General features: G+C 36.9%; 6 protein-coding genes across 10 annotated transcripts; 4 read left to right on the forward strand and 2 right to left on the reverse strand.

The window, feature by feature from the left end:
• Positions 1–10674: 10674 nt before the first annotated feature.
• MENG (S-adenosyl-L-methionine-dependent methyltransferases superfamily protein) lies at positions 10675–19130 on the forward strand. Of its 2 annotated transcripts, XM_086599116.1 has the most exons (9): positions 10675–10812; positions 10895–10959; positions 11034–11124; positions 12458–12546; positions 12811–12944; positions 13048–13109; positions 13525–13624; positions 18733–18810; positions 18885–19130. In XM_086599116.1, exons 1-9 carry the CDS (start codon positions 10705–10707, stop codon positions 18896–18898), a joined length of 741 nt encoding a protein of 246 aa, XP_086455242.1. In that variant the 5' UTR covers positions 10675–10704; the 3' UTR covers positions 18899–19130. The 2 variants fall into 2 exon arrangements, with proteins under 2 accessions (XP_086455242.1, XP_086455238.1); XM_086599112.1 differs by having other exon boundaries at positions 18733–19018.
• Positions 19103–24648, reverse strand: LOC147523585 (cysteine-rich receptor-like protein kinase 2). Its single transcript, XM_086599107.1, has 8 exons — positions 24404–24648; positions 22309–23106; positions 22086–22199; positions 21704–21843; positions 21350–21560; positions 20877–21111; positions 20467–20617; positions 19103–19914 (listed from the first exon to the last, which is right to left on the reverse strand). Exons 2-8 carry the CDS (start codon positions 23057–23059, stop codon positions 19573–19575), a joined length of 1944 nt encoding a protein of 647 aa, XP_086455233.1. The 5' UTR covers positions 23060–23106; positions 24404–24648; the 3' UTR covers positions 19103–19572.
• Positions 24649–26449: 1801 nt separating this feature from the next.
• On the forward strand, positions 26450–26788 carry LOC147523586 (uncharacterized). The gene has a single exon (XM_086571587.1). It carries the CDS (start codon positions 26450–26452, stop codon positions 26786–26788), a length of 339 nt encoding a protein of 112 aa, XP_086427713.1.
• A 5620-nt stretch (positions 26789–32408) lies between these two features.
• LOC147523587 (cysteine-rich receptor-like protein kinase 42) lies at positions 32409–36483 on the forward strand. Its single transcript, XM_086599122.1, has 7 exons — positions 32409–33390; positions 33778–33891; positions 34008–34147; positions 34234–34444; positions 34659–34893; positions 35586–35730; positions 35833–36483. Exons 1-7 carry the CDS (start codon positions 32625–32627, stop codon positions 36181–36183), a joined length of 1962 nt encoding a protein of 653 aa, XP_086455248.1. The 5' UTR covers positions 32409–32624; the 3' UTR covers positions 36184–36483.
• Positions 36484–37746: 1263 nt separating this feature from the next.
• LOC147523588 (cysteine-rich RLK (RECEPTOR-like protein kinase) 3) lies at positions 37747–42367 on the reverse strand. Of its 2 annotated transcripts, XM_086599132.1 has the most exons (8): positions 42055–42366; positions 41272–41970; positions 40175–40285; positions 39961–40100; positions 39663–39873; positions 39342–39576; positions 38554–38695; positions 37747–38454 (listed from the first exon to the last, which is right to left on the reverse strand). In XM_086599132.1, the coding sequence occupies exons 2-8, from the start codon at positions 41876–41878 to the stop codon at positions 38134–38136; spliced, it is 1767 nt and encodes a 588-aa protein (XP_086455258.1). In that variant the 5' UTR covers positions 41879–41970; positions 42055–42366; the 3' UTR covers positions 37747–38133. The 2 variants fall into 2 exon arrangements, with proteins under 2 accessions (XP_086455258.1, XP_086455254.1); XM_086599128.1 differs by having other exon boundaries at positions 41272–42367.
• A 17948-nt stretch (positions 42368–60315) lies between these two features.
• Positions 60316–63427, forward strand: LOC147523589 (alpha-mannosidase I MNS5-like). 3 transcript variants are annotated; one of them, XM_086599139.1, is made up of 5 exons: positions 60316–60666; positions 60812–60991; positions 62623–62671; positions 62758–62937; positions 63160–63427. In XM_086599139.1, the coding sequence occupies exons 3-5, from the start codon at positions 62632–62634 to the stop codon at positions 63363–63365; spliced, it is 426 nt and encodes a 141-aa protein (XP_086455265.1). In that variant the 5' UTR covers positions 60316–60666; positions 60812–60991; positions 62623–62631; the 3' UTR covers positions 63366–63427. The 3 variants fall into 3 exon arrangements, with proteins under 3 accessions (XP_086455265.1, XP_086455268.1, XP_086455262.1); XM_086599142.1 differs by lacking the exons at positions 60316–60666; positions 60812–60991 and adding an exon at positions 61032–62496 and having other exon boundaries at positions 63212–63427; XM_086599136.1 differs by lacking the exons at positions 60316–60666; positions 60812–60991 and adding an exon at positions 61042–62496.
• The last annotated feature ends 7654 nt before the right edge of the window (positions 63428–71081 follow it).

A 71081-nucleotide genomic window follows, 5' to 3' on the forward strand; every position in this document is an offset into this window, starting at 1 on the left:
GAGGAAACTACCCCCATTCATTATGTCAAGCACCTCTTTGTGATGATGTAACAGTCCCTTGAAAAAGGCACAAACTAACGTGTCTTTCGCGAGGTTATGGTGTGGACACTCTATAAGAAGATTGGTGAAACGATTCCAAGCCTCTAAAAATGATTAATGAGGATTCTCGGCCGAAAATGAATCTTGGAAAGCATTTCATCGGTCTTCGGTGGTGGGTAAAATGTTCCATAAATAGTTGAACAAGTTTGGCCCACGAGTCCACGAAATTAAAGCGCATTGGGCGCTTAACCAAGACGCCGCCTTATCGGGCTAAGGTGAAAGGAAACACCCTCGGTTTAATTTGTTCAAAGACCAACCGTAGGATGATGAAATGTAGTAAGGACTTGTTCAATCCTACGACGTAATTGATAAGGCTTTTCATGGTCTAACCCATGAAAAACGGGTAACAAATTAAATATATTTGGGGATTTGGAAATCCCCAATCGGGTCCGGATAGAACGATGCAAGATTTAGGGCTATCATTCAAGGCTTTGTAAAAGTCGAGAGAGGAGACTCTCTTTCTTCACCATTATTTCGTGTGGTGTGTGGTATGCTAGCTAGAGGTGTAGTGAGTGGTATACTAGAAAGGCGTGTTTGTTGACGTTACCGGTTGATTACGTTAGGCGTTTTTCTTTGGCCTGACCTTAATCTCATACAAGGCTAAGACCAATCTTAACTAAACACGACAACACTCCAAACAATCCTGATATGCTAGTATGAACCTTTAACAGGAGATGCGAGGTGTGGAAGAAAGAAGTACCTGAATGCCTCCTTGCTTCGCTTATGAATAGCGTCTTGTATACGCGAGCTCAGTGTATTTAACAAGTTAGAACACTGAATAATTTGAAGAAATGGAAGTTTGAACTAACCTGTGGAATCAGGCGGTTCAGAGTAGGGCGCAGGTCGCGCTCAGAATCAGCCTAGGTAGGGCGCGGATAGTGCTCAGGTCCAACTTGAGCCCCAGGCGCTTCAGCGCGGGGGGTGCTCGAACTTTATATGCCATTTTATATATAGTTTTATAGGCACTTTATAATATCATTTATGCTTAATTGCATATTTTTAACGTAAAACCATACATTTGCTTTATTCCATGGCATTATGCATAATTTTTTGTCATAAAGATTTATTTACATATATGTGCATGTCTTTGGAAAAATCCCATGCAAAATATGTTTTCTTAATTTGGTTTAATATTTTTTTATAGGAAATAAAGATGGTGATCAAAGCCCGAGCCCATAAGCCAAAGAGAATCATTTAAAGAATCAATAAGTGAGAGCTCATGGAATAAATTCTACTATCAAGAATGGAAGGAAATGTTAGAGAATTGATAATTATTGAAGGAAATTAAGAAAGGATAATCATAACTACCACTATATATCCTTACCATTTTCACCCCATTAAATATCCCCATTTCCATTAATCATTTATTCCCTTAATTTTATCACATCAAATCATTCCTTAATACCTTATATTTTTGTCACCATATATATTCCACCATATCCTCCATATTCTTCCCAATCACTCCATTCCTAATTCAAAACCATATCATTCCACTTTATCCTTTATTTGATTACCAATTTATATTTCCTTCCTTTATCATGCCTTGATAATATCTCTTCTATATTCCATTTCCAAAATTTCTTTATCTTATATTCTCTTTCCATATCACAAAGATTGTTTCCATTTCATGTGAAGATATTATGCACCAAGATATTCTTTGTAGAAGCTATAAATAGAGAAGAGAATTTACATTGAAAGCATCCAAGTTGGGAGAAGAAAAATACGTCACAGTGTTAGGCTAGTTTTAATCTTTTGTTCTCTTTGTTACATAGTAAGGAAGAGTTTTGGAGTGTGTACAATTTGCTCTCGACGTACAATTCAATAAAGGAATCGGTTCAAGTTTCAATCTTTCTTACTATGTAACAAAGAGAACAAAAGATTAAAACTAGCCTAACACTGTGACGTATTTTTCTTCTCCCAACTTGGATGCTTTCAATGTAAATTCTCTTCTCTATTTATAGCTTCTACAAAGAATATAACGCATAAGTAACGAAATGAGACTCTAACACAAGTAAAACTAAAATTGAACTCATGTATGTTATTTATCAAAGATTATTACTCTCGATTCTATCGAAATAGAGTTGGAGTAAAAGATTCGTTCCACTCCTAGTTCTTTAGTATTCAAAGTTTTCTAAGATTATCAATCCTATCCAAAATTAATGAGAGTATGATGGGAATTATACTATGATGCAAATTATGCTAACAAGATACGAATAATTCAACTACGAAATGCTAAATTGATACTATGATAAGGAATTAGGGGGGATTGATTCCACCTTAACTCGACTTAATTAACTAGTAAAGATTCGTCGTAATCCGAATTGCAATGCTTTCGCATAGCAATTGGGTGTTCCTAATCCTTAATTGTTCATGGTAATCTCTACCAACTAACAACTAGCATGTGAAGCAATCAAACTCATTCTCATGGTGAACTATAATTACTTTCTAGATTGGAATAGAAAATTACGACTATTCTACGCTAACAACAATCAAGCTTTCATCAAGGCTTCCTCAATTGAGGTTTAGCCTAGAGTCATTAAACTATCATTTACAATTGAATTTAAACAAGACATGATATAAAGATTCTAAATTTGCTTATTTCAATTCAAATGAAAATCTAATCATGCAAGAATTAGTTGAATCTAGTAATGACAAATAACTAAATCTATGAATTGAACTAAAATGATTAATGGAAAATGAACTAGATTATGAAGAACTAATTAACTTTATTGATCTAATGAAACTAAATTGAAATAGAAAGACTGGTACTTTATTGTAAACTAAATTCGATTCTAAAATAACAATCAATTTGTTCTAACTATTCTATTGGAATTGAAAAACTAAATTAACTGAATGAAATAAATCTAGATCTAACCAAGCTATTGAACTAATTAATGGAGTATAAAACTAGATCTAGAATTCTATGCTAATGGCTACCTAATTTTCTACGTTCTTAAGAGTTCAGTCTTGTGTGTTGAAATAGAGGAGACAAGATCCACATTTTCGTGCATGGGCTGAGGAGCCATGTTTTGGGCCGGAAAATCGAGCCCAAAAACCAATTTCTTCAGTCCACAGAGGCCTTTTCAGCTTGATTTTGCTTCAACGGACTTTTTGTCCCTTTTTGCTCCTCTAATTGGGTCAAAACTTGAACCATTGGAAAGCTGATTCCAAACCAGTCATTTTGACATAAGGTAGGCCCAATTCCGAGGTCTGAGCCAAAAGATATGGTCTTCGGAAGTTCTGCTGACCTTTGTGCGCTGTTTTTGCCCGCGTTGACTTTGACTTTTCAGCTTTGACCGGGCTTTACAAAGGCTTTTTGTCCTTGAATCTTGGCATTTAATCATAAAACTTCTTAGCAACCAACCCTTGCTCATTTATCTCACCAAAGTGACACATTTCTGCACATAATTGACTTCAATGCCTGAAATATATAAAAGCACGTAATCAGCATTAACTCTTATTTATTACTCGCATAATTGGTCTAAAAGTATTATTGTTAAAGGGTTAAAACTACAGTTTTTGGCTCTTATCATTCAGCCAAGCCAGATGTAGAGTTCTTAAGAGCATGTGAAGATCCACCAACTGATGAACCACCAACCAACCACCATCCACTTGAGTTACCACCTTCTAATATCCAACCATTTACCACAACTAATCCATCCATTCACCCACTATTTCAGAGAAACCTCGAATTTGCACTTGAGCCAATTGCCTCAGAGACCCTCTATAATTTTTTCAACCTTCACGGTGAAGAGTGTTTGCCTAGCACACAATCCCATGAGTACACCATTCATATAGTTGAGAGCCAAGCTTTGACCGAGTGTAGTGAGAAACCTAGTTTGTCTTATTTTTCCTTATCTAAGCCTCATGAAAGACATCAAGATCCATACTTCATTCCTTTCTCACCTAAAATATCACTAATTCATCTTTTGGGTCATTCTAACTCTTTAAAACAGCTACAACATGATGGTTTGCATATATTCATTGATGGATTGCATAAATTTTCGTTCATTCTTCTATATGATTGCTTCCAATTATACAACTTCATTCTGTTTGGGGGTGCATTTAGTATCATGTTTTTATGGCTAGACCCCCAACTCTTTTGACTATTAGTTTATAGTTGATCACGCATCATCCATTTTGTGCCACCCCAGTTTCTTGCTTATTTGGGGGTGTGCACAGTCTAGGGGAATCTAACTTAAAACGACCCCACATTAAGTCTCGAGAATCTGACTTAAAATAACCCCACATTAAGTCTCGAGAATCTGACTTAAAACGACCCCACATTAAGTCTCGGAAATCTGACTTTAAAAGACCCACGTTTAAAACAAATTTTCTAAACCATGTTTTCAAAAATTTGTTTGGGGGTAGGGTGTTTGGTCTTTCCATTCTTGATCACTCAACTTCTTATTCTTATTCCATTCTCGTAACGTGGCTAGTTTATTTTGTATTATTGTTGTGTTAAGACTTGTTTTCTTGTTTTTCGTAGATTTTGATTTCGAATTGTTTAGTTAAGTAGTTAATATTTGAATTCTGTAATTGTTTTTTTTTTAATTTGAAGTTGTTTTAATTTTCGGCTTATGCTATGTTTTGTATCGTGAATCCCACCCTTCCAACTTGTTTGGGGGTGGAATTACTTATTTAGCAATGCCTCTAATCATATTCATGTATTTTTGTCAAAATTTATTGTCTGCTTGATTATGATTGAATTATGTGAGTATGTTGCTAAATTGGTGTAGCTAGAATTAGCTAGTGTTGTTTGGTGCAACCTCAAGGAGTCATAATTAGATGATTGTTATTTTAATTCCAGCCAAAAAGCTATTGGTTTGATTTTAGAGTATGCCTCTTGTCTGTTTCTATTTTGGATTTAGAACTGTCTTATTCCATCATGTTGCCTTAACTAGTTGGGAAACTTGTGGAACTTAGAAACTAGTCCTCTATAAGTACAGGGCTCACTCTCAACTTCACATCACACCTCTCGCTTTGCATCTCTCACTTTACCTTTGATTTTCACTTCATAGCACTTATCATACACAGAGCGCGCACGCCCTCTGTTTTGCCTATACTCAGAGCGGGCGCGCCCTAAAAACACTGGACCTCTCGAAAGGCAAGAGCACGCCCGCGCCCTTCACCTCCACAGCCACTTCCAGTTTTGATTTTTTGTAGGTTCTTCCGAGGTTGTTTCCAGCAGTTCTAGAGTGTGTTGTGTGATATGAAGTCTCCTCATATCATACCGGAGATGTCATTCGAAGATTTGTTTGCGAGTGACACGTATAGATCTTGGTTCTGCGACGTGATTATACAAGTAGGATGTCAACCTCTAATGGTAAGCTCTGATGAACTATATTCTCCTACACTTACAACTTATTTTTATGAGCATTGTACGTTCTTTGAAAGACCGAATGGAGAGCATGTGTTCTCCGTCACCATTGAGGATTAAACAATGGATATAACCAAGTTCTTATTGGCATTTGCTATTGGGCGTTCTATGCCTGCTAAAATTCAAGACTCATGGAGCTACTGGGTAGATAATATGTATGTTTACACATATAAGTTTTTGCATGAGGCCTATGGGGCAGGAATATTCTATGTAGAGGACCAAGGGCAATATAACGTAGCCCTTGGTAGCTTGTCCCTTAACGTGGGCACGGTGATGCTTTTTATCATGCTAAATATATTAGGGGAATGGTGTTTTTCTTCTGCAAATGACGCCACTTGCAACGTCTTCCCTACTTTAGCTATGGGACGTATGCTCTATGACCTTCTCCAGACCTTAGTTTATAGTTTAGCACGAGCCCATTGTATGAGGCATAAGTATCTTCTTATGCCTGTCTTAGTATGTCGAATCATGCTATGTTTTTTTCCTGAGTTTTGTGCCCGTTTCACGGATTGTGTTGGGGTTAACATTGTGAGACTCACCAACTGCATTATTCGCTCTTTCTGTGCAATGACTTGGTCGGGGTGGAGGCTACAACCTAATTGGGTTCCTCCTTACACCCCATCTGACCAAGTGGCACTTAACCGGTTAGCAATTGTAGATAATAAATGGCGTGAGGCCTGGCAAATTATCATGGCATGGCAGGATGCCAAGGAACCTCAATTCTTTATTGAGGAGGAGGACAACGTGTAAATGTTGGATATGAGGTAAGTTTTAATTTTTGTTCGTGTCTGCTTATGTCCCAAGAAATTTACTTCTTGTTATCCCCATAACGGGTGGAACTCATATAGAGTTGTATCTGTTTTTATTTATCTATATTAATATGTTTTAAATTTGTTTTGCAGGTGTTCTTCAATTTTCACCCGTTTCCATGGTATTTCTTACGCTTCTTATTTTAATACTTTGAGGACAAAATATGTTCTTGTTTGGGGGTGGCATAGAAACATGCGTAAATTAAGGCACCTTTTAGGATAATACATGTATAATATGCACTTGTTTTATAGTAAAAAATTTAAAAATTCAAAAATATAAATAAAAAGGTTATGTTATACACTTAGGAATATTGGTATTGTTTCTTTCTCTATAATGATAATAGTCTAGATATTTCACGTTAGCTTTTATATTAGAATAGTTTTTAGAAATTTAGGTTAATATGTAGATAATAATCATTGCATCTTTCTATAAATATATTGCATGAATATCTATGATTGTTTGGCAGTAAGTTTCTGAAATCTATGCTAGAGTACTTATTTTACAAATCCAATGAGAATATAGCCTAAAGCCTTATATGAGTGAAATATTTGAGAAATGGCACAAGGGAGAAGTAAATTCCAAATAAAGAAATCACACGTCCACTTGTTTGAATCACTATACCATATCCTAAGTGAGAATTTATGCCCTTTTTGGATCAATATAGCTAGAAATTCAAACCTTATGAAATTATTTTCCACTAGTCGCCCCTCTGAGCCTTTATTTAGCATTTTCATAAACCACAAATCATTTACCCTTTTACGAAACAAAATAAAAATAAAATCAGCCTACCCATTTTTTAATAAGTCTGAAAATAGAGATGAAATGAAGAATAGAAAAGAGAAAGACCTATGAAACCAAGAATTTGTTAGTTGCTTCAAATAAGAAAATGAAGTTTCCATCCAAAGAAAAGAGAAAAAATAAATAAATAAAATAAAATAAAAAATTAGAACTCCAAAAACATAATCAAATGAGTCAAAAGCCAAAAGAAAAAGGAAAAAATGGCTAAGGATGGAAACAAAGTGTAGAAGCAAAGTAAGAACAAGGTTTTCTCTAGTTACATAATATGAAGACTCTATTATTTTAGACTTGTTCTTTTTGAATATCCATTTTCTTCATTCTTAAACCATCACCTAATCCCCACAACACCTAATAAAGACCTCTAACTCAATTAGGAATAGGTTATTGTGATAGTAAGTGGCAGATGTGTTTGATCGACTTCGGCTTCCTTGTGTGTCATTGAGATTGTAAGGTAAAGTGTGTCCACTGCGCACTGGAGTGAACAAAATTTGAGTGGAAAAATCAGAGTGGTTTTTGTCTTAACATATATGTGAGGACCTACTTAAGGACGTTATTCCAAAGTTTCATAAAAGGACATGTTATTGCATTTCATAGCATAGTTCATTATATATATGTTTATTCGTAGATGATTGATTATTATGCATATATTAGCTTAGATTTCGACTTGATTATTATGTATTCATTGCTAGTGAGATGTATAGATATCTGATAATAAAGTAGGAAACAGTCATTTTAATTCTTAGTCGTTGTAGCATAGATGAAGTTTGTGAGTACCTTCGCTGGAAAACTCTCACGAGGCTATAACTCGTCCACTAGGAAATTCCTAGTGGTTTAAGGCCTTGTTGCATATAGTCAATGCAATCGCACTCGACGAAAAGAGATTAGTTAGAACTCCATTTTTTGGTCACTTATATTAATTTCTCATATTTGCTTGAGGACAAGCAAAATGTTGTTTGGAGGTGGTTTGATAAGAGCCCAAAACTGTAGTTTTAACCCCTTAATATCATTACATTTAGACCAATTATGTGTATAATAAATAAGAGTTAGTATTGTTTACGTGCTTTTGTGTATTTCAGGTCTTGGAGTCAAATATGTGAAGAAATATGTCACTTTTGCAAGAGAAAGGAGAAAAGGTTGGTTGCTAAGAAGTTCTATGGTTAAAGCCCAAGTTTCAAGGAGAAAAAACCTTTTTAAAGCCTAGTCAAAGCTGAAAAGTCAAAGTCAATGCGGGTAGAAAAAGAGCAGAAAAATTAACAGAACTTTCGTAGGCTCGTATCTTTAGACTCAGACCTCGGAATTGGGCCTATTATATGTCAAAACGACCGGCTCGGAAAAAGATTTTTAATGGTCTAAGTCTTGACCCAATCAGAAAATTAAAAATGGAAGAAAAGGGTGTTGAAGTAAATTTGAGCAGAGAAACTCTTTTGGACATATGTAATTAGGTTTTGGGCTTGATTTCATGGCCCAAAATATGGCTCCAAAGCCCATTCATAAAATTGTAAACCTAACCCTCTCCTATATAAAGAGGGTTAAGACTGAACAAAATTTGGCTACTCCCCTCTTTAGTTTAGTTTTAAATTAGGGTTCTCTCTCTCTCTCTTTTTAGTTTAGTTTAGTTTTAGTTAATTAGTTTAGTTTGTAGCCTCTATAAGATTAATAAAAGTCAAGTTATTGTTTTTAATTATGTCTTATTCTTATTCTTCTATTAATGATAGTCTAATGACTTTTAGCTAAACCTCCATTAGAGGGGTTTGGTGAAACTTGATGAAAACTTGATATGTTAGTTAGAATTATTGCTTGTTTAAGAGTTTCACTCTAATAGGTTACTCGATTCGCTATGAGAATGGGTTGAACTTCCTCACATGCTAATTATTAGTTGGCGGAGATTGCCATGAATAATTAGGGATCAAATACTTAATCTTAATTGGTTAGGATTGCAATAATCTACACTAGCATATTATGAATTTATCAAAGTGGAATCAAATCCTCCTAATTTCTTCTCCATATTTTATTCAAATCATATTCAATTGCTTAGTTAAATTCATATATTTAGTTTTATAATATAAATTCACCTCTATAAATATTGCTCTCACCATTGTGTCCTTGTATTTGATTAATTAGATTCTATTATGTCTTGGTAGTTTACGAGTGAAACGATTCCGTACTCTATATATTGCATGAATATACATGTGAGAGTAGAAAATAAATAATTGATACCGTAAGAATAAAGTTAGAGAAATCTAGTTGAGTTTTTACGAATTATCATATAACCAGAATGTGAACTCTCTACCTAGCTTTCTTTTGGATTGTAGTTTGTACCTTTAATGCTCTAATGATATATATGGCATGTTTCTATGGGGAAAAAAAACCCCTTTTTCCAATTTTTTTTACAGAGAATATATGTCCATGAACTATCCATGGCCCTTTTTCAGTCACAAACTTGTGTTCACTCTCTAGTTCGAACACCACCTTTACATGCTATGGGGGAATCAAATCCATAGATATTGTACCCCTAGTTTGTCAGATCCGGTGGAGCTCTTCCCCTAGTTCCGTTAGCACAATTGGGTGGTTTCCATACATCTTATCCATAACCGTGAGCTGCTCATTGGTGTTGTCCTCCTCATTGATGTTGACTAGTTCAATCTCCTTCTTAAATGAAAAGAGGCTTTGTAGTTTTTGTTGAATACATTCCAGTTTGCTTGCATTGCTTGAGGAGGATTCTCCTGTGAGAGCTAAGGGAGATAGGGTGATATATTGATTTCAAGACAGAATATGTTTACAGGTGAGAGAGAGAGAATGATTGTTTGGAGGGTGAAGTGTTGGTTCAATTAGCTCTAAGATGATTGGGATAATTGGAAGTGAGTGTTTGTGCTGCTATAGCCCGCAGGAGAGGCCGCCATTAGTCTCCCAAAAGCCTAAAAGAGCTTGAATGCTTATTCATATATTTTTCTTCATTCATCACTTTCTTCTAAGTTATATATATACAACCAATAAAAAAAATCATTAATTTGCTTAGTCATATATTAGACGATAAAAACTTGATTATTAGGTCACAAAACTACCAATTAATGATTACAATACATTAATTTTTAGTGCGTAAACAGTCAAATATTACATTTTCATTGAAAAAAGCGTAAAAATTTAGAAGAATATCACAATGTTTTGTAGTTTTATTTTTTGTCCCTTAGATCAGGGATAAATATATACCAAGAACGCTTACATGTGAGGTCTACAGAAGTGAAAGTTGGTCACGTAAAAACAACAATGTTAAATATGTGCTTTGACTAAGAGCCCGAATTTGTGGACAGACTTGTCCACAAACAGCACAATTCTATTGGTTAACAGTTTTTTTGGTCAGTTTAACAGTTTTTTCGGGCAGTAGACACAGTTTTTTCGGGCAACCACTCCACCAATAAAAAGCTGAGGTCTTGTGGACAGCAAACAGTTGCTTGTCCACAAATTTATTCTGTTTGACTAATTGCAATTTGACCTGAAAGGTTGAGCACTTTTACATTGGTAGTCCATGGGTGATGGGCCTAAATAATAGATACAACATGATGGGCCTAAATAGTACCCGATATATATTCCAGTTACTTAGAAGTTAGAAGCAAAGTAGAATGGCTCTGTTCGTCTCAGTCTCATGTTCATCTTTTCGCGTTCCCATTCGTTGCTCTAATGAACAACGCCAGGCTCTTTTTAACCGCATTTCTCCTGTTTATGATAACGTACTCACTCTTTCAACTCAACAATATGCGTGCATGTCGTTGACCAATATTAACATGCACTAATATGATTTTTTTTTTGCAGCTGAATGATTTGTTGAGTTTGGGTCAGCATCGCATTTGGAAACGAATGGCTGTCTCTTGGTCCGGGTATAAAACTTTATCCTTATCCATTTTTATTTTTTCTTATTAAGTTTATGTAAAAACTTATCTATATGGGACAGAGCGAACAAGGGGGACCATGTATTGGATTTGTGTTGTGGGAGTGGTGATTTGGCTTTTCTTTTATCTGAAAAAGTTGGATTACAGGGAAAGGTATTTCTCTACCCTTTTCTTTTTGTACATGGAAATATACACAATGCAATGTGAACCAAGGTGGAGTATATTATATTTTTACCTAGAGAGACAACAATCCAAGGATGTAAGGCAATGAATTTTGTTTCGCGGATTATAGATAAATATGTTGTCGGTTTTATGATATTTGATTTCAATGAATCTCAGATTTTCTGAACAGTGAAGCATATTTAAATTTGTGCCCATGAATTGTAATCAACACTTAGGGCATCTCCAATGGGGGGTGTAAACCGTATAGAGTGGAAATTTTACACCCCAAATATCAAAAAACTCTCTCCAATGGGGGTGCTATACCGTAGGTAATAGTGTATTAGCTAATAGAGAGGGTGGGGAATTCCCCCTCTCGCTATTAGTTAATAAAAAGCCCGGACGTCACTTAAAATAACGTCTGTTTAACTTAAAAACTTCGGACGCCACTTCAACACACGCTTGAAGCTTTATTTTTAACTTTCGGACGTCACTCCAAGTGACGTCCCAGTTTAAATTAAAGAGGGAGAGTGACGTCCGAGTTTAAAATCTATTTTTTTTACACTCTTCCATTGGAGAGTATAGAGTGTGGATATTTATGAGCTATACAATACTATACAATTAGAAGTGTAAAATCCTAATGGCACTTACGTGGAGCCTAGGTGGAGGTGTAATTTTACACCCCCCATTGGAGATGCCCTTAGCACAAGGTATAATAAATCTGATTAAGTAATTACAACATATTCCAGATGTCTATCTTTGATTAATAAATGATGGATGCTAATATGTGATCGCTAGTAATACCTGGCTCATTGGCCCTAAATGCCCTTCTTACACTGCTTTCCAGCAAGCTAATTTTCTAGCTTTCTGTTGGGTGTGTGTGTGTGTGTTACACCCTCGACACTTTTCTTGTGCAGCTACAAATTCTGCATCCCTATTTGTTTCTCTATAGACATAAATGAACTCTACAGAAGTTAATGTAGAGACCATATCTTGTAGAGCGGCTCTCAGGTTCCAGAAATACCAATGTGCAGGTACCTTGTCCATGAGTGTCTGAACAGGTCTTCTAGAATCAGATGCCACTATGACTTTGCCTTTTTGTATTATTTCACACCCTCTTAATCTCATAAGGGTTGCACTCATTTTCTGATATATTACTTACTTCATGCTTCCTGCTCCTGAATAAGCCAGCAAAGTATCTCATTACCTTCCCTAATCAGTCCGCCAACTCCACATCTGTTCTTAGACACAACTCCATATGCCACTTTAGAGATTTTTCATATTAGGGGGGGGGTCTCATTTTGTGTATTTGATTGACAACTTTCAGGTTATTGGTTATGACTTTTCCGAAGATCAACTATTGGTAGCTTCATCTCGAAAAGACCTGCAATTAAAAGCTTGCCACAGTATTATCGAGTGAGCATTGGTAAATCTAGAAATTGATGTAACTAGTAGCTATTATATATCAGTCTATCAGTTCAAGTTGGAAAGTTTGTCCTACCTATGTACTTATTTACTTGTGAAACCTTTTACACTATTTTGAGGTGTGTATCTGCTTGAAGTTTCTTCTTCAGAGCAGTGTAGAACTGCTTAGAATAAACCAAGATAGTTCCATACGGATCCATCAACATTTGCAGTATCTGTACTTAACTTTCACTATTTAACAGTTATATATCGCAGGTGGCTTGAAGGAGATGCACTTGATTTACCTTTTCCAGAGACCTGCTTCGATGCAATTACTGTTGGTTATGGGCTACGTAATTTGGTAGATAAACCTAAAGCCATAAAGGAGATATATAGAGTTCTCAAACCAGGTTTGTATTTTAATTACTATGGAGATTTAGAACTTGGCAAAACGAACGCTGTTATTTGCAGTAGGAACTCTAACTAATCTCTAATTGTTGGTGGAATGTTCAGGCTCCAAAGTATCCATCTTGGACTTCAACAAAAGTGCACTGCCGGTTACAACCTCAATTCAGGTATTTGGTTGCAGGAAATCACTAACAGTTTCTAACGAAGAACTTAGTTTTTATTTCTTTCAATTAAATTGATCTATATTCTTCACTTATGGAAACAAAAACAGTAAAAATTGGTCTAATGAAGATTGTTCAACAAGGGGATCGAAATCGATGTATACATTGTGCCTTTTTTGTTATAAATACTGAATGTGCAAAACTGATGTGCTTAGTGTTTAGCCAGGTGATTAATTCAATAACATTTGTCTTTGTTGGCAATGCCCCTGTTATTTGTTTATGACTTTATTTGAGGAAGCTGTACAGTTGGGGATTTTTTTCCTGGACTTAGAGGAAAGTGTTACTTTCACGAAGTTGTGAGCACTATCTGGTATGTATGAAGTCCCACAGCCACATAACAGGGGTATCTTTTGATTGACAGGAGTGGATGATTGATAATGTTGTCGTCCCTGTGGCAAGTAATTATGGCCTTGCTAAGGAGTATGAGTATTTGAAAAGCTCAATCCGCGAATTCTTGACAGGTCTGTTCTCCTTCATTTACGTATTCTGATTTCATTGTCGACAGCTCAATTCGCCAATAGTGAGATTATTCAACGGTCCTTACCCCACCTATACCTGTTAGAGGCTCTTCATCATATCTAAAATTCATTAAAATATCTCTCTAGGTATTTTAGATAGCTCCAGTTGCTAGGGAGTCCTTTTCAATTAGGCCGTTGCATGTGTTGTTGTTAGAATATGAGTACGATGGTTACATATACGATCTTGTATTCTTCTCCAAGATGGAGGCAATATATAGAGGGATTACAATCCTATACAAGAGGAAAGAATCTTACAAAGAAGGAAACTAAATCTAATCTTATGAGAAAGGAAACGAAATCATCCTATATACTAATATTTACAGCTCATGCGACACTCTCCCTCAAGTTGAGGCATAGATGTCTATTATGCCCAACTTGTCGATTATACCATGGAACACCTTTCCTGAAACTGCTTTCGTAAGCACATCAGTTAACTGGTTCTCGGATTTGACAAATGGAAATTGTATAACCTTTTGATCGAGGTTTTCCTTGATGAAATGACGATCAACTTCAACATGTTTGGTGCGGTCATGTTGTACAGGATTCAGGACAATCTCAATGGCTGCCTTATTATCATAATGAAGATTCATAGGCTTTTCATATGCAATACCTAAATCTTTTAGGACACTCCTAATCCATAACAATTTGCATACACCCTGAGCCATACCTCTGAATTCAGCTTCTGCACTTGATCTCGCCACAACCTTCTGCTTCTTGCTTCTCCAAGTGACAATATTGCCTTCCACGAAAGTGAAATAACCAGATGTGGACCTTCTGGTTGTTGGATCACCCCTAAATCGAGTCCATGTATCCTTCAATGTTCGAGGTACCATTTTTGAGAACAACAACCCTTTGCCCTGAGCATTCTTCAAGTATCTCAAGATACGATATACCGCATTCATATACATATACCACTTGGTGCATGCATAAACCGACCGACGATACTCATCGCATAAGCTATATCCGCCTCGTGTGTGATGATATATGAATCTCCCAACTAACCGGCTGATAATCCACCACTTGTCTCATTTGAGCTTGATCCGAAAAGTCCCACCGATGATTCATTTCTATGGGCATTTCTCACGGGTTTACAAGCAAGCATTCCAGTTTCGGTTAAAAGATCTATCACATATTTCCGTTGTGAAAAAGAAACCCCATGTTTAGATCTTGCAACCTCAATCTCTAAGAAATAGTTAAGCTGCCCCAGATCTTTCATTTCGAATTTAGCAGCCAAATACTCCTATAATGCTTTCATTTCACATGGGTCATCTCCTGTCAGGACCATATCATCAACATACACGATTAGAGTTGTTACCTTCCCTTCTTTGCATTTTATAAACAAGGTATGATCTGAATTACTTTGCTTATAACCAAATGCTTTGATTGTAGAAGAGAACCTCGCAAACCAAGCTCTAGGTGATTTGCTTCAACCAAGATGGCTTTTTTCAGTTTACAAACTTCTCGTTTATACGAAGAACTACATTCAATGCCGGGGGGCAACTCCATGTAGACCTCTTCCTCCAAATCTCTATTGAGGAAAGCATTTTGAACATCAAATTGTTTTAGCGGCCAATCTCGATTTGTTGCTATTGATATGAGAATCCGAATTGTATTAATCTTTGCTACAGGTGCAAAAGTCTCTTGATAATCTACTCCATACCTTTGCAACTAACCGTGCTTTATATCTATCAATACTTCCATCTACTTTGAGCTTCACAGTGAACACCCATTTACACCCAATTGTCTTCTTTCCAATGGGTAGATTAACAAGTTCCCAAGTACCATTACTTCGTAGTGCCTCCATTTCTTCGCTCATTGCCTTTGTCCACTTCGGATCATCGCAATGCATCCCGCACACTACTAGGAATAGATACAAAGGGATAATTGATTAATAGCAAGTGCATACGATTCTGACAACTTATGGAAAGACACATGATTGCTAATTGGGTATTTTATCTTTGCTTTAGGATCAGGTTCATATTGTTTCTTTGGGACTCCCTTATTTGATCTTTGTGAATATTTAGGAACCTCAGACACATCAGACATGGGATTATGTGTTTCATTCGACTCATCAGACACATCAGACAACTCATCAGACTCATCAAACTCATCAGATATGGATTCGAAATTACCTGAGGAATAATATTCTGGGTCGAGATTACCTGAGGAAGAATATTCTGGGTTGATTCTTCAGTTAATATCGCCCCAACCAGTTCATTCACTTCTTCTAACTCTATAAACTCATCTCCTCCGCCACCTTCTTGTAGCACATTCTCATCACTATAGCTCTCCCCTTGAGGAGAAGGTTCAGAGACTCCCCTGGAGTAATAAGGTTCTAATTCCCAAAAAGAAGCATCTAAGGTCACATGTAATTTTCGGGTTTGAGGGTCATAGCACCTATATCCTTTCTGAAACTCAGAATAGCCAACAAAGACGCACCGTTTAGCACATGGATCAAGTTTATTTCGCAGAGCTTTAGGGATATGAACATATATAGTACAACTAAAGACTCGGGGTTCAAGGTTTGGGAGGTGAGGAACTGAAAGTAAGGAGTGCATCTTTTGTTGGGGGGTTTGAAAGTCTATCACTTGGGAAAGTGTTCGATTAATGAGATAAGCAGCAAATTTCACAACCTCTCCCCAATAGAACCAAGGCATGTTCATGCCAAAGAGAGAGGCACGAACAATTTCCATTATTTGTCTATTCTTCCGTTCCGCCAATCCATTTTGCTGTGGAGTATAAGTGCAAGAGGTCTGATGACGAATCCCATGGTGGCTGAGAAACTTGTCGAGTTTGGATGCAGCTACATACTTAGTACCATTGTCGGATTGCAAAACCCGAATCTTCTTTTGGGTACTGAGTGTCTACCATTTTATGAAATTTTTGAAATGTTGTACAGACATCACTCTTTGTTGTAAGCAAAGACACCCAAGTCATTCTAGTGCACTCATCAATAAGTGTAATAAAGTAACGAGATTTAGAGATAGAAGGGATTTTTGCAGGACCCCAAACATCAGAGTGAATGACCATAAAAGGTTCTGAACTTTTATTCAAACTTGGTAAATAAGAAATACGATGGTTCTTAGCCAGTTCACAAATGTCACAATGAAAGACTAAATCATTTTGAACGGAAAAAAGATGTGGCTGTAATTTTCTAAGATACCCAAAAGAAATATGTCCTAGTCTCCGGTGCCACAACCATATAGTGGCTCGAGCTTTATCTGTTCTGCTAGTTTGGTTAGCCTGACTGAATTTCGGTCCCCCATTTTCTATCAACTCCAAGTAGTAGAGTTTATCCCATCTAACACCATAACCAAGAATCTTCCGAGTTAGAATGTCTTAAAAAACACAAAAGGATGGCCAAAAAGTTACAGTGCAAGCAAGAGTAGAGATAATTTGACTAACAGACAACAGATTATATTCAAGGGATGGAACAACAAGGACACTATCTAATGTAAGAGTATTAGATAAGATGACAGAGCCCTCTCCAATAATGGGAGAGGTACTACCATTAGCTGTAGAGATAACAGATTGGGAAGAAGGGAGAACAGATTGTAACTGACCTAAGTCCCTTGTCATATGATCGGATGCACCTGTATCAACAATCCAAGTACTATTCTTAGAAGTTGTAGAAAATACGGATGCATTACCAACAATACCTAGGTGGGTAACATTTGTTGTAGGCTGCGATTTGTCTTCCTCGCTAGATATCACCATAGCTTTCCCTGCAATCTTCTTTCTCAGTTTCTTTGTGAAGTCCCACCACTCAGGGTAGCCAATGAGTTCATAACATCGCTGTTTCGAATGACCTATTTCCCCACAGTGAGCACAAACTAGGTTGCCATACTTTCCAGTTGATTGAGTGTTTCGGTTTTTAGACGAAGGTCCAAATCGAGTTTGGTTAGCTAACATAGCCGAGCTCTCAAAGATTAGAGGAGAGCCACCCATTGTCTGTCTCTGTTGAAATTCTCTTCGGACATATACATACGTATGTTCCAAATCGAGTTTTTGATCGATTCATAAGATTTCTCCACGAACCTGAGCAAATTCGGAGTCGAGTCCACTTAGAAAAATATGAACTCGAAGCCTAGCCATCGCAAAATGCAACTGGACCACCCCTGCAACTGTTCCTTCCTGAGAGATAGTCCTGTGATCAATTTCCTGAAAAATAGCAACCAGTTCATTATAGTATGTGGATAATGGTCGACTATTTTGCTTAATAGAAAAAGATCTCTGATTCAATTCAAAGGTACAGGTTTTGTCCGATCCATCATAGAAGGTGTTCGATACAGCCTCCCATATATCCATGGCTGTGGGGAGGTGGATAAATCTCTGCATCAGGGATGGACTCATTGAATCAATAAGCCAACTTTTGACTTTGTGATTCTCTGTAATCCATGTTCCAAGTTTGGGGTCTCCGAGGTCAGGTCTTCTTGCTTCACCAATGAGATATCCAGCCTTGTTGCGAGCGCCAATACGCATCTCCATGAGTATCAACCATAATGAATAATTGGTTTCATCCAAAGTGATACCAGTGGGAAAAGCAGAATTGTCTTGGTAGATAATAATCTGCGGGTTCGGGGTACTTCCGGTTGATTTGGCCATGAGTTATGATGGTTGATTCGGTTGATTCGAAAAAGAAAGTTATATGATTCGGCTGGTGGTGGATGGTGGTTGATTCGACTGGTTTATTGATTCGACTAGTTTACTGATACCATGTTAGAATATGAGTACGATGGTTACATATACGATCTTGTATTCTTCTCCAAGGTGGAGGCAATATATAGAGGGATTACAATCCTATACAGGAGGAAAGAATCTTACAAAGAAGAAAACTAAATCTAATCTTATGAGAAAGGAAACTAAATCATTCTATATACTAATATTTACAGCTCATGCTGACAGTCGTGTTCACTGCCAAAAGAGGAAAAGATTATCTTTACAATAGGTTAGATTTAGCAGAGGATGTAGAATCTCCAATGATGCAGCCTTTTTATTGGCCTCATATAGTCATATTGCTGGATTTACCGTTAAAATGTCTCTTGATGCAGGGAGGGAATTGGAAATGCTGGCCTTGGAAACAGGATTTTCTCGTGCCAAGCATTATGAGATTGGGGGAGGCCTCATGGGTAATCTGGTAGCCACACGTTAAATTATGTCTTGTTATATCAGAGAATTTACTCCATTTCTATTTTTTATGAAGGTGTGACATTTTGAGGCAGGTATCTTCGAAACTTCATATTGTGATGTATATTCCTTATGATGAATAGTTTATGTTCCTCTTTCCTTCCATTCATTTGGAGCTTATAAGAAGTACCGCATCATGTTATTTGGTTATTTTTGTGTATAGTTTTGATGGGCACGTGGTCAAGATTTGTGAGTAGAGCTTTGTTTTTAAAAACACTTGTGAGAAATGAACAATTTGTTTCTTAGGGATGAATTTTGTCTCTGTCACTGTGTACTCAAATTCAGTTCCTTTGTTGGTAACAAGCTATTCTAATTACAGAACAAATCCTCACAGAATGTATTACTCTATATTTCTGTCATTGTTTCGCACCCTGTAAGTTTACATAGAAATATTGAAATACTAGTAATTCAGCTTCACTCGATCAACTTTATGCAAATTATGAGAAGCTCATAAGCCAATTCTGACATCACGCTGTCCCAAAATTGCTGGAACGAATACCAACTGGTATTAACTCTGCAAACAATGCGTATCTCTTAAGCCTGCTCATAAGCCCATCCAGACATCCCACTGTCCCATAATTGCTCAAAAAAAAGACTGAATGGCATCACCTCTATCCTTCGGCAAGTAGACTTTACATGCTTTTTGTGAATTGGACTTTGGGAGGAGGAGGGGGCGTGATTCCCACCTATACACCAGTCTAGGATCACCTGGCATAGAAGCTGCTGTGGGCGACAGTGGCAACTGAAGGAGCAGAGCTGACATTTAAAGGGTAGATTGGATCTTCATTGGGGTCGTGGAGCGCCATGGTTTTCTCATCAATAAAAGGTGGACTCGTGGGTGCAGGGAGTTCTTCTTTCTGTAAGAGCAACTGAAGGGCTCTCGACATCGACGGTCGTAATGACGGGATCTCTTGCATGCAAAGAAGTGCCACGTGCACAACCCTCAAAACCTCCTGCCTAGTGTCGTGGTTGTTATCGTAGTCATCCATCATTAAATTTGGGTCAAAAACTTCCTCAACTATTCCATTTTGGAATCGTTTCCACACCTGTATTTTCAATTCCAAATGAGAATCAAAAGGAAATAACAATAATCTGTACTCCACATAACTATAAACGTTTGACAAAACACTATATGAGATTGAAGAATTGTAAAATGGATGACTTATGTTGAAATGTATTTCATGAGTTTTATCTGACAGACATGTACGTACATATAGTTTGCTAACCATCAACTAGGCCCAGCAATGGAAAATCGAAGAGGAACAAGTAGTAGGTATGACTATCCATTTTTATCCTAGAGGGGCTCGCAAATAAAATTAGAATAGTTGATTTTAATGACTTGTGTGCGACCAACAATTGGTACTACAGTGAGGATTACTTTGGCGCAGACTGAATACTTCAAACAGAAAAGAGGATGCTTAAATGCTATAGATCAAATTGGGACAAAAATATATCCCTGACAGATTAGACAACGGATTGATAAACAAATTGAACAGTTGAACTTAGTTTTCTTTCGCTTGAACGAAACAGTTGGGTAAAGCATTGTAAGTTTTCAATAATGATGGTTTTTATGAGTATGATGACTTCAGTAAGCTTACCTCGGTGACCAAGCTGTCCGAGTAATCAGAGGTTTTGCTCATGTTATTCTGTCGTCCAGTAACAATCTCTATCAGAAGCACTCCATAGCTATAAACATCGGCCTTTTCTGTTAATTGACCATGTGCTAGATACTCGGGAGCCATATATCCTCTGCAGATATAAAAAAAAGTTAATATGTTCTCATTATAAACATAAATTTGTTCATAAATTCTCGTAGTAAAAATATATGAAAGGAGATATGCTAATGCTGCTGCTTCACGTACGTACATATATGGAATTATGGATGATCTTTCTATGGAGGGTGTAAGTAAGAGGTGGCACAACATGATTCTATGGAAACTAACTCATTTTGCAAGCTAACATATATATCTTTAAATTATTTTGAATTGAAAAAGTGAATGCCACTTACAATGTGCCTGCAATGGCGGTGCTGATATGGCTTTTGTCATCTTGGAAAGATCTTGCCAACCCAAAATCAGCAATTTTAGCTCGGTGCTTAGAATCCAAAAGGACATTGCTAGCCTTTATATCTCTGTGAATGATTCTAATCTTTGAGTTCTCATGCAGGTAAATCAGCCCTTCAGCTGTGCCTTTAATAATCTCGAATCTCTTCTTCCAGTTCAATGTTTTTCCTCTGGATGTATCTGTTGTTTATGTGATTCAAATTGAAAGATATTTATCAAAAGAGAGGCAACGAGAGTAGTTTCATTGGTAATCTAGTTTGTTGGTAAGTGTAAAAAACATTGAATCACGCTTCTGTATGGTCCTATGCATGGTTATCTCAGACTTTAACACTTTGCAATCAGGCCAAACTATTGAATTTTGACATCTTTGTTCACAGGCATATAATTAAAAGTAGGCAAGTGAAGTTTAAAAAAGTACCAAATAGGAACTGATCTAAGCTCCTGTTTGGGAGGAACTCATAGACGAGGAGACTTTCAGGTCCTGAACAACTGCAACCCAACAACCTGACCAGGTTTTTGTGCTCTAAACTGCTGATTAGGTTGACTTCGTTATAGAAATCTCCAGCTCTGTGTCTGTTGTTAACAAAAAGCCTCTTAACAGCAACCTCTCTTCCATCAGCTAAAACTCCCTACAAAAGGAGGTTGATCACCAATAGTACAAGTGGTTTTCATGATATGTTGAAAGTCTCCGTTATTTCAAACTTTATGAATGTTTTTTGGCCCTTTCAAGTTGCAATAACAATGTTTATATCTGCATAGTTTTGCAACTTACCTTGTATACTGTCCCGAATCCTCCTTGACCAATCTTGTTGGCAATGTTAAATGATCCAGTGGCATATTGTAGTGTTGAATACTTGAAGTTCAAACTGCTCTTGAAAAGACTCTTTGCCATCTTGGATGTATTATTTGAACCTGCATATGTCACACATAGAACTTGAGAGATTGCCAGATTAAGCATATAGCCAATTACCGCATTTCTTTGTGAGGTTTTCATTCAATTTTGAAAATTAAAATTCAAGTTAAGCTCCAAAACTAGCATGTTTGCCTTATGCTGGTTACATGCTCTGTTATTAACCATATGTTGCATAATCAGCAAGTATTATACTTTGGAAATCCATAGTTCACACAGAGTTTCCATACAAAAGCTTTTATACCTCTTCTTTTCTGCTGTATTCTTCTGCTCTTCCATAGATGGACGCCAATAATTGCACCAACCAACACGATAGCCACAGAACTCAGGATGGCTACCACCACGACTGCTATGTTGACTGCACAGACATGAAATCAAAATACGCTATCTATTCACCATGCCATGTATTAACTGATTGAGGCAATGTAGAAACTATTGAAGAGACCATTGCAGTTGTTAATTCTTACCTTTTGGTTGTCGGCTCTCCTTGTTCAGAAAATTTTGGTCTGAATACCTCATGAAGCAGCCTGTGTACATTGCCCGTCCTTCTGACCATGGCAAGCATCCCATAAGTGATGTTGAAGCATTTTCCAGGCAAGCTTTACAAGAGTCAAAATCCAAGGTTTTCCAGCAATTAGCTAAGACATAAGCCGATACGTTTGCTGAACCCGAGATTAGGACTTGCTTCCTTGCATAACCTCCATTCTTAGGTGCTTTTTCTACTGCACCCAGCATAGCCTGCCTAGCAGATTCGTGGAACTTTGCGCCCCTCTGAGTTGTATTTCCACACAATGTCGTGTCACCAGGACCCATATACTCTTTAAAAAAACTATAATTATCTGCTCGCATGAAGCAGCCATCAAGGTAGATTCTCCCTCCATTATTTGGAAAGCATTTTGGCAGGACAGTACGTGCCTCAGCATAGCACAGTGTGCAGTCATCAGGTACAGAGAGGTCTCCATAACACTGGGCAAAACCATAATTTGCATCAGGTCCTGAACCATTAATGGATTTCCCATAACCGATAGTCCGCATTTGCGTGCTGATGGTATCCATTACACTAATGAAGTTGGGAACAAACACTTTGGGATTGTGTTCTAGTGTGGTTTCACACTGAATGTTGACAGTTTGAGCTCTTGCCGCACCTAATGTCGGTCTCATATGTAGAGATAAGGCCACGAGGAAGAGAGCCAACATGAAAGAAAACTGTCTTCTCATTCTAATTGATCTGGTGACGTCCTGCCATTTGGGTCTTGAATGTCAACCTGTTTTATATTAAACTCAGTAGGCAGCAATGGTCTTATATGCTCAGACAAATTTGTTGAAAATTTGGTATGTATCTTCATATTCAAGGCAGCCCAGATAGATATAATGATCTGAGAAATGAAAAAGGGTATTCTAGCTAATCTCATGTGAATTCAAACTAGAGAGAAAGTGTGAATTCAAACTAGAGATGATCATGAAAAAGAAGGAATAATGATGTTTGTTATGATGATGCTGCTACAGAATCTTTTCAGTTCATAATTGACTCAAAAGGTCTTTGGGCGGTCACCGAACTCTGGGAAAATGTTGACTTGTAGAGAAGCTGACAAGCCAGGTTATGACTTATAATTCAGTGAGAGGCATTGATCAATGAGGCTTGTGGATGCAGAGTGGATCAACATAAAAAACGAAGATACAATTGTAATTCATTGACCGTTTGGGTTGGTTTCAGTTGGCCCGCTCAAGTTGCACCCCAAGCAAATGTCTCTTAAAAAGAATATCTATCATACTCAATGACATTAACAGGTTGATTAAATTGGGCTCCATGTAAACACATCAAGTTTCTTAAAGTGAAGACAGTGTATTGAACAGTAAAGACAGCAGTACGATCTAAGCATTCACAGACAGTGATATCCATTAATTTCACACTTGTTTGCTAGCAAACATAAATAAGACCACCCACCCACCCATTGCGTAGTGGATGTGAACTTAAGTAGGGGGCCTCATACTAATTTCTCATCATAGATAAAATTTCTCAAGTGTTAGCTAGTTCCACTCTCGTTTACAAAAAAGACTAACTATGAATAGTTAATTAACTAATTACAAAAAAAAAAAAAAAAAAAAACTAATTGTTGAGGAACATTTGTATCCCCTAATAAATAATTTGCTGATTCCATAATGAATTTGCTTTCCGACCAATAAAATCATATTTGCATCATACTAGCTTTTTAAAATGCCTGACTCTGCTATTATAATCTTTCTAAACATTTACAGACTTCAAAATTAATGATATAATAGCTTGCAAAATTTGCATTTGTTCTTTCTGCAGGGAACTTATTCTGTCTATGTTTCCAATATATCAATCACGCTAGTTCATTCTTATTTCCTCGTGATAAAAACCAAAGCCAGAAACCGAGGAAGTACATGCAACATATTTTGCTGAAAGAAAAAAGTTACTGAAAGTCTTAAAAGCTTCAATTCATCCATGCATGAACATCAGAATATCCAAACAACGAGTTCTTGATGAGCTAAATCTAAAAATAATATTGGCTTCAAACTAGTATATATGGAGTCACTCACCTGTGTTTACATCTAAACTTAGTTTGTCCTCAAGCTGATCATGTATCATCATCTTCTTATCATCTTCGTCACACTTTCTTGTTCATTGATAGCAGAAAAGGAGAACAACAACATGGCTCTACCAGACACTCAACAGTCACAGACAAATTTTCTTGCTAAGAAAAAAAAGTCATAGACCCAGCTACTTTTTGACAATTTGAGTGTTCTTGATGGAAATTAGTTCTTTGTTAGACTATTTTACCCATAGTAATTTCAAAATAAGTGTTGGGTTCCGTATTTAAATTGTAGGGAGATATGAGTCTTTTTAAGTTGAAATAGCTGCTTGCTTTCTGGTGGGCTTCCGCGTTGATGTGTACTGATTGACTTCAATAAGTCAACTTTTAAGGATTGGATCATTGGACCCATTTCCACCGTCAGCGTTAAAATTCTTGCGTCGTGTTCAACACGTGTCACGTAACTTATTCACGCATATCCACAGCATGGGTTTCATCGAGAAGCTGATGCCCCGTGTTCGAGTTTTTATTTTGGGTGGCTGATGTAATAGTAATGATGTTCCGTTAGTTTACCAGTAAAATTTTTGGGTGATGATATATTAAGAAGCATCTCTAGGTGGTAGTATAACACTATAACATGTTTTTTTCTTTATATTTGAATAAAAAGTTCGGAATATCTCAGACTTTCATTTCTAGGTGGCCTCATTCATTTCTAAATCAATTCATGGAAGTCGACTTGTTAGCGTTTTTATTCAAAGAATTTGGCAATTTGGATCATTCATGGATCATCAAGCATTGTTCGACAATAGTAATGTTGCCCCACTTTTTTTTACTTTGACCACTACTACTGAGCGCCACTACTACAGTCGCGCGCCATTGCTAATGGCGCGTGCTCCAACGGGCAAAAAATGGCCGGATTTCTACCTCCTATATTTACACTCATCTTCTTTTTCATTTTACAGACACTCAACTCAAACATTTTTTTCAAACAACTAACTTAACCATTTCACATCAATCATTAACAAACAACACACACATATTGCCAAAAAATAGATCATGAAGTGTATGAGATGTTTCCCTTTCAATCTTCAACTTTATCTTCATCGTCGTCTTCTTCTTCATCTTCTCCAGCGGAAGACTCGGTAGATAGTCTTGATGAAGAATTTGTTAATGTCATTCCCCTTATGAAGCATCATTTGGCTGTACTTGCACAAGTACAAGTACATGCTCCGAAGGCACCACATAGTGGTTCAAAGAAGGGTCAAAAAGTGAAACATAGAAACTATGCTCTGACTTTAGAAACCTTGAAGGCCAACTACTTCATCAATCATCCTATCTTTCCGAAAGAGGATTTCAAATGGCGCTTTCGTATGAAAAAATTTTTATTTCTTTACATCTTCAACGATATTCAGACTCATTTTAAGTACTTTCAACCTAAATTTAACAATGCTGGTAAACCTGGTATAGATCCTCTGATCAAGGTGGCTGCAGCTTTGCGTATTCTTGGTTATGGTATGCGGTGGTCGATCAACTTGATGATCAATTATATATTTCTGAGCAAACTGGAAACCAGACGTTGAGGCATTTCTGTGATGCAATTATCAAATTATACAGTTCAGTCTACTTGTGAAGGCCAAATATTACAGATACATAACGCTTGCTTGCACATTCTGTCATACGTAGATGGTCGGGTATGCTGGGAAGCATTGATTGTATGCATTGGGAATGGCATAATTGTCAAACTGGATGGCAAGGTGCTTACAGTGGTCGTTTTGAAAAACCATCTGTTATTCTTGAAGCTATTGCAACCGAAGATCTGTGGATATGACATTCTTTCTTTAGGATGTCAGGGTCACACAATGACATCAACGTGTTGGACAACTCGCCAGTATTTGAGCACGTGATCAATGGTACTTCTCCACCTGTTTATTTTAATGTAAATTAGCATAGTTATAATATGGGTTATTATTTAGCTGATGGTATCTATCCTGACTATGCGGCATTTATACAAACAATTTCAAACTCTAATGCTCTCAAGACGAAGTGGTTCGCAATGATGCAAGAAGCTGCAAGAAAAGATATTGAAAGAGCTTTTGGAGTTTTGCAAGCTAAATTTGGGATTTTGGCAAAACCTTGCAAATTATGGCATGTGGAGACAATGGGTACTGTTATGAAAGCATGTATCATATTGCACAATATGATAATCGGAGCTAAGAATAAAAATTATGAAATGAGAAGGTACATTCCTGATCTAGAAGGGCAACCACAGATCCCACCTACTCGGGAACACTATATTGAGGGGACTCTACGAGTTCAATTAAAGACTATGCATGATAGACTTAAAAGCGACCTTGTTGAGCATCTATGGAGCATTAGGGGTGACCGACATTGATTGTTGTAATTTAATTTCGTAGATGCATTTTTATTTTTAATCATCAATAAACAATGTTAATCAATTTCTATTTTATTATATATATATTTATATAAAATTAAAGTTTATTCATATTAAAAAAAAGTTACATAGTCATAGAAAATAAAACAATAAACATTAACCACTCGCATTACAGCACTCTAACCACTCTTAACCTTTTTCATTACAACACATAACCACTCACATTTTTCACACACTAAACATTTCAATAGATCAAGACCTTTTCCTTTAAGATTCACAAATTTTTTCAACTCTCTAACACCATCACAACCATTTGGGCATGATACCTGTGCATAGGGACAATACTTATACCAATGATCATCCTCCTCGCATATCAACAACATATATATATCAACAATATATATATATATATATATATATATATATATATATATATATATTCCATACCAGGACATATATCATACATGCATTTCAAAAATCTTACTTCTTTACCATCTTCGTTACAACTTCTATGTATGAGCATATAACCTTGACAATGTGGTGCTTTAGGACACATTTTGTTTATATACTTGCATGACAACGCAATGTGTTTTCTTGAGGTGCAAATTTGGCACCTCTTTTGATCGAGTGTATAAAAAAAATAGGATTGTTGAGTTGATTCGGCAACGTCGGTATGTTGGCTAGTTTTTTGTAATGATGAAGAAGAAGTCATAGTTGTGGAGATAGTTTTGGAAGTGTTGGGTGAGAATGAAAAAATTTCTTGAAATTCCGAACTTTGTATTTGATAGCACGCTATTAAGATGTCTTGGCCACGCCCGATTAATAATAGTCTTGAATCTCGCCAGTATGGTGACCCCTACAATAAATTTTGCGGGCGAAATTTACGACCACCTAGGGTTGGTCGAAATTTGCGACCAACTTCTTCAAAAATTTTCTTTACATATGAAGAATGCTATCACCACCTAGAAATGCTCTAACCTCTGTCAGTATCGTAATATCAAAGAGTTACCGATCTTATTTAAAATAGGTTTGCCAAAAAAAAAACAAATATTCCATAGTTCTTCTACATTAGTTAGTGGACAGTTAGACCAACCCAAAATCAGACATTTTTGGACTGCACGCTACACTCCGCCCAGCGTCATACACATTTTAGTAGACATGTGCACATTGAATGTGTACGCGTCACAAGGTTGTAAACGGCGTGTGCAGTGGACGCCGTAAATAAGTTGCGCAAGTGTATCAAAATAGTGTGTTAGTCTTGAATTATTTGTTCTTGAAATTGAGTCAAGGTGATTCTATATTGAGAGATCCATATGAATGAGCGGATTGGACTGGCAAATCTGATTTAATTGACACCAAATCCTTTACATTAGACCCTTGGTGGAAGCCCAAGGACTTTCTAATCAAATTGCTGCGCTGAAATAAGAAAATTGGGCTCCATTAATGAAAATTAGCAGATTGGGCTTTAAAACGTACAAATTGCTAAGGTGACAGGCTGACAGCCACGGTAATCGACTGATCTGTCATCGGTGTTATATAAAGATGTTTAATTAACTAAGGGTACCCGTTAAGTAATTGTGTACTCTTATTAATACATCTAATTTTCTCAAAATTTAGGATTAACTATGCAAGGCAGGCATGGACAATAAGTCCATAATCACGACGTGAACTTGACTTTTGCACTACTACGTGCAACTAGGGCTCCCTAGTTCCTACTCCCTTCTGTCTGTATACTAGTTGATAAAACACAGAAATGTCTTGACTAGGGTCGTCCTCCCTTAGTCAAATGCATTGTATGGCTTTTCTTTGTCGAACATCACGAGAATGGAATTTTGGAATGAATTGATTGTTTGGAGGCAATATACTCTGCACGCGTCTTAGAAACGGTCGCCATTGACAGGCGTGAAGTGCTCCAATTCCTCGTGCAGTCGTCCAATTTCAGAGTTATGACATTGTTCTACTTCCAGCTTTGCCTAATTGCCTCTTGCAGACTAGATAGATTGAAGTCATTGAACTGAGAATTTGATATTCAGCCCAGATTGGATTCACCAAATTTTGGCGTGTAAAAAATAAGATGAGAAAACAAAAGGCATGCGATAAAGCGTTTACTTAAGCTGGCCCAAAATATCACATGTTTGTGGTTTGTGGATGATGTTTGGCACTTTGGCGTGTAGAACTACACTCATGTGCCTAAGACAAGATTAATGTAAAAGAGGGACCCAAATACTGTATTCTATGGACGGAAATTTCAGAATCATCAGTAGAATTTCTCTGTCTGGCATGTGGAATTGTGGATTGTGGATTATAGTGAATTATGTGAGATTGATAATCAACCAAGCAAATAATTGGAAGCTTCTTTTGCAAATTTCACTATTTCAGTGTCATTTCAATATTATTCTAAACTTAGAAATAGTTTGGTTTATTCTAATTTTCAACAACGTCGGCCATAAAGAAATCGTAGGGGATTCAAAGTAAATTTCAAAGTAAGCTCCCTATCTGTGTCTACAAGTGGGTCTTTCGACCTCTCTTCGTAACAATTTTTTTTTTCAACCTTAACTTACTTCCTACCCAACAACAATTTTCTAATGACACATCCACGACCGTCTCTGAGTTTTCAATGGTCCTGTGCAAACAGCGAAATGTGGCTCTCTTCCAGTACTCTTCCATCAACACAAAATAGATCATCGAAATATTTTCCTTCTCGCATTTTTAACTGCAAAAAACTTTCAAAGTTAATTTTCTTTAAAAATTCATTTTCAATAGATATTAACGCTAGCCCATTTAGTCTTTCTTGTATATTTAAAAGTCTCCTGATATGCTTAATACTTAAACGAAGATGAACGATAGTGGTATACGTCTGCCTTGATGAAGTCACTACACACTTCACAATTCACATGACAATTTGTAATGCCTGCAATTAAAATATATATACAACACGAAATTAAACTAGATTACTTTGGAATTAAATTGAGTTATTAAAATAATATTTAAGAAAGGGAAAATTGATTTTAATCTTTAACTTACTTGAAGAAGAATCAAAAGTTAAGTGAATAATCAAAGTGAAAACTAATACAAATCCACAATTGTAAAAAGAAATTTTGAGAATGAGAGGATACTAGACGATCAGAAGGTGAAATGGTGAATGAGGGTTTTTTTTTTTTTTTGAGTAATTGAGACAAATAATTAATGAGGTATCTAGTCGTTGAAAGATCTATTTTTTTTGATAATGCTCATTTATTATATATCTTATTTCCTATTTTTAGGAAAATAATTAATGAGGAAAGAGAATATGAGGGGATATTTCCGTTGCTTATTGTGATTTGTGAAATTTCTAGTTTTTTGGGTTTGTGATTTGCCAAATAGGCTTTTTCTACTAATATTATTTTTTGGGGCCTTGTATATTGGGGGCCCTGTGCGGCCCACATTGCACCTGCTCAGGGCCGAGCCTGGACACATCTCTACACTATATGATAGTGAGGTCTTCCGCAAGCTTCCTCAACTCTCGAGTAGGCAAATTTAAATATCTTTATATACTTAATTTAGAAACATCTCCCTCACTAAATTTAGAATAAACCCCACTGTTATTAATATAATTTGAATAAGGTTATTTATTTTTATTAATAATTTAGAAACACCTCTCTAATGGTCACTTAAATTAAATAATTATCCCCATTTTCTACATTGAAATTAAAACAAGTCCTATTTTATCATTGATAATTTAAAAGAATCTCCATAATATCACTTAAATAACATAATTATTTCTCATTTTGTTTTAAAAAAAAAAAAGATGAATCTCTCCTATATAATTACAATTACAATTTACAATTATAATCCAAAGAAACCATACTAACTATTGATCTCTTTCAAGATTTAAAAAAACCAATGCGTAGCAAGGTTTGGATACTTGTACACTACTACTTGTGTAAACCCCAATTTAATCGAGAACTTGTAGGGAAGCCGACTCTCATATATCTTAATCTAATCATATTAAAAATATGTAATTATAAATACAGATCAATCTATCTAACACTCACAGACTACAAACTGTAATGTATGATATCCTTAGATTAATAATTACTATTTAGTTTTTTAAGAATCAATTAATTAAACAAGAAGATGTTTGTTAATGATTATGCTTAATCCATATCTGTCAAACTCGCCAAGAATATTATCATATTTGTAGGGTCCTATTTGTATACCTTTTCTTGCATTTTTATTTTTATCTCAAACCATGTGGATTCTCAATGCTATCTTGACTTTGAAAATCAATTCTAATAAGTTAAACATCATGTCAACCAAGCAATCCTTTTCTTTCTTGTATTTTTTCTCATCCAAAACTAAAATATACGCCATCGATAGGGAGAGTAAATGTAGAAAAAGTCATTTTCAACCATATGAAGTCAAAATAAGATATATATGTTGAGAATAATATTTAATATTTGTGTATCATTGTGAAGTGTAATAGTGTATAATACAAGATATTGGCTCTTGAATCAGCCCCTTTCAATCTTTGTCAATATTCTCATTGAGTCTTATTGTTGAAATAGAAGCTAGAAAAAAGAAAGAGTATCGAGCAATTTCTTCAGAATGGTTTGCACCACATAACCTTGATAAAAATACCATATAAATATATATAATACTGTGCGAGTCATTTTTCCCGCGATGAACTGGCACAATGAAGACTATAGCACGCACATTCACTTATTCCTAACCATTTTGATCAATCCAATTGAGAATAAATCAGAATTTCATCAACACCCAAACGCCGTATTTACAAATATCAATGTTATTCCTATAAAGATTGCTCTCTAAACATTCCTGAATCCTCTAGAAGAAATGACTGTATAAGAAGGTGACACAAGCTGTGACGACTTCATCAAGGCATTTGTAGTCGCCACCAAATCCTATTACAATTAAAAGCATTGCTGACAACAGCTCGTTGTGCTGATAATTTTGATGTGCACCCGACATTATCGAAAAAATTTGATATAGACCCAACTTTCTAAAATAAATACGTACATGCCACGTATTTATCTGTACTTAGCTTGTGGGTGTACTGCTAAGCTGGATCCCACTGCAGAACAAAACCAAACTGCAAAATGAATTTGCTTGAATATTAGTCTGTACTTAATTTCTTATCAATGCCAACGAACATAGAGATCAATTGACTCGGATCCTATGGTTGTGATTAAACCTCTACATCGATCTAGTCCCATTAAGCTAGCCCTGTGAGTTTTCTCTTTTCTAGAATTTAAAAACTTTTTGAATTGTATCTAGAAATGACAGCCACTTATATTTTTCTTCTTTTCTCTTTACCAATTTTGATAATGATTTACTCCCAGACCTTTTGGTTCAATCAAGTGGAGTCATGAACTTTTTTAGCAAAACATATGACAACATTTTTTATTTTTTTATAAGTGTAAGTAAATTGTTAATTGCGACATTTTGATCCTAAAACCAGCTGATCGAATTCAAACCTTTGATATTATTAACTGACCAAAGTTACAAATGGCACCAAGTTGCGTTACACGTGGGTAGACAAATCAACTTTGGACGGTTTCAGTTTAACTGACATCCCAATCTTTGCTGAAATAAATTCCCAAAAGCTCAAACGCCACGTGGATCACTTTTTCACATTCACACTAGATCTTCCCTTGTCTCCTAAATTTAGCAAAACCAAACATATATTCAAGAAAAGCTGTTTTATACTTTTGTTTTCAAAGAGTAGGTAAGAAGGAGAAAAAAGTAGACACACCTCCTATGATCTAAACTAACTGCAACATAATATAAACTTTGTTGCAAAAGCAAGATCAACAAGTGAAGAAACTTCATTTCAATGCCTTTACCAGCTCATTGTACAACATGGGCATTCTTGTTTTTTTTCAATACTTCAGTCTTCTTCTTCTTGTGTTTAGCTGATAATCCTAGAATATCAGAAGTTAATCTATACTGTGGAAAAGTTAGAGTGGCACCACAACAAATTATACCAAATTTTGTTATAGAAATGGAAGGTGTAAGTAAACTTGTTGATAGACAACGTTGGGGTACTTTTGAGTATGGTGCTAATCCAAGGTTATTTAGTTTAGCTCAATGTATGAATGACCTTACACATACAGATTGTCTTCTTTGTTTTACGGAAGCTCGAACTAAGCTTCCTCGATGTCTACCTTCGGTTTCAGCTAGAATTCAACTTGATGGTTGTTTTCTTAGGTGGGATAATTATACTTTTTATGATGAAGCTATTGACAGTCAACTTGATAGAAGAGTATGTAATTCAACAGCTGTTGCAACAGAGGAGTCCTTGAAGTTGGAATTTACAAATAGAGCTACAGAAGTTATTAGAAATGTTACGGCGACTGCTGTTAACAATAGTGGCTTTGGTGTCGCCGAGATGAAAAGAGGAGCTGTTAGTGTGTATGCTTTAGCTCAATGTTGGAAGACAATTAATAGGACTGGATGTCAAACATGTTTGGACAAGGCTGTGACTGAGGTCAGTCAGTGTTTGCCAGGGAGAGAGGGAAGAGCAGCGAATACTGGGTGTTATTTGAGGTATTCGACCCAGAAGTTTTACAATGAGGGAGGAAACAATGGGAACAAGGGAGGTAAACAATCTATTTTTTTCTTGGCCTAGTTTCAGTTTCTGTTTGTATGAAATTAACTACTTTGATTGTCATTAGTTCTGCAATTTTAGAATGATAAATTATGTGAATTGTTGAGGTTGTTCTGTTGATATAATGCTTCCAAACATTGATTGGTTGTAAGCAGATTGTCCAATTCACTTTTCTAAGCTGTTGTTTTTGTATATCTGATGAAGGGGAAATTGTAGTTGTGCTGTTTATCCTCTTTTCCGGTTTCCTTCTTGTTTATCTTGGCCTAAATGTTAGTGTTTTAATTAATTAATTTGTCAACCAGAAGGTGATAGAGTTGCTCTGTAATTAGACTTAACAATTATAACATGCCACATTTGTCTCTATGGTTCGTATTTTCAGGGTTCTTTAGTGTAGGGGTGATTGTAGCAACTGTCATAGCAGCGATCGCGTTTTCAATGCTGACTTTGTTTGGTGCTTGCTTGGCCTACAAAAGATTTGCAAAGATGAAAAAAGGTATGTACAACTTAAAATCAGTGATAGGATCAACTTGAATATGAACAATTTAATCTGTAATTATTCCGTGTCATCTATTTGTGTTTCTGATATAGCCATCTTATTGCATTTTCTAGAGCGCGAAAGTCTTGGTCGACTTTCTTCCACTGTAAGCAAGTCCAATTTGAATTTTAAATATGAGACACTTGAGAAGGCAACAGAATTTTTCAACCCCTCAAGGAAATTAGGCCAAGGTGGAGCTGGTTCAGTGTTTAAGGCACGATTACTCTTTCTCTCTGTTTTTTTCTTCTCCTTTTCATTCATCTTTTTCTTCTAACAAAGTCGTTATTGAAATTTGGGCAGGGTACTCTCCAAGATGGAAGGAATATTGCCGTCAAGAGATTGTTTTTTAATACTAGACAATGGGTAGACGAATTCTTCAATGAGGTCAACTTGATCAGTGGAATTAATCACAAGAACCTTGTAAAGCTCTTGGGTTGTAGCATTGAAGGCCCTGAAAGCCTTTTGGTTTACGAGTATGTGGTCAATAAAAGCCTTGATCATGTCCTCTTTGGTGAGTTCTTTTCTATACTCATGAACTGGATTTGTTCGTACTGAACCTGAAATAAATCGTATTAGACTTAAATAAACATGATTAAAAGTTCTTAGTACCTGCTATAGTGCTTCTTAAGCAACTTAGAATACATTGGACTATTGAATTTTCCTACGAGCTTTAGTTGCTATCGTCCATATTTTGGAAGTTGTAACTGATAATTTCTCATATGCAGATAAGAGTACTGCCCAATTTTTGAACTGGAAGCAGCGTCTTCACATCATTGTTGGAACAGCTGAGGGGTTGGCATATCTTCATGGAGGTACTGAAACAAGAATTATTCACAGGGACATCAAATGCAGCAATGTTCTCCTAGATGAGAACATGAATGCAAAGATAGCAGATTTTGGACTTGCTCGATGCTTTGCACCCGATAAGAGTCATCTTAGCACTGGAATTGCAGGAACCCTGTAAGTAAATGTTCTTTGTTTGATAATTTGTCTTACAGAGGGCTTTACCGCTTTGGTCTTTGTTCTCTGAATACAGAAGGATTTCAGTAGAAGCTACACATATAAAATGCAAAAACTTTTCTGGTAGAGCTGAGTAAGAAAAATATGATTAGTTCGAAACAAAAGAAATTGAAAATACCAAGTATAAAATTTGAATATTGATTAGGGCTTAAAGAATAGGAAACACAACCCTGATTTGTTTTTCTTCCTCCTTAACAAAACATTTTGGTATATGTCTAAGGATTGATTTGTTTTGCTACTTGTAGGGAAATCTTGTACCAACTTTCTTAACTAATGAACTCTACTTCATTTTCTTCTATTTCTCTGTTCTTTGATGTCCTAGTTTAGGGAGATCCAGATGGCAGCTGTGTCCATGATCCACATGAACATGTCCCTTCATCTGAACAGTTCCTTCTGTATTCATCAATCAGTCTTCTTTTTGTTAGATAACTCTAACATGCCTAATATTGAACTATTAAGTATACAATGTAATAAAGGTCTTTGAATATTATGACATTCTGTAAAAACGTCACAGAAGCTGGCGGCTTGTTTCCTTCGTATGTAATATCTCTATGGAGTTCGTAATTTCTCTAAGAAAAATAATGGATATTGCAGAAACTTGAGTGTTTGTTTATAGTGTATTTTTGGTGTAGTGGGTACATGGCTCCTGAATATCTTGTTCGAGGACAATTAACAGAGAAAGCAGATGTATATAGCTTTGGTGTGTTGGTTCTTGAGATTGTATGTGGGAGAAAGAACACAGTTTTTACGCCGGAAACAGGTTCTATTTTACAAACGGTAAGATTTTTCCCCTCTATGCACAAGTGTCAAAAGTAACTAGTTTGTGTGTATTACCACATACGTATGTTATGGATAACATGGTTCTCACTCTTATCTCAGGTTTGGCAGCATTACAAATCAAACTCATTGCCACAATCAATGGATCCCGCCTTGAAAGGCGATTTTCCAGTTAGAGAGGCATCAAATGTACTTCAAATTGGTCTTCTATGCACGCAAGCTTCAGTTGTCATAAGGCCATCTATGCCTGAAGTGATCCTAATGCTCACTGATAGAGAATACCTGGTTCCTTTGCCCATGCAACCTCCATTTCTAAATGCTAGTGTGATGAATCAAGATACCTCCAGTACGAATACGTCCCAAACAACTAAAGCCATCAACAGCACTAAATCTTCTAGTATGTCTAGTTCAACTTCAGGTTGCACAACAGTTGAAGTATCTCAACCAAGGTAGAAACTGCAGGTTGAATTGTTGATTTGATATTGGATATTATCAGCGGAAGCACAATTCTGTGGATCCTGAGGTCACATATTTCACTTTATGGAGACGGGTCTGTAGAATTCGGAGACACGTACTAGTTGTAAATTTTCCTTCCTCGAGGCTTGTTAGATACATGTAGTTAGGGAATGACAATAGAATGTAGAGTATCTGGGAAGAGATTGGTATACATAAATGGTTTACAAACTTTAGAGAGGCAGAATTATGTCAAAAAAATTTACATGAAAGTATAAAGTGGGGAATTGGAGTTTTTAACTCTGCTCTTTTTCTTACTTACTTTTCTTCACCCTCAGGCCTCATCCCTTAATATTGTTTTCCCTGATGAAGTATGGCAATAATACAAGTAATGTAAGTTTAGGTTCTTTATCCATATATTTGTCTTCTTTTGGAATATAATATAAATCATACTAGCTCATTCATTAATTTCATAATTTGAGTGGGTAGTTACTAGTTGGACTTAGGACCACTTGCTTCATAAATTCAAATGGTTTTGTATAGAACTTAACTTTATTGGCTTTTCTGGTTTGAACTTTGAATATCAACACACTTGCTTAGCTCTAAGCAGACATGCATGTGTCCGGCCACCTGATGCTTCAGACCTAAGATTCCTCAATTGTAGACTTGTAGTTCACAATTTCACATAACATATACTTAGTTTTAAAAAGTTTAAATACTATTTATTTGTATGTAATTACTAAAGGGACATGAATATCAACTTCCGTGCGAGCGGCGAGCCATATAAAATTCTCTTAATCCATCTAATTATGACGTCTAAGACAAACTTAACAGTTAGAATTAACTGTATGGAAATCATTTGACAACGGTACCTTGAATTACATGATGGACTAAGTCAACTGACCTCTCAAGCCCATGCTTCTGTGGGTAAATCTTTCTTTCTTTTAAGGAAGATCATGTCAATAAAGTATAAGATTATAATCTCAACAAATATTAAGCTTTAAAACTATTCAATTGATGACCTGATATACTCATTAAGTTATTGACTTGTGACACCAACATACCTTTGTCAAGTTCATAGTGGTTTCTTACAAAACTCGCGGAAATGCCTTAGCTGGTTAAGAGGGGGAATTCTTTAAGTCTTGGCAAACATGGCATATTTAAAAGCTGGAAGATCATATGGTCTTCATAGTAATTTAAGCAAGAATATCAGTCATGAAGACGCCATGACCGGCGAAGTCAATGAATTTTTATATGTATATTCGGTTTTAACTAAGGAGGTGTCATTTGGACCGAAAATACTATAATGGATAGGAATTTAGGATTGAAGGGAACAACATGATTCATGACAAAACAATCCATTGAAATAAGGGATGTAGTTGGTGGTGTTCAGGAATCGTCGATACTCGATATAGAGCCAAGATTTCAGTGAAGTCAATGCACTAATTAGTAATGATATCAACTAAAGCTTATACACGTACAACACTCTACTTGAAGAAGAAATTTAGAACTAGAAACTATTGGTATCTCATATTGTCAAAAACGAAAATCCTGCAACAGACGGGACTAATGCTAATGGTTTTATTTACAGAACCACTTGGTGTCTTTTATAGTTTACATGAACCACTTACTTGTGAAATGTAAATATATACCGTTTACAGAAAGCTACACCCAAATCCTCTTGACTGAAAGCCGTAAAATACCTTTTGAGCTATAAAGTTGTAATTGACTACCCAAAAGAAGATTATGAGCATGTTCAGTAGGGGGGTTTCTCGGTCTCGTACAAAAAATCCAGTTAGTCCTATGCATACATACAACTTGAATCATGAAGACAAAAACTCGCTCTATCAAGAATGACAAACCCAACAAAAAAGGAAGTCTAAATGGTGAAACAAACAAAGAATTTCAAGGTTAGAAGGCCTGGCCGGTGTAGTAAGAAAGAATACAGATTCATCTGGGCTCAATCCGACTCAGTGTAAGGTTATTCCCAGAAGACCTACTATCGGATTCAGGTTGCCAAATCTCAGGAGGCAAAGATGAGCTACTTGTACTACTAGAACTCAGAAACGGTGGTGGTGTGGACTGAGGGATATCATGGTCGCTGGTGAGTAGTTTAACTACGGTAGACATAGACGGCCTTAGTTCTGGAGAGGCTTGGGTGCAAAGTAGTCCAATTTGAAGTACCCTAGATGCCTCTTCCTCTTGAAAATTGCCTGCTAGAGTCGGATCAACTGCATCACATAATCTAGCAGATGTGTAGTAGTTCCAAACCTGAACACACGAGATTGTATTAGAGACACTCTTTAAAGGTCGGTGTCACAGAGAATGACCAGATATCACACTACAAAGGTGAAAATAGCACAGTATTACCAACTGAAGAATAGAGGAGTCCTGATTGAAAGAATTGTTCCTCCTTCCACAGACAACTTCTACTACAAGTACACCAAAACTATAAACATCTGCTTTCTCTGTCAATTTTCCACGGACAACATACTCCGGAGCCATGTAACCTCTGCAAATTATGGGACACATAATAGACTTGCTTACATTCATGTCAAATTGTGTATAACACACTGTACATAATTTAATATAGACTCTACATAATTTACGGAGAGAATACCAAAAACTATACACGAAAAAAGAAAGAACAAGAAAATGTGTAGAACAAAGCATACTTTTCTGAAATACGAGCTACACATGAAACATGAACCCAACTATTTGACATTTCACACAGAGAATATTCCCTGCACCAAAAGGTCCCAGCCGTACTGCTAATAAACTTCCACATTCACATTTTTCCTAAACAACTCTGATGCCATTTTTTTTTTCTTCTATCCATCAAGAAATGTGCCTGATTGAACGGCGACATGATCAGTAAGAGGTCAATAACATCCCTGAAATCAAACCCGAGAGGTTTTTTTTATTTTTTATATCCACTCCCGTTTCTTTCACATTATGTCTATGGCATCAGTAAGGAGAATGATGTCCAACCATCTCACTGCTTTCAATGGGGCCTTCTCTAAAAGATGAGCTCTAGGTGATGTTTAAGTTTGAATAAAGTGTGGCAGACTACTTCTAGTTCATTCCCATATAGGTTTCATCACAAAGAAAAACAAAAGAAAAACCAAATAATATAAAATGAGGTGGTGTGAACTTACAGTGTTCCTGCAATGGCTGTGCTGATGTGAGTAATATTTTCAGGGAAGAGTCTAGCAAGCCCGAAATCAGCAATCTTTGCAGTATAGTTTTCATCAAGTAGTATATTGCTCAATTTGATGTCTCTGTGTATAATTCTTAAATCTGATTCCTCGTGAAGATAAAACAAGCCCTCTGCTGTCCCCAAGATGACATTGAACCTCTCCTTCCAGTTAAGTTTGTGACTGTTATTTCTATCTGTAGCAGAGAGAAAGATAATTATTCAGAAGAATGAGGAGGGAAAGTGCATTATTAAGAATGGATTGACATTAAGAGAATATAACTGAAAAGGTTGTCCAGGAGGCTTTGGTTTGGCACATATTCATAGACAAGAAGACTCTCAGGACCGGCAATGCTGCAGCCTAACAGCTTTACAAGATTTTTGTGATGAATGCCGCTAATCAAATTAACTTCATTAAAAAACTGATCCACCCATTGCCTAGTAGAAAAGATCAACCGTTTAACAGCAACAATCTTCCCGTCTGGCAAAGTGCCCTGTTCAACAAGTAGACATAGACTCAGTTACCAGTAACAAAATACTTCTCATCTGTGAAGGCATTTAAGGAATCTTAGTACAATTACCTTGTAAACTGAACCAGACCCTCCTTGCCCAAGCTTGGTGGAATCATTGAAGTATTTTGTAGCTTTTTCAAGAATTTCATATTTGAAGTTGAGATCAGACTTTCTCAAAGTAGCTGCCAGTGCACCAAGTTGCTTCCTCTCTGAAAGAAGATGAGAATGTCAATAAATATGATTTCATAATACAGAATTCTTGAAGTTCTTAGAGGCTTTCTACCTTCCCTCTTTGCAAGTTTCCTTTTCCCAAAGAAAATTCCACTTGTGAGAATCACAAGAGCCGCCAAACCAGAACAAACTGCAGCCAAAATAATGGCTAAGCGACGACCTCCTAGTCACCAGCAACATGCGTAGAAAGAATTTGCGTTCAGTAGATATGTGTATAGAAAATGCAACTCACCGATGAGCTCACTCCATTATCATGCTTTCCAATCTACTACTCATCAATGTCAACTCATACAAGAACACCTACATCTCTACTTGGATGAGATAAAATTGTTACTGCCAGTATATATACATATCCAACTTAGCCGCATAAATGTGCTAACCAAATTCTTTTACTTATTGACATATAGTGCTGTGTAAATAGACTTGATAATGAACCAGGCCAAACTTACTTCGTGCAAACATTTAAGACCTTAATTATTTTAAAATTTGTATAATGTGTTTCCAAGGTTTCCCTTTTATGTAACTCCATAAGTTCATGGACTTTCAAATTTAAACAGATTTTCTGTAAATTATACCTTTTTGTTAGTCCGTTCGTTTCTATTGATGAAACCTGTATTTGTTTTCTTCTTCTAATAGAAATCCAAGTTCAATATCATTTTTTCCTGCGAGTATTAGATATAAGTGACCCGACAGAAATTTTTTTTAGTAGGCCACATATTAAGCTTTTATTCCCAGGAGAGAAATGAAGTAAGCTGCTGTGTAGTTCAATACAATCGTATGTATATTACGCTATATATATGCACTCACGGAAAACTTGTGCTACTGAAACTCCACATTTTCATAAAATACTTGAAATCCAAACCTCTAGAAGGTTCATAGTTTTTGAAATTTAAGCTCTTTAGGTACCAAGCCTTAGTTTGAGCATCTCTATTACTAGATTGGATATATGTCTAACAAAAGCGTATGAAAGACGGCTGCTATCAATAACTTCCCCTTAGACAACAATCAACACATATGCAAACTAGTACTGATATTATGTATTATAGCATCATGGAATCCAAATGAAAAGTAGCATACACTGTAAAATGCATCCCAAAAGATCTTGAAATAAATATGAAAACATATGTAAATTCAACAAACTTGACTCACCTCCACCTCCTCCACTTGCATTAGTATCTGACTGGTTATAAAATCTCTCTGGAGAAAACCGCAAATAACATCCAGCATTTAGCACCCTCCCTTCCTCCTTCTGCGAACAAGACTGAATCCGCAAGGTCGCATTTTCCAAACACCTTTCACAAGAATTTCTATCTATACTTTCCCAACATTGACTCAATCCATAAACTGTAATATTCCCACTACTCAAAGATCCCACAGAAAACCCACTATTCTTTGGTCCTTCAATACTCAAATTCCTGACTAGCTCCCTAACAATTGCCCCGTAAATCGTCTGGTTTCCCCGAAAATCTCTTCCACCGCAAACAGCTTCGTCTTTAGGACTCAAACTCTCTTTAAAAAAATCATAATCATCATACCTCAAAAAACATCCATCAAAATAATTTCTACCACCTCGAACTGCTAATTGAAATGGAAGGCACCTAAGAATATCAGTCTTACATTGAGCAAAGCACTGTTCACAATCAGTCTGTGAAAGATCTTTCATACATTCTCCTAAAATGTAAACTGTATTGTTTCCAGTCCCTTTGATTACTGTACCATATCTTTGTGAAGCAATTAGAGGGGAAATTGCATCCATGGCAGATAAAAAGTTATTAATGAAGATGTTCCTGCTAGGACCCTGTGCAGTTCTGTTTGTACACACACGACCAGCAAGTGTAGCTCTTGGGTCTGCATAAGAAGGGCTTATAAAGCTTAAAATGAACAAGTGAATGAACATAATATTGGATATACTACTCATTGCAGCATGCATACCAGAACAACAACAAGAGAGATAATGCAAGGCTAGTTGTAGCGAGACCTTGAAAGTAATGGGTTTGAAGAATGTTATAATAAGATGGAGTTCACAATAAAGAAATTAGTTGGACATGTATTAACTACACCTTTGTGTTTTTTTTCAAGTGTTTCTAGAAACACAATCTGTTACTCAAAGAAACACAAGCACATACAAAGATCTGTAAGAAAGATACGAAGCAAATTACAGTTTGGAGTTCTGGCAAAAAGTAGAGCAGTTTAAGTCCATGTGAAACCAATCAAGTTCGAAACTTAGAATTATGTTTTAAACTGTTTTGACTTATGTGGAAATAATTTAGAGGCATGCTTTTTGTTTCTTCTTGGAAATAGATACGTTAAGTGTTGCTTCCACTTGCCCATAACCCCATAGGCCATACTTATCTTTATTCTTTAGTGGATCATTATGTCATTTACGCGTAAAAGATGTTGGCCTGATATATTATCAACTCAATTGCATATTCCATATATATCCTTACAATACTACAAATATTACAATATTCATCAAAAATAATTATTAAAATTTAATCAGGAAATTGGGTATAGGTACACAGACACAAATATTTTAAGTTTAGAGGAAATATCGAACTTTTTTTTTGTTTTTTCTCCATAAACACTGAAATTTGACATCTGTCTCAAATTTCAGACTGACTTTTACAGTTTTGACCTCTTTTATTAGTCCCAACTAAAAAAGTCAACTACCAACAAAAAAAACTACGTCCTAAATTAGTTACTAAAAAAGTAGTGGGTTAATCAAAATAACTAAAATTCATCCGAAATCTACAAAATTCCAATTACAAGTGAGATGAATTTCTTGAGAGACCAAAACAATGTGAAAAACATCGACTTCAAAAACGGAAAAAATGTATGTTAATTACAACTAATTTCAATACAACTTTAACAATTTAAAATGCATTTCTGATAAATTTGAATAGCATGTTTAAGCTTGATGTAATTCAAATTGTGAAATTGTGAAAGGACAAATGGTTTTTTTTTATAAGACAATTGTATTATTTGATTATAGTACATTTTGGAGCAATACACACGCACCCTTGCTTGATGAGTGGCCTCGATTGACACACACACGTACAGTCTGCACACATTAAATTTTTGTATTATTTATTTGTAGAAGAAATTGGCAGTTACAAATAAAAAGGTAAAAAAGAGAAATAAGAAATTTTAAAAACAGTTAATACACCCAAAAAGTGACGTGTTGCTAAAATTGGAGTAGAATCAAAAGATAATATTGGTTTTTCTCTAGACAAAAAACACACTAAAGAAAGTGTCTAGAGCCCAATTTCTATAAAATTTACTATAAAAAGAGGGGCAAAATCGTCTAACAAAATAGTTGAAGAGTTACCTAATAAATTATAAATTAGTATTGTGGGTCTGGATTTTAAAAATAGTTCGAAATCTATAATGGGCCAAAATGCAGGTGTTCTTGTTTTTGTTTTAGAACTGGTTAAGGTCAACAACCCACTGAACGAATTAATTTTGGTTAGGTAAACCAAGGTTCAAAATATCGATATCGATTAATATATCGGTATACTCAAAAACTGATATATATCAGAAATATCGGATATATCTATTTTTTTTTATGACCAGTCCAAACTATTTAAAATATCGGAAATATTGGAAATATCGGATTTATATTAAAAAATAGTCAAAAAGTCAATCGATATATATCGTAAATATCAGAGATATTGATTATATCGGCGATATAAACTTTTATATCGGAAATTATGATATATATCGAGAAAAAAAAGATACTATATTCGGTGGATATATGTCGGAAATATCGATATCGGTGTACCAAAATACCAATATATATCGGCGATATTTTGGTCCATGGCGACAAAACATTTTCTGATTGATCATGTCTGCTATCTATGTGCACATGAAGATGAGTCTCAAACACATCTCTTCGTTAATTGCCCATTTGCTCGATCTACTTGGTTTGGTCTAAATATTATCCAGGCGATCAATTCGGCGCGAAAGGAAAATCTTAACATATGGTTGGCTGATATGTTTCTTGGCCTTCCGACAGTCAGATGATTATGAATATCAACTCATAATATTTTCGGTTAACCTGTGGTACATATGGCTAGAGAGAAACAAATACAGGTTCCAAACTAATGCAAGGCCACCGGATCCCATAAAGCTCATCCACAATGTCAGGCAGTTTACTGCTGAATTGCTAAGACTGAATTCTAGCGGCGTCATGCCTAATTCTACACCAACAAGATTACTCCAAATTTGTTGGTCTTTTCCACTGGATCCTTTTGTCAAGTTTAATGTAGATGGCTCTTCTTTGGGTAATCCCGGACCTGCAGGATCTGGAGGAGTGCTAAGAAATGCCTTGGGTGATTTTCTTCTTGGGTTTTCAACGCCAATACTTCTCTTATGGCTGAAGTCATTGCCCTGCATCTCAGCATTCAAATCGCTGCTAAAATGGGTTTGCCTTATGTCATTTTTGAGACAGATTCTCAGTATGTCTACCATTCCATTATACAGCCTGTAAAGGAAATCCCATGGGAAATCAAGCAGTTGATTCAAGATATCCGCTCCTTGTTAAGCCAGCAAAACAATTATCATCTTTGCTGGATTTATCGAGAAGGAAATTTCGTTGCAGATGGTTTTGCAAACATTGCATCTGATCAAGCAAAAGATGTTAACTGGTGGCTGCAACCACTGATAGTACGCGATCAACTACCAGATGCTCTCCAGCGTCCAGCATATGTCCCTAGGACATTCATCCATATGGTGTTCTTGTTGGAGTTATCCCTCACATGAGGAGAGAAACCGAGGGCCGTAAAACGGGCAAACTCGACATCCGAAGTCGGGCCAAAGCAATAGGGCGACCAGCCAAAAAGTGAGCCGCCCAGTTCGGTGTCAGTCTTCTTTTGGCCGCCAGTTCTATTTTCGTGGGCCCTTGCTACTAGCATTCGCTAATTTGGTTTTGGAGATAAAACCAAAATCAAGATTTTGGAAAACCTAACCTAACGTAACCAAAAAAACAAGTCGGAAGGTTGGAATCCGCATCTAAAACAAGATTGAGAGATAACCTTTTACGGAGACAACCCCAGAAAAAGAGATAAGAGTGATCTAGTAAGGTGAGAGACCGTAGGGAGATTGTAATCTTCCTTCCTACTTTATTAAGAACTGCTCTTGTGGAAGTAGGCATCATTGGCGAACCACGGGTAAATCTTTGTCTTGTGGTTTGCCTTTTTATCGCTTTTACATTATTATTTGTTGTTGATAGTTGTTTTAATGAGTTGGGCATGTTAGTATAGGTAGTTTGTGATATTTGAGATTTATCCGGAGTTGAAGTGTGTTCATACAAGTTATCCGTGTAGTGGGGAACCGATTGGTATTGGTGTAATCCCCAAAAGTGGTATCGAGCCTTGGTTCAATAGCCTGGGGTGTTATCCGAATCTTTGTCGGGAAGGTGTTTGACCTAAATTCCCCGAGAGAAAGATTTGAGGTTAAATAACTTGTAGAGATGGACCATTCCGTGAACACTTTCGTATGATGAGTCCGAATAGGAAGAACTACACCATCCGGAAAGCCAAGATGGAAGACTTGCTATCTTCGCAGGACTTGGCACTTCCCATTGAGAATGAGGGAGTAAAACCGTAAAAGACCGATGAAATTTGGCCGAATGGAAAAAGCTTGACAGAAAAGCTATTGGGTACATTCGACAATGGATAGACGACAATGTCTTTCACCATGTGGCCCAAGAGACTACAGCCTTCGATCTATGGAAGAAACTCGAAGACCTTTATGAGAGGAAGCTCGGGTGGAAACAAAGTGCTAGTCGTTAAAGAAGTTTGCGCATTACCGAAGAAGCACTAAGAAGGTTCTTCAATGTCCGAGCATCTTAATGAAGTACGAAATATCATCAATCGATGCATTTGATGAAGATCAATTTGGGAGGCGAAGTTGAGGCTTTGTTTCTATTAGGCTCTCTACCCGAAAGTTGGGAGACATTAGCGGTTTCTACATGGAGCGACCAAGGATGGAATTGTTACCATGGAGATGGCTACCACGCCTTTGAATGAGGAGACTAGAAGGAGTGCAAGGAGCGCCTCCTCTAACTTCGGAGGTCCCTTTCACGAGAAATCGGGCGTAAAAACCATCTCGCTCTTTTGTGATGATGTAAAAATCTAGGGGTGAAACTAGAACTCCTAAGGCGCAAGAGCAATGTTACTATTGTGCCACAAAAGGCCACTTCCGATATGAGTCGAGAACACCGGTGGGATGAGAAGAATAACCGTTACATGAAGACATGGTGCGAAAGAATGGAAACACAAAGAGATACTACCGCACTAGTCGACGACCTGAGTGGGAATTGTGTCGATTGTGGTGTGTCTTTGCCTTAGTACCTCATGTCGATACGAGTGGGTGATAGATACGGGGAGCATCCTATCACGCCACAATCAAGATTGGGGATTCTTCACTACCTACGGTGGTGTGAATATGGTGAAGTGAGAATGGGTAACAATGGGCGCCTCAAGATTATAGGCATTGAGATGTTCATGTAGAAACCAATGTCGGCTACACCTTGACACTCAAGGATGTAAGACATGTCCCCGACATACGGTTAAGCCTAATTTCGGGCCGGAAATTAGATGACGATGGCTTTGTAAACTCGTTTGGTAACGGGTATGGAACCGAGCAGAGGTTCCATTGTAGCGGCCGGAGGAAAGAAAACTTGCTCTCTTTACAAAACACGTGCTAGTTTGTGTAAAGCGTTCTGTGAAGAAGAAGCTTCATCCGAACCGGTGGCACAAGAGGCGTGGTCACATGGGCATAAAAGGGATGGAAGTTCTTGCTAAGCAAAAGGCCATGCCGGACATTAAAGGTACACATTTAAATACATGTACTCATTGTTTGGTAGAAAGCAACACGGGGTGTCTTTCCAAAGATTCCCGAATCTCACGAAAAGGACAATCGCCCCTGAAGCTAGTGCACACAGACTTATGTGGTCCTATGAGAGTGAAGTCCCACCGGGGAGCCGTGACTTCTTGACATTCATTGATGATCGAAAGATATGGGCCTATAGTCCGGACTGAAGACCAAGGATGAAGTACTTGGCGTGTTTGAAAATTCCACAACATGGTGGAAAGAGAGACTGGAAGTTGTTGAAGTGTATTCGCCGGATAATGGGGGTGAGTACATTGGGCCATTTGAAGAGTATTGCCGAGTCATGGGATTCGTCATGAGCGGACCGTTCCCAAGACACCGCAAATGTAATGGAATAGCGAGAGAGAATGAACCGCACCATTGTAGAGAGGATAAGATGCATGCTATCTCACTCTAAACTACCTAGAAGCTACCGGTAAAGCAATGCGCATAATGTGATCAATCATCACACCAAAAGCCTCAATAGTGATTATCCGTATGGTCAGGCAGAGATGTTGATTATGGATACTTGAGGGTATTTGGGTCGCGGGGCATTTGTGCATATTCCGGGATGAGAGATCCAAGCTTGATGACAAAGCCAAGCGGTGCATTTTTCCGGTTTATGGAGATGAAAAGTTTGGTTACAAACTCTATGATCCGATTAACAAGAAGGTAATCCGGCTGGAAGACCAAACCATAGCAGACTTTGAGGAGGGTGAGAAGCTACGTGCTTTCACCAATGATCTTGTTGATTGAGAACCGGTTCCTATCTTAAGGCATTGAGAATCAAAAACCATGAGTTTGAAGCTCATGATGAGAATCCTATTGCTCATGATGGGATAGAACCTATTGGTATAGAAGATGCGGATGAGATGCATGAACCACCACCACCGAGCAAGCATGTATCCTCCCCGAGGCACCGCCAGACGGGGCAAGGAGGTCCGACAGAGAGAGACTAAAAACCAGTATCCACCACATAATGCGTGCTACTTATCGGATGGTGGAGAACCTTACTATCAAGAGGCACTTGAAGCGTACGTGACAAAGAAAAGTGGTTGAAGGCCATGCATGACGAGATGGATTCTTTGCATAAGAATCACACTTATGAAGTTAGTTGAGAAACCCACGGGAGAAAAGTTCTCAAGAATAAGTGGATATACAAAGTCAAGCATAAGGAGAACAATCCTCACCCAAGGCATAAAGCTCGCCTTGTTGTGAAGGGATTCAAAAGGGATTGACTTTGATGAGATTTTCTCTCCTCAGTAGTGAAGATGACTTCTATCCGGGTGGTATTGGGTATGGCCGCAAGTATGAACCTAGAGGTTGAGCACTAGATGTTAAGATTGGAGACCTTGAAGAAGATGTCTACATGGACCAAACGAGGGGTTTGAGGTCAAAGGCAAGGAGCACCTAGTATGCAAGCCGATAAAAGAGCTTGTATGGGTTGATAAGCACCGAGACGATTGGTACATAAAGTTTGATTCCTTTATGGTGAAGCAAGGATACAAGAAGTCTGCTTCATCATTGTCGTTTGTTCGAGATTTCGGATGGGGATTTCATAATATTCTTGTATGTGGATGATATGTTGATAGTTGGCCCAAACATCAACAAGATATCCAAGTTTGAAGAAAAGACTTGAGTAAGTCCTTTGAGATGAAGGATTTGGGTCAAGCAAAGCAGATACTTGGGATCGCGGATCACCGTGATGGAGTGGAAAGTTGTGGCTTTCTCAAAAAGCTACATTGAAAGGTGTTGAAGAGATTCAACATGGATCAAAAGCGAAACCCATCGGTTGTCCACTTGGTGGCCAGCCCGCATGACCAAAGAGATGTGTCCTAAGGGTGAGCATGAGCAGAGTCGATGGAAAAAGATTCCTTATGCATCCGCGAAATGGGCGTTTGATGTATGCCATGGTGTGTACTAGACCGGATATTGCTTTCGCCGTTGGGGTGGTAAGCGATTTATCAAACCGGGTAAAGAACATTGGGAAGGTGTTAAGTGGATATTGAGATATCTCAAAGGCACTTCCAAATCATGTTTGTGCTTTGGTGGAAGTAAGCCTTTACTTGAAGCGCTACTTTTTGAAGTCCACCTCCTGGTTATCCGGGTTACTTTTGCGGGGGGAGCAGAATCTAAGTTGCAAAAGTGTGTTGCCTCTCCACTTCACAATACAGCCTATTGCGGCCCACCGAAAAGTTGCAAAGAGTTGCTATGGATGAAGAGGTTCTTCGACGAAACTAGGGCTAAAGCGTAAAACAGTTGTGTTTCTACGTGATATATCCACTGAAAGCAAGAATCCGAAGTTTTCATTCTAGATCCAAGCACATACACGTCGTTATCATTGGATTAGAAGTTCGAAGACAAGCATTTGTGTATCGAGAAGATCCATACCGATTATCGGATATGATGACCAAAGTCTTACCGAAAGGTAAGTTTGATGTTTGTTGTCTATCGCGGAATGGCGCGACAACTCCCCGCTGATTTGGCAATTGTATGGAGGTAGCCCCCATGGGGAGATTGTTGGAGTTATCCCTCACATGAGGAGAGAAACCGAGTGAAAAAACTCGACATCCGAAGTCGCATCCGCCGAGCTCCAAACATAGCTTAATTCCCGGCCAAAGTGAAAAACGCGCCCAGCCGATGTCCAGTCTTCGGCGCGACTATTACGATTACGCTAATTTGGTTTTGGAGATAAAAACCAAAATCAAGGTTTTGGAAAACCTAACCTAACCCAAAACAAGTCCGATTGGAATCCGGACTAAAACAAGATTGAGAGATAACCTTTACGCAGAGACAACCCTCAGAAAGAGATAAGAGCGATCTAGTAAAGGTGAGAGATGTAAGGAGAGATTGTAATCTTCCTTCCTACTTTATTAAGAACTGGCTCTTGTGGAAGTAGGCATCATTGGCCGAACCACGGTAAATCTTTGTCTTGTGGTTTGCCTTTTACTGCTTTACATTATTATTTGTTGTTGATAGTTGTTTAGCGAGTTGGGCATGTTAGTATAGGTAGTTTGTGATATTTGAGATTTATCTGGAGTTGAAGTGTGTTCATACAAGTTATCTGTGTAGTGGGGGAACCGATTGGTATTGGTGTAATCCCCAACAGTTCTCGTCCCCAACTGGGCTATTTACTTTACTGTATCTGCTGTTTGTACTTCTCGGAAAGTTTAAATAAATAAAATGCAGTTTACCAAAAAAGAAGATAAAAGTGTGTTGGTCAGTTGGTGGATGGTGCCAAGATAAGATAAAAGTGTGTTGGTCAGTTGGTGGATGGTGCCAAGGTCAAAAATATTTAAACTTTAATTTCATGATCTGCAAAAAACCATGAAAATAACAACCAGTCTTCATGGTATGAGTTGGCCTCTGAACCAGTACATCACCATCATTCAGCTAGCTGTCTTTTAGGGTCCGTCTTTTATTCCCTTTATTTTCACCAATTTTCCGAAATTAAATAAAATAATAATAAATCATTCTCTCTCTTCTAGCAATTTTCCTAAACCCACGTGCTTAAAGTACTAAAATGGACCACTGCATTGATTTGCTTCATGATGAGAGTAACAAAAATTCTTTAGCAACACACAAAATGAACCGAAACTTGTGAACACAATGACGTGGCACTCATCAGGCAGGGGGTGCGTGTGTATTTCTCAAAGAAGTACTGCAAATCAAGGTCTCTCTGTTTGCCACGTCATTGTGTTCACAAATTCGGTTCAAAGTGTGTGTTGATGTAGAAACACTCTGAGAGTAATCTAGCTATGTCTGAACGAGGTTTAAATTTCATGCACACTAAATTTGCCTACAATTTCATGCATACTACATTGATTCCTAGTATTTGTCCCTACTCCCCACTCCCCAGTCCCCACTATCAATAAGATTTCTAGTTGTTATGATTTGGGTTTTTTAGACTTTGGTACTATTTTTTAGATCGATATTAGGAAATAGTACGAAATTTCAAAAAAATTAGGAAATAGTATCATTTCTGTCAGTTGAACAAATTGACCGAAGTCAAATTGTTTCAATCTGTTCATATTTTCATAATGTTTATAATACCCTCAATGTGGTTTTCACGTGAGTAGGCATAATACTGTTTGAAAAGACAAAAACACGTGTGAAAATCAAACTTCAATCTAATAGTTCAAAAAATAGTCGTTAGTGGGTTTTTACAGAGGTTTCAACCACTGAACTTGCTTGTGCTCCCCTTTGATCGAGTGACGGGAAAAGATAAGTGCTAGTTGAGAGATTCAGAGGATAAGCTCAGAGAGGAGGGGGAGGGAGTGCTTTTTGCTAGTTATTGGGGGGGGTTGAATGAAACAAACAGTAGATCACGAGTCTTGGTTCTTTGTCCTGTACTCTTTCCGGGCATTTGACTCCTTTTTAGTTATTCAAGGCTACGCTTGTTTCCTTTAAAGCCGAACTCAAACCGCGACTAGTCTGGAAGGCCCTTATCTATAAAGATTTGAATCACTCTTCCTTGTGTTCAATTCCATCTTTGAAGATGAAGTAAGTCAAGTTCTATAAGTGAGGGTGCTTTCGGTAAGCGACAGAGGGAACAGAGAATTTCTTGTTCAGTCGTTTCTGTTCGTCAATTCTTGGGAGGGGTTGGGGAGGAGAAGGGAATGAAGCTTTACTTCTAGGCTTACGGTTTAAGGCGTTGTTGTTTGTTCTATTAACAACATACATACAAAGCGGTTTTTTTTCTTTTTGTTCTTGGGTAGTAATAGTGTTTTGCTCCATTACATCTCATGGCAACAGAGGGTACTTCACAACAAGGCCCAAAATATCGATATTGGTTAATATATCGGTGTACCAAAAAACCGAGATATATCGGATATATCAAATATATCGGTTTTTTTGGTGACCAGTCCAAACTATTTAAAATATCGGAAATATATCGGAAATATATTGAAAATATCGGATTTATATTTAAAAATGGTAAAAAAGTCAACCGATATATATCGATTATATCAGAAATATCGATTATATCGGCGATATAAAGTTTCATATCGAAAATTCCGATATATCTCGAAAAAAAAATGAGTTCAATATTCGGTGGATATATATCGGAAATATCGACATCGGTGTACCAATTTACCGAGATATATCGGCGAGATATCGGATATCTCGACGATATTTTGGGCCATGCTTCACAAACATCATGTTTCACGGATATCTCGACGATATTTTGGGCCATGCTTCACAAACATCATGTTTCACTCAAAATCCCTCTCTAATCACTACAAATTCAGTGTTCGGTTTCTCGCCAAATGACAACCTAGGCCTTCAAATTCTTCTTCATCGCTTAAATGGAAGAGTTACTTCAAGCTGCTGGTTTAGTTAATTCACATCTTCAGAATATTGATATTTTTTATTCTATTAATACTACTCTTGATTCTAATCAAAGTCCGGAATACGAGTAGTTTACTCATACATTATGTTGTATATGTTCTAAATCATTTTACAGCCACTAAGATTGTAACACGTGGTGTCGGACAACTTAAAAAGTGGTACAAAAACCTAATTACATAAAACACATGAGATACATAGGAGGGGTAATGTCACCATATTGAAAATATTGCCAGATTGACCTTGGTCAACTCGCTGTCAAGAAAAAAAGTGGTACTATTTTCTAATTTTTTTTTAAATTTGGTACTATTTTTTAATATCGGTTTAAAAAGTGGTACCAAAGTCTAAAAACCTCTTATGATTTCATGTGATGGGTATATTCGGTGGAGTGCACATAGACCCTATATTGACATTTAGATTCCGTTTCATTTTTTCAAAAATCGAATTATCCGGCGGAATTTCAAGATTATGTTTAAAATCACTAGCAACAATTAACGCATATTTACCTTTTATTTCGTTTTTGTTTTGTGTATTTTTTGAGAAGTCAGCGTCTAATAATTTTACGACCCATAATTTTATTGATGCATCAACTCTATGTGTTACATACGTTGAAGAAGAAAGGTATCCATCAGTACATTGGCAACTGAAAAATCGATTTGGTATATTCAATAGGGTCTAATTGGCAAGATTTGTCTATTCCATATTTATTTTTGATTTTTGATTTTTGATTTTTGATTTTTTGTTTTTTTTTCCGAGATAAAAATCTATTCAAGAATATGTTTGTGTGTAATCCAGCGTTCGTGATTCCGAACGAAACTTCGGAATTCCGCCTAATATTTCGGTTTTTCAAAAAAATGGAATTCCGAATATAGTGTCGAAATATTAAAAATTCCGAAATCAATTGAAATTCCAAATACAATAGGGGTCGAAATTTGATGAATTTCAATTTTTGGATTTGTCGGAATTCCAAAAATTCTGAAATCCCGAACCATGGTGTAATCTAAATTAAAATACACCAAACGTCCTCGTGCTAGATGTTGCTATCAAAAGTGAAAACCTCATATTCAAATGTTGTCAGTCTTGTCTCATTTTGTCATAAGCAAAGCCCATTTTTTCCATTTTGACCGAAATATCGGACCCCCAAAACCAAAATATATCGATATATCAGTGATTTCAATTTTTGGTAAAAAAAATAAAATATCTATATATATAAAAAAATATCACCAATAAATGATGATATATATCAGAAATATTGGGCAACAATCAACAAAATCGGTCAAAAAGTCCAACCAAGTCAAATGATATATATTGACATATTGATAAATACAATATATATCAATTTGTAAATAAGTCAATATATCTAACCAATATTTTAATTTATTTTCATATCGAGTACTTCAAAAACTGAAATATCGATATTTCAAACGATATTTTCAGCCTTGGTCAGAAGTGATTTTGGATTAACTCACAAATCTAAGATTAATTTTATGAATCACAATGCATGTTGGCTTTACTCACAAATAAGAGGTTGTCTTGTCCATGACATAAAAAACATTTGTTAAAAGTGACAAGTGGAGTGTGAGGGCGTTGCTTGGAGAAATAGAAGGAACATGTATCACACGTGCAAAATCTTACATAGTAAACCAATATACCGTAAAATTACGATAATCCGTAAAATTATCGTAAAATTATCCGTAAAATTATCGTAAAATTATTGTAAAATTAGTGGAGAAATAGAAGGAACATTTACGATGGGTAGTTGCAGCTCCGTAAAACTGAATCCGGTAAATCTTTTCTTACATAGTGCGAACTGTGTAAATCAGTCAATATTATACCGATTAGGCATAGGAATCCATCAGTACATTGGCAACTGACAACTGACAAGTGGAGTTTCCGTGAAAAACATTTGTTAAAACTGATTCCTAGGCATATGAATCAGTTTTTCACGGTAAATCATGCAGTACTGGCATGCATTATTATTGACTATCTTGTGTACTTTCTTATCTTGCTCACTCTATCAACACAATCTCACTATCCCTTCTCTATAAAAGAGCGAGAGTAGAGTAGTTTAGGTATTTAAAAATGTCTAGATTTTTAGGTATTTTTAGTAGGGCATTTGCGAAATTTAGCTGCAATCTATGTCCAGGTGGCGGGCGTACATTTGGAGGTTTGGAAGCACACCGGAAATCCAGTCATGCAAATAAAAAAAAATATGCATTTGCGTGCCCAAAAACAAAAAAATTACCTGATGGTTCCAAACACATATGCGGCGATAAGTTTTCAACTCAAAAAGAACTGGATAATCATAAAAAAGACCACCAGTATCACAAAGGCAAACCTGATGCTGATGATGGGGGTGAAGAATGAAGAATGAAAGAATGAAGTTGTTTTCTGTCTTGTGTTGTTGTGTGTCTTGTGTTGTCGTCGTGTCTGTCTTTGTTGTCGTGTGTTATTACAATATGTAATGCTGTGTTATTGTTGTTATGATCGATGATGTAATCTTGTTATTATCTATATGTTCGTCCTTACTCTTCATCAGCAGCACCTTCTCCTCATGATTTAACTACCACTCCTAATAAAAAAAAAATCATAATCACTAGTAACCATCACTTCAACGAGTCTGATTATGCTTGGAATCCTCTAAAGGTTAAATTTTTTTTGGATCTTTAATGGATGAGGCACTACAAGCTCCCCCTAAACTTGGAGATAAGAATGTTCGATTAGTTAATCTTTATATGGTTCAGTTAGTTTTATATTTTATTGAAATTCCTCTGGCACTACAACAGATAAGACTTTTAGCGACGAAAATAACTGTCGGCAAAAGTAATAAAAGAATATGGCAATCATGACTCTTCATTCCAGATATTTTGCATTCTTTAACATTGACACATCGAGAAATGTTTGATGCATAACCATCAGGAAATTTTACCGTCTTCAACCATTCGCAGAAGCTCTTTCTCTCGGCAGGTGACAACGTATAACAAGAAAGGGGTATAACAAACTTATTACCCCTAGGAATCAGATGTAACTCTGGTCTAATACCCAATGCTTCCAAGTCCATTCGAGCTTTCACTGAATCCTTTGTTTTTTCTAGGTGTAACAATGTTGCCATAACACTCTCACAAATGTTCTTTTCAATGTGCATAACATTGAGATTGTGCCGCAGATTAAGGCTTCTCCAATAAGATAAACGGAAAAAAATGCTCCTCTTTGTCCAATTATACTCAACCTCAGTACGCTTTCTCTTTTTGTTATTTGGATGTTTTCCAAATGTTTGTTCTTCGACATGCAGAAGTTGTAACCTCACATCTTCCCCACTTAATTTCTTTGGTTCAGACTTGCTGCCACTAATTCCACCAGGTAATTGCTTGAGACGCTTTCTCAAAGGATATCTTGGCTGCAAAAATCGGTTGTGGTTCATGTAACATTGCTTATGCCCGTTCTTCAAGTACAAATAGAATGTATCCTTGTTACAATTCGGGCAAGCCATCTTACCTTTGGTGGACCAACCGGACAAGTTTCAATATGCAGGAAAGTCATTTATTGTCCACAATACTGCTGCATGCATTACAAACATTTTATTTGTCGCCGCATCAAATGTCTCCACCCCATTTTGCCACAAGTCTAATAATTCTTCTATCAACGGTTGCATGTAAACATCAATATCATTTCCAGGTGCTTTGCGTCCAGGTATAAGCAGAGACATGAAAATGAATGGTTCTTTCATACATTTCCAAGGTGGCAAATTATACGGCATAAGCATTACAGCCACATGCCGTAAGGCACTTGCTCATGTCACCAAAAGGGTTAAACCCATCACTTGCAAGACCAAGCCGAACATTGCGAGGATCAGCAAAAGAAACCACGGGATGTTCCTTGTCAAGGTCCTCCCAAACTTTTGAATCACCGGATGCCTAAGTACATTGTCCTCCCGACTTCGTTTGTCTTTGTGCCATCTCATGTCTTCAAAGCCAGTCATTCTAGACATAAACAATCTCTGAAGCCTTGGTTTTAGTGGAAAGTGCCTCAAGACTTTCAGGGTATCTTTTACATTTCCCTTTGATTAATTTTGTACCTCGGTTCACCACAAATTGAACAACTTTCAAGATCTTGGTCTTCCTTCCAAAAGAGCATACAATCATTGATGCAAGCATGTATACAAACATAACCAAGTCCTAAGCCTCGCAATATTGTCTTGGCCTCGTAATGGGACTTCGGGAGTGTTTCACCATCTGGTAATGCATCCTTGAATAACTTGAGAACCATGTCAAACGATTTATTGCTCCAACGGTTAATTATCTTCAGATGAAACAACTTTACGAGAAAATCCAAAGTACTATATTTCTTGCAACCAGGATACAGAGGCTGTCGAGCTTCATGCAAAAGTTTAGCAAATGGTTCTGGATTCCCATCTCTTGTATTATGAATAGAAAATGCTTCTGAATGTTGCACTCCGGGCTCCAAAATATCCCTAGAGTCGGGTGCTACATCTGCAAGCAAGTCATCCAACCCATGAAAATGTCCCCCCGAACCATCATCGTCATCATCATCGCTCAATACTTCAAAAGGCTCACCATGATGTACCCATCGAGTGTAATCTTTGTCGATACCCGAATCAAATAAATAATCTTTTACTACATCAATGTGAAAGTAGTACCTATTATTGCACTTCTTGCATGGACACCGACATCTACTCTTTTTGTCTAAATAATTGGCGGCAAGCGTAATAAAATCTTTAAGACCTTGAAAGTATTCAGGCCTATGTGGCGTATTCATCCAACTTTTATCCATATTCGTTCCTATGCAAAAAAGGTATTCAAAAAAAAAAAAAAAAATTAATATAGCTTTGCATCTCTTAAAAGCAAGTATCGTTCCTAAATTTTCAATTCCTAAATTGTCTAATGGAAGAACAACTATTAGTGCAATTTCAAATGGAAAGCATACAATAGAGTGCATATTACAAGCACAAAATGATAAAAATAGTGGGTAAAAAGTATATGACTATTCACTAGATCACATCAAAACACGTTAACTTAAGTTCTAACATCTAAGACTACAGAAAATGATCAATACTTAAACTGTCTAATAAAGGAACTAACTATTGGTGTAATTTTAGATGTGAAACATACAACAAGGTACATATTACAAGCACAAAACAATCTGCATCACCAATTTTTCATTTTGTTCCTAAAACAATGAGGGAAACCTCATCCTCAAGCACCAAGAGTTCTTTTTGGATTCCCTCACTCATCTAGTGAGGACTGTAAAAGGGAAACTTAAGCAAAATAAAGAGCTTTACCCCAACTCAGAGAGCCTTGAATGGGTGTAGCATGAACTTTATTTGAGTGCCCTCCGCTCCCTACCCCACCCACTCCGGCCCCATTAGGTTCAAAGAGGCCTCACACTGGAGATACTATATATCTTTTTTGGTTGAATGCAGTGTTTTAATCATCATTATTTTTAAGTGTCGAAACAGTAACAGATGGAACTTTGTAAAGTCCTCCAAACTAAATAGTAGGTAGCAACTTTTTTAACCTAAACACAAACGCACAAGCCATTCTAACTAGATCCAACAATGTCCAATGCTAAACAAAGCGTCACCCCAACCCATCCATTCATACTGAACTCTAATTCAACACATCTTAAATATCTTAGGGTACACTTCTAATACATTCTTCACACAAAATCTCGCATTAATTTGCAGTTCCAAACCATACTATCATACTTTGTTCAAATGTAATTAATATCTATTTCAATAATCATCAGATCACTTCAAGTCCCGAATAAAAAACTACAATGTATAAAATTACAAAGACCAACAAACCCAACGCATGTTAACAAGAAGCACAACCATCATCCAATATAAACAGACCAATTCAACAAGTAAAACTCAAAATACATAAAGCGAACAAAAAAAGTATCTTCAGAGTACATGAAAACACCATACTTTTCTTATTACTAAGCGAAACTAGCAAAAAAAAAAATTACCTGAGCTGATAGCTACCGCTTGCAGAGTCCTTTCACTAATAAATTAACAATAAAAATAAATTAGATATTTTGTTCCGGAAAAAAATTGAATCTTTTATCTCTAAAATTTGATTGATAATTCTTTTGTCTCTACAAACAAGAAACATAAAAGAAAAATCATAACTTTACTATACTTTTTCTATTTTTTTTTCATAACCTTGGATTTGGAGATTATTACACCAAAATCCAACTTGATAGTTTACCCTAGTTTTTCGATATTTTCTTAAGCACCAAAAGATTTCCTTGAGATGTGGATTTCAGAAAAGGTTGTACTTCCCAAGTAAAGCAAGCTGCAAAAATCTGATAGGGTATAATTTAAGAAAAAAATTATAGTACCCAAACATGTTGTACACAATGTTGTCCGAAAAAGCCAATACAAATTTTCCATATAGGACGATAACAGCTTAAAACTTGTTCCGGTTCTAGTCTATGTAATAGTATTGGATGGTTAGACAATTATGCGCTTAAGTTTGGAAACTCAAAAACTTCGTCACGGACACGCGTGTAAAATTGTTGTATAGCAGATTTTCTGAACTATTTTTTTTGACGGCCGGTTTCCAACTTATTAAGTATTATCTTCAAAACATGTTCTGCCCTTTGCCTTCAAGAACCATCCCTATCATGATTCTTATTTTGATCAAAAGACAGCAATTATCATGATTCAGAAGTCTCTCAGGGATGATAAGAGAGTGCGTCCAGTGGAAGTTGTGTCCTGTACTCATGTCTATCATAGGGCATGAGCGCAATGTGTTTCGAATGGGGCTTGTTTACGCCCCGATGGCGATGGAGGTACTCTCTCATCCTTTTGAGAGTTCAAACAATGAATAGATGATAAATGTATGGTGTCTCATACTTTATGAGCAGCCTAGCACATGTTGTCATATTGGACATGTTTATGCTTGTACAATTGTTTCGTTTCATGTTTGTGTGTCCTGAGCGTGGTGTGTCCTGAGCGTGTTTAAGTTAGTGAGTTGGTGGGTGTGTTACTGAATTTGAAATATCAACTTGAAAAACAGAACACTGTCTAAAACAATGTATTAAGAGTTGCTTCTTAGCATTCCTCCAACTAAAACAAACTAACGAATAACAAGTTCACATGTGAGATTTCATTATCTTACCCCAAAACTATAATAATCTCCATTATAGATTCAAATAAAAAATTGAATCTTTTATCTCTAAAGTTTGATTGAACGACTTTTACTCGATAACTTACCAGAGATTTCCCTTCCCTCAATGAAGGAAGAAGGAGGAGCACAAACCGAATCCGAAATGAAGGAAGAAGGAGGAGCACCTACACCAAAACTTTAGCTTTAACAATTGAACTTGAAAAAATTGGAAAATATTAGAAAGGGGAAGAAGAAGAATAATCAAACAATGAAAGAAGAATAATTACAAGAGAAAAGTACCTGGAGAGGAATGGAGATCGAGAGTTAGAACCGTTCTACTGTATTTGTGTTTTGGGTGTTATTTCTCTTGTAATAATTTTGGTAAAAAAAAAGTGTTTCTTCCCTCTCTATTTTTCGTGAAAAATCAAACTTTGGCGGTGATTATAATCAGAATCCCGCGAAATCGAAAACATAATCTCGATATTTTAAAACGTCGGTATATATCATTATTTCCCACTATTCATACAAGCGTAGCCAGTTTAAAACAATTAGTGGCGAAATCAAGCGTCGCCTTATGTACATACCTATTTCCGACGTTTTGATCGTCGGCAATGCACTGTTTCAGATATTAAAAAAATAATTTGGTGTGATAAATCATTTATAGCACTATTTCCGACGAAACAAACGTCGCCAATACCCCATTTTAACATTTGAACCCAACAAACTAGTAGCGACGACTTAAACGTGCCAAAAGGTATGTTTTTGGAACGAAATAAAAACGTCGGTAAAAACCCTGTTTCTTGTAGTGTGGGTCACAAGTTTTCATGCCTTGGGTTTTATCATTCTTTTCTTATAGCTGTGGTTAGAAGTACTATGTGTGCTGTGCTTTCATGATACTGCTTGCCAAATTTACCTTATAGAATTACGTAGTCAAAGTTGTACTTGAAAGCTGTGGTTTGCATCTTTCAGGTTTTTTGTTTATTTTCAAATTGAGGACGTAAAATTTGGATGAGATAGAATGGGTATGAACCGCGTATAGCATAGTGTGTTGGCGGAAGCACTGAATGTCATTCACACAGTCAACTATCTTCAATTTTGACTGTTTTCTTTTTCAGTCTTGTTATCTTGGGCAACACCACAGAATTCTGGAAATCTGTCTTTTGATGTTGATGCAAGGATATATCTGTTTGAGGTATTGGATAAAATTCTTCTACTTAACCTTCCTAAAAGTTAAGTGAGATTAGAATTATATGAGTATTATCTTGCCAAAAAGAGGAAAAGACAAAAAAATAACCTGTGATGTAATGGTGTTATTTTCTTTTCGGTCAATTTTGTAGTGCAACATAAGGGTTCTTGGAGGGCTTGTTTCAGCTCATATTCTTGCAACTGATTCTAGAAATAGGTTAGCTCCAGGAGCATACGATAACCAATTACTAAATTTGGCGGAAGATCTAGGGCAACGATTCTTGCATGCATTTGATACCCCCACTGGATTGCCTTATGCGTGGAATCTAAAGGTACCATCCAAAAACATGCTTCATAGCGGTCATTTTACCTTTTAAGTTTTAAGAGACATCATCTTTTTAAGGTACCTGCGGTAATCTTGACAGAATGTGCCAGTGCCTCTGCTCTACCTTCAGTGTGCATGAACTTGGTGGCTCTCTCTTTTTTTTTTAGCAAAAATTGTTTTGAAAGTTTGCTTTCATGCTTGTAAATCTTATTCTAAATGGGGTTACTAATATAAACATTTACAATTATACCTGATAAACTGTATTTCTAGTTTTCTATCGAGGTGAAGGTTTCTGATATAAGTGGATTCCAGCAGTGAAAATGGAGATGCACATCGTTTTGGTAATTAAGCTTAGGGGTAAACTAAGTTGGAAGTTAGAAATTAAAAGAATATGGGGTAACTTTCTTTATAGAATGACACTATCATTGACTAGCTGAAGTACTGGAGATAATATTGAGATCATTGGTGAAAAGATTAGAAATGATTGAAATAAGGGAACCATAGGCGTATCTTTATTAAGGATACATGGGCAACCAGCTGATGTGTTATGGGTAGGTATTACAAAGACTAGGTGAGGAGGAGGATACAGATGCTAGATAGACTGGTAGACTTAAATTACTGACATCAGATGTTAATAATCCAAGTGTAAGGAAGTAGTTGTTGTAAGGAAGTAGTGCTGATGGGTATAATTACTTCACCGCTGCTAATAATCCAAGTATTTTTCCGAGTAGGGTAGCGACAAATTGATGAAATGAGAAGGTCCTTGGTGGCAAATAAGAAAATTCGATCCAACTATCTCCATTCCCGTACCTTTGCAAGAATATGGATAGGGATAGTCTAACCACTTTCATCTAAGATCTCATGGACCGCCAACATGTTCCTGTAGTCGTTATTTGACCATTTGGAAAGAAAAGAATGGAAGTCTTCAACATTGTGGAAAACGAGTTGCAACTTACGTTTGTTTGGGGTGAAGATACTTTATTTTATTGGGTAGTTGAAGTACTTTCTTCCAAAACTTTAGGTTTCATGATTCTGTATTCCGCTGGGACTTACCGTTTCTCTCTTGCCCACTTAGGATTAGCGCCATGGATTTTAGCTGCTCGCTAAGTGGTCAAGCTCTTTCACCTAGAGTTCCCTTGCTCTAACCTAATAGTATTCAACCCACATCTTGGCTAGCCATAGCATCGGTTCTGGAAAGTGGAACGACGAATTGCATATTTGAATGGTGATAGGGAGTAGGCTTTTTGAAGCACATCTCGTCACTTATTGCTTCGTGTTTTGCATAAGTTTCAATTTACCCGTTAAAAGAAAAAGAAAAAGATGTTCTCCATGCCATAATGCTTAAGTATTTGAATAATATCTGCTCATGCAATTGAAGCACTAACATCTGAGGTCACACAACGAGTTTACTTTCAAAAAGCCGTGGAGCTGATAATCCGTTAGATGACAACCTCGCTTGTTATTTTTAAAAGAGGATGCATCTTGGATAATCTATATTTTCTGGGCTATAATGTTAGTGATTATATTTTATGAAGATAAGTTAGTTATTTTAAATTTCAGAAAACTGTTAATGTTTCCTGCTGGTTGGTTATAATAAGATTTTATGATCACGTCAATGAAAAATTCTTTGATGGGCAGTATGGAGTGATGAAGGACGAAACTACAGAAACAAGCACATCAGGGTGTGGTGAGTGGCTTAGCAATTGCAGTCTAAGTTAAAGTAAATCAAACTGCAAGTCCTGCATTTTATGTAATACTTTTTTCTCGACTCAGGTTCCCTCATCCTTGAAATGGGAGCACTTTCTCGGTTAACTGGTGACTCCAGGTATGAAGCCGCAGCTTTGCGTGCTCTTCGTAAATTATGGAGCATGAGAAGTCCTTTAAATCTCGTTGGCACTACGCTGGATGTGGTCACGGGCGAATGGATAGAGTACTCATCGGGCATTGGGGCAGGTGCAATTTCTTGTGCTTTCAGTTTCATGTCATAGCGTCCCTCACTAGTAAATCTTTTGGTTTTGTTTTTTTTATTTTTCTTTTAGAGTAATTGGTTGAGTATTTCCATTTGGCCGGGTTATTGCATTGTTCGCCAGTGATATGTGTGGTTGAACTTGGTCATTGCCACCCGCAAGCAATGTCTGTTACTTCTGATTTTCTGTTATTTGCCACCTCTTGTAGGAGTTGACTCATTCTACGAATATCTAATGAAAGCCTACATTCTTTTTGGAAGGGAGGAGTTCTGGGATATGTTCCATCCTGCTTATATTGCTGTTCAAAAATACTTTCGACATGGCCCGTGGTACAGAACTGTGCATTTCTGTTCTTATTTTGATGATTGGGTCATGGTTTTTCTAGTTATTCACTTTATGTGCAAACCTTCTTAAAGAACCGATCTGTACACACGACCTTAATTATGCTCAAGAATAAAGCTTTTTTTTTTATTTTTCATAGTGTTCTCTTCCCTTTTAATTTTGTACAATATAGGATTTAGTAAACTGCCAAAGAAAAAGAAAGCCCTACCCTCCTAACAAGAATCGTATGTGGGTTAATGGAAATGTCAACCAAATGCAAAGGAATGACAACTAGCTCTTAGGTTGTTACCTATCAAAATCTTCTTTATTTTTACTATATGGTTCTTAAGTTATACTGATGCCATTGGGATCATGTTGGACTAAAGTCACATTGACACGGGTACGTGTGCCGATGTTGACATGAATACGGAGTGTCCGACACGGTGACCTATGTGTTGAAAGACATGGGGACACAGCTAATAGAAAAGAAAACTATTACTATTCTTTAGTTACATTACTAATTCTTGGGCTCAAGACCTTACAAAGCATGTCCTTACAAATAAATTACTATGAAAGTGGCTTATCATGGAGTTGTAACTATGTTAATATGTTATGTTCTTAGTCTTTTAGGTTTTAAAAGAAAACCTTAGTTTGAAATTGTATGCACAATGTGTCCGTGCGTCTGACACGAGTGTCTTTGTGTTTAAAACCTTAGTTTGAAATTGTATGCACAATGCCACAATGTGTCTGGACACGAGTGTCTTTGTATCCATGTGTCGGACACAGATTCTCTTAAGAATATGAAGTGTCCATGTTACTTTGTTATTGAGAGAACTATTTTTCGTTCAAAAGATACAAAATTATTGTTGACTAAATGATTCTATTGAAAGAAACACTAATCCTAGGATTTTAGTCAGGGTTACTAGTTGAACACTTGAACCATCCTCCAACTATTTACATCATTTACGTTTCATCTTTGTACATCACCCAAAAACATCTGGCTTAATATGATGCCACCTAGTGAGAGTATGTTAGGTGGATTGACTGAAAACCTGACTGGCACTGTAGCCAGATCACTGGGTGCACTAGTGCCAGAGGAGACAAATACCAGCAGGAGAGACCTGCCTGTGAGAACATGCTTGTATGGCAGGTCTATCAGTTCACTATTTTGTTTGTAGGCAGCCGATGCCCCATGGTATATGTGTCTACCAGGGGCAACAACGACCATGAAGGTCTATAAAACAGCCCCTAAATTGGGCCAACTATAAGGTCATTCTATCACCTGCACATTCAATCTCAGCCATCCACAGAAGCACTAATCCAAACATAGCTTCAGAGCTACTAATCTTTGGCATTTTGTCTTTTTGCAAAAAATGTTTCGTCTCCCTGCAGTTTGTCTGCATCTACATGTTTACTAGTCAGTGTCTCTCTGTTTCGAACTTGGTTCTTAATGGAAAAATCAGTGAATGAATTGCTTTTTTATTTGCGACAATGTGTACTATCTTATACATAGAGGTTATTTGTTGTTAAGCACAAGAGAAGTTTCTGTTTCTACATGACTTACTCTGATTCAGCTTTTTAAGATAATGAAAAAGGCTGTGTTATGTAAATGTTGGGATATGGCATATGATTGATCCACGTTGTTGTGTTCATGGCTCATTTTTGCCGATCCTTGGTGTTGTTGGTCATTTTTCTTTGTTATTTGATTTAGATTTAAGGACCTTATTGCGGAACTGAGAAACCTATTATCAATGACTTCAAACAAACCGGCCTCTTCCACTTGTTCTGTAATGTAAAAGAAGATTACATCATAAATTATCTTTCGGAAAGCAGATTAAAAAGCTACAGGAAGTAATAATAAATTAAGTCATAATTATCAAGTAGGCTATGCTAGCAGGATCAATGCATTGAAAAAAGAAATATATAGTAAAAAAAAAAAATCTGTCAAATTTGGAAGGCGGGGGGATTACATTCGTAATGCTTGTGAGATAGGTGCTGGGGCATGCTTATGAAACTGTTTTGTTCACAAGTCACTATAACTTATTGTGAGCAACTCACACAAACACAATCCACACTTCTTTGATGGATGATAGCCTAGGAAGACCATAATATGAACCCTATTATTGGTCAATTAAATCTCGGAGCATCTTTGTCCTCTTTCTGTCTATTGTATGGGGCATGCTTATGAAACTGTTTTGTTCACAAGTCACTATAACTTATTGTGAGCAACTCACACAAACACAATCCACACTTCTTTGATGGATGATAGCCTAGGAAGTCCATAATATGAACCCTCTTATTGGTCAGTTAAATTTCGGAGCATCTTTGTCCTCTTTCTGTCTATTGTTGGAATTACCCCCTGTGCACCCTTGCCATAAGAAAAATCTCACCTTATAAGGAATTTTGAGGGACCAAATTCTCTTATAGAAAGAAGAGAAAGCGTCTCCTTCTGGATGGAGATATTGCATTACTGCACTCGAGTCTTGACACTTTGACAGTGTAGTCCTCGTACTTATCGATCAGGAGCCCGAAATCTGGAGTCGTAGCTATGCTCAAGACTAAGTGGAATAGAGAGAATTCTGTCAGCATAATCTTGGGCCAATGATCAAGCACTAAATTTTGTTTCAACTTCTACTGTCATGATCAATCAAATCAGCAACTCTATTAAGGGAGCTTTCGGCTGTTATTAATGTGACACACCATACTCCTGCTTTTTTTAGCACCAGGGAGGGTCCCATTTTAAGCAATCTTCTATCCCCCACCAACAAACTCTACCACGCCAAACAACACACAATAAATAGTACACAGTACACCACGTCACACCCTTTTCACAGTACACCACGTCACAACCTTTTCACTTTGGTATTTGTGGCCTTTTCACAGTACACCACGTCACAACCTTTTCACTTTGGTACTTGTGCTGTGTGATGTCTTCTTCTTCCTCCTGCCCTCCACATGGAATCCATACGGTTTGACAATAGTGGGCCTAGTTAGTTTGTAATCGACGTGGAGTTTCCAAACAAGAAAGTAAACACTTGGACCTTCAGCAGGCTTAGCTTATTCTTTTTTCACGTTAACCTACCTTGACAGTTATCAGCCATTAGTTATCAGTGGTAAACTAGTAAAGTATTACCTTACTCCTTAATGTCTTCTCCAGTAGACTTTTTAGTCATTAGATTACACATTGCAAATTATTAAGGGATTAAAATTTCCACGCCACTTTTTCTCACTTCCAAACAATATTATGATTTGTAACTAAAATATCGTTTTTTAGATAATAAAAATATTAAGAATATAGAAATAGTGTGTGGAAAGAATAAATATATTTTGGTCATATAACATTGCTTGGAAGCGTGAAAAATTGTAATCCCATTATTAAAGGTACTTATATGTTAAAACTTCAATTTTTGTTAATAAAATCTCTTTAATCAACAAAATACCAAGTAAAATAAGAAATGCTTAGAAACAAACTCAACACAGAATGACAACTTGAATTATTTAGCAACGATTTTCAGTTTGCACTCGAACAAAGACTTTGAAACAAGTTTATAGCAAAAGAGAGGGAGATGTGTCTAAGCATTTTCTACTACCACAGTGACTTCACCCTTTTCCAGCAGATCATAGAACTCTTTCCCCCTCCTTTTTTTTTTTTTTTTTTTGCTAACCGGGTGTTTACGCGACCTCGACTAATCTTGGGGCCTTGGTTGGAACTTTGACCGAGTACTGCTTCACCAGTGACATTGAGGGGAATTGAACTAGCAACTATTGGAGAGTGTAAAGGAGCGTTTTAGTTTCTTTTACATACAAGGGAGGAAGAAGAATGGAGTTGGAGTTGGATTTGGGAAAGGGTTTAGACCGAGTTCATTGTTGAGTGAACTGCCTGCGTATCTTCTCTTGATTATGGGGGGAAAGAAGAATCATGTCTCACGTAGTTTATGTAGGTGGTATTTATAGACATTGGGAGATGTAGATCCACGAGACACGTGCACTGACATGCACATATGTAGAGTGGAGATTGAGAATGAGTGTTAGGTTGGTTTTAGTAGGAATTGTGTGATGATTGGGAGTGGGTGCAGTAGTTCATATATCACGGTGATTGGAAGTACATGTATGGCTCTAGTGATGATTGCATCTGGATAAGGGATGATGTCATCACTCAAAGCGTTCTGCTTGAGGCCGTCTATTCGACTGGAGGTATTCCGGAGCGAGCTGAAGTGTACCACCTACATGAAGCGAGCTGCTTACGAATCGATCTTGGAGGTCAATGATATGAGTTCGTTACGATCTCTGCTTATGCTCAATGCGTGATTAATATTCCTCAATGATAATATTAGTCCCTTACAGATAGCAAATCCAAGGCCGGACCAGTTCGCAAGGTCAACTCTTTCCTTCTCCTCTGGATCTGGATGTCCCAGTGGTACATCTTCCGTAATCCTCCTGCTATGGGGCCGAGTGTTATCCTGACCTTTGTACGTTGCGTGACTTGCAACCTTCCGAGCTGCAGCCATGTTCTTTTCTTCTTACCTGTTCAAAGGAAATAATATTGTATTATTATCCTCATTGTATATTATGTTGAACTTCTTAATGAGTAAAAACTTAATGAACAAAAAACTATAATTGCAGGGCGGATCGAAATTTGAAACATAAATTTGTGGATATGATGGAATATAACTTTAAGATGCTAGAACTCAACATAATAAAAATACAGAGTCATCAAAAACTGCATCAAGCAGGTAACATAGGGTATAGTATTACACTGAATAACTTTTAAATCCACAGAAAATGTTCACAACTACGGTGTTTCATTTCTATCGGATACTAGTCTATCTTGTATAATCGTGTAACTTCATTCTATCGATGCTTGGTACATTTCTTCTTAAAAGTCATCCAAGCAAGTTTATCACATTTTCCACCCTGCAGTTAATTTCACAAACTGTACTAAGGCTATGTTTGATAGGAGCTGTGGCAAATGCAAATTTTGTCACCATTTGCCACTGACAAATTTACTATGTGACAATTGCAAATATCTTGTGGCAAATTTAAATTGCCACTGTTTGATGATATTGTAGTAAATATCATTTGTCCTGATTTGCAACAATTTGTTGCTGTTTGATTGTCCAAATTTGCCACGGTAAATATTTCATTTCTTCATTTTTTGTGTTTTTAAAATATTTAAGATGTGTTTGTTTACTGGCAAACCTGAGAAAATTTGAGATTTGTCAGTGTTTTCTCACTAATTAATGTATTTTAAGGAGCTTAACAAAAGTTTTGTTTGTTTGGAATCCGAAACAAGCATATATGGAAACAAGTGACTTCCCAAAATTGGGGCGGGGTTCCTCCGTTGTTTCCGAAATACATTTTACTTAAGAGCACCGGCGGTTGTAAAAAAGAGTTGGTCATTTAACTAGGCACTGAAAGTATTGTCCACATTCACTAGAGAACACAAACATCCTCCTTTTTCTCGACCTCACTCAATCTTTGGATTGCTTCTAAAAAAATAAATTGTGAAGAAATTAATTTTCAAATAAGTAAGGAGATGGACTCAGACAATGCAGGTTTTCCAATTCAAATTTCAACATAATAGCCTCATCTGTACAATAACTTACGACTTCATTGTGAATAGATAAACATGATTCACATGTCAATGTCTGATACATGGCTTATTCTCCATCTTGGCACAGAACAATAAACCATCACTGGTCAAATTATTTGCCAATCTACAAGTTGGATTTTCTTGGCTCAGGCGATTCTTTAAATTAAGCAGGAATAGTTTCCCCTTTGAGTTTGTCATTAAAGAGGAGCGACAAAGATTTGATAAATCGTCATGGTTAGCCAGATTTTATCTCAAGACTTTTAGGCAACGCCATGAAGATGCTCCATGCGAAGTCCGGCGAATCCCTAGAAAACCGAGCTTTCCATCCGAATCCGACTGTCTTATCCAATCGTTGTGAACTTCCAGCAGAGGAACTGAAAGCCCAAGTTCCTGGGGAAAAAAGATGGGCATTGAATGTAAATCCCACAGGGCATCACAGGATTCACAAAAGGTTCTTAGAATCAGGATACACTAGTTAAATAAAAGAACCCTACCATGCGAAACAAGCAATAACAACTTCGGGCTACGCAAACACATACACGTATAAAACATACAAGAGATGCCTTTAGTTGTGTCTTACAGGAAATAATTAAGTAAATCAGAAAAACTGACATTAATGCAAGTTATAGGTTGATGTCATGTATGAAATTATGTATAAGACCTACCATTTGACAATGTAATGCATTATGTTTGCGAACTACTAATGCTCTTAATTTCTTAAATGAACAATATATACTGACCATAAATAAACTGATGTACTCAAGCAATAGAATGGACACTAGCTGATTCCAACAAACAAAACTTACCGATGCAAGTTCCTCGATAAAAATTGGCTGTTTCCTTCATTCTCAAAGAGCTCATATGCACCATGTGCATGCTTGCTCCCAACTCTCCATTGCCTCTATCGATGCACACTTATAGAAGCAAAGACGTAACTCTTCAAATCTAGCTTTCTATCTTGAAGAGAAGTCATCCGTAAAATGAAAATTTGCATTCAGCTACTCATTTCTTTGGGCTCTACAAAGGTGACATTTCCATAAGCCAAAAGGATAGACAAAGCGACCATTACAATCGATTCCACTCAACGTAATCAAGAACCCTTGAATCCTTCATGGCATCGAGCTAGCGATCTTAGTTGAGGCCTGCGAACCCAAAGATATTAGAATAGGAAACAGGGAAATGAAGTAGTCAAGCAAATTAATATAAGGTTCAAAATATGACTAACGACTAACCAACTTAAACTTCTTCGGGGCTATCTTGCACTTTCGGTTTATCTTTGGAGCCGAGGAAAGAAGTCGATATACCCTCCGGGTACTTGCAAGAAATCTGATCAGCCGTAGCGGCAGCCAGCCAAACACACTGGAACCATCATCACCAAAGTAGCGGCAGCAACAACAACAATCCACCGCACCGGTCACACCATACACACCACCCACCAACGCCTACCAGTCACACCATCGCACACCACCACACACACACTAGTCATTACACCACACCCACCACCACCAAAGACGCACTCACCACATTACCACCACACACTCACACACACAACACCATAAATTCACACTCACCACACCACCACCACACAGCGAAGATGCCTCCACACATCACCTTTTTGCCTCTTTTCTTAGTGACAATGAAAACTTACTTTACCCTCCCTACCTGTTGTATTCTCGAGATCATACTAAACCATTGCCTAGCATTCTCTGATATACCTTGTACTCTAAAGATCGAGTTTTAGTGTTTGGGTCCGAAAGTTGGCTGTGTAAGGGACATTTGTCTTTTAATGTAAAGAACTTAAAACTTCTTAAATGAATCCTTTTAGTGCGTGAAACTTCATAATCGTTGATTCGTCGCCCTAATAATGTTTTTATCAATTTGTTGAAGATGAAATAAAGTGACAACAACCGGTCAAATCTCACATGAGTTGAAGGCCTATGGCCATTCAATGGCAGTGAGCACCTTATGTTTGTCAGCGATGCCAAAGTTCCGAACTAGATTGGTTTCAACTTTCAAGCGAAAGAATTCAGCCTTATATAGTTTCTCATCTCTAGATTTCAGCACATTATACAAGTACTGGTTGTAAAATATCTCCAGCTTCAGTTTTCCATGTATTGAAGATTTGTAGTACAATCCACTCAATCCAGATGAATGGTCTGATTCTTGATTGACTAGCAACTCACAAAACATTGCATATTAATAAGGATAAGAAAACA

Source organism: Coptis chinensis, chromosome 1 (genome assembly GCF_015680905.1).
Source record: "Coptis chinensis isolate HL-2020 chromosome 1, ASM1568090v1, whole genome shotgun sequence".
Taxonomy (NCBI): Eukaryota; Viridiplantae; Streptophyta; class Magnoliopsida; order Ranunculales; family Ranunculaceae; genus Coptis; species Coptis chinensis.

Bases quoted from the DNA above. Each gene is read 5' to 3' on its own strand.
- MENG (XM_086599112.1), top strand. From the start codon at position 10,705: ATGGCTCTGTTCGTCTCAGTCTCATGTTCATCTTTTCGCGTTCCCATT. The intron at 12,547-12,810 runs GTGAGCATTGGT...TATATATCGCAG, and splicing joins GCTTGCCACAGTATTATCGA to GTGGCTTGAAGGAGATGCAC. The intron at 13,110-13,524 runs GTATTTGGTTGC...TTTGATTGACAG, and splicing joins CGGTTACAACCTCAATTCAG to GAGTGGATGATTGATAATGT.
- LOC147523585 (XM_086599107.1), bottom strand. From the start codon at position 23,059: ATGAGAAGACAGTTTTCTTTCATGTTGGCTCTCTTCCTCGTGGCCTTA. The intron at 21,844-22,085 runs GTATAAAAGCTT...TGACATATGCAG, and splicing joins AATACAGCAGAAAAGAAGAG to GTTCAAATAATACATCCAAG. The intron at 19,915-20,466 runs GTAAGCTTACTG...TTGAAAATACAG, and splicing joins CGGACAGCTTGGTCACCGAG to GTGTGGAAACGATTCCAAAA.
- LOC147523586 (XM_086571587.1), top strand. From the start codon at position 26,450: ATGATGCAAGAAGCTGCAAGAAAAGATATTGAAAGAGCTTTTGGAGTT.
- LOC147523587 (XM_086599122.1), top strand. From the start codon at position 32,625: ATGCCTTTACCAGCTCATTGTACAACATGGGCATTCTTGTTTTTTTTC. The intron at 34,445-34,658 runs GTGAGTTCTTTT...TCTCATATGCAG, and splicing joins CCTTGATCATGTCCTCTTTG to ATAAGAGTACTGCCCAATTT. The intron at 34,894-35,585 runs GTAAGTAAATGT...TTTTTGGTGTAG, and splicing joins ACTGGAATTGCAGGAACCCT to TGGGTACATGGCTCCTGAAT.
- LOC147523588 (XM_086599128.1), bottom strand. From the start codon at position 42,052: ATGCATGCTGCAATGAGTAGTATATCCAATATTATGTTCATTCACTTG. The intron at 40,286-41,271 runs GTGAGTCAAGTT...GCTGGTGACTAG, and splicing joins TGCAAGTGGAGGAGGTGGAG to GAGGTCGTCGCTTAGCCATT. The intron at 38,696-39,341 runs GTAAGTTCACAC...CATAATTTGCAG, and splicing joins ACAGCCATTGCAGGAACACT to AGGTTACATGGCTCCGGAGT.
- LOC147523589 (XM_086599136.1), top strand. From the start codon at position 62,428: ATGACAACCTCGCTTGTTATTTTTAAAAGAGGATGCATCTTGGATAAT. The intron at 62,497-62,622 runs GTTAGTGATTAT...TTTGATGGGCAG, and splicing joins TATATTTTCTGGGCTATAAT to TATGGAGTGATGAAGGACGA. The intron at 62,672-62,757 runs GTGAGTGGCTTA...TTCTCGACTCAG, and splicing joins AACAAGCACATCAGGGTGTG to GTTCCCTCATCCTTGAAATG.